The sequence below is a fragment of the Oenanthe melanoleuca genome, chromosome 2 (genome assembly GCF_029582105.1).
Source record: "Oenanthe melanoleuca isolate GR-GAL-2019-014 chromosome 2, OMel1.0, whole genome shotgun sequence".
In the NCBI taxonomy this organism is placed as follows: Eukaryota; Metazoa; Chordata; class Aves; order Passeriformes; family Muscicapidae; genus Oenanthe; species Oenanthe melanoleuca.
The window spans coordinates 124045419-124117131 of record NC_079335.1 but is presented as its reverse complement, the minus strand read 5'-3'; the positions used below and the strand labels follow the sequence as shown (position 1 = coordinate 124117131).

General features: G+C 40.9%; 2 protein-coding genes across 4 annotated transcripts; one reads left to right on the top strand and one right to left on the bottom strand.

The window, feature by feature from the left end:
• Positions 1-747: 747 nt before the first annotated feature.
• DLX5 (distal-less homeobox 5) lies at positions 748-3477 on the bottom strand. Its single transcript, XM_056484452.1, has 3 exons — positions 2953-3477; positions 1644-1828; positions 748-1435 (listed from the first exon to the last, which is right to left on the bottom strand). Exons 1-3 carry the CDS (start codon positions 3428-3430, stop codon positions 1103-1105), a joined length of 996 nt encoding a protein of 331 aa, XP_056340427.1. The 5' UTR covers positions 3431-3477; the 3' UTR covers positions 748-1102.
• Positions 3478-32753: 29276 nt separating this feature from the next.
• SDHAF3 (succinate dehydrogenase complex assembly factor 3) lies at positions 32754-58568 on the top strand. 3 transcript variants are annotated; one of them, XR_008839881.1, is made up of 4 exons: positions 32754-33014; positions 47870-47998; positions 48088-48137; positions 58191-58209. XR_008839881.1 is itself a non-coding variant. In XM_056485284.1 (2 exons), the coding sequence occupies exons 1-2, from the start codon at positions 32783-32785 to the stop codon at positions 58392-58394; spliced, it is 366 nt and encodes a 121-aa protein (XP_056341259.1). In that variant the 5' UTR covers positions 32754-32782; the 3' UTR covers positions 58395-58568. The 3 variants fall into 3 exon arrangements, 1 of the variants encoding a protein (XP_056341259.1); XR_008839880.1 differs by having other exon boundaries at positions 47870-48137; positions 58191-58250; XM_056485284.1 differs by lacking the exons at positions 47870-47998; positions 48088-48137 and having other exon boundaries at positions 32754-32944; positions 58191-58568.
• The last annotated feature ends 13145 nt before the right edge of the window (positions 58569-71713 follow it).

Sequence of the window (71713 nt, the reverse complement as noted above, 5' to 3'; positions counted from 1 at the left end):
GGAAGCTGCGCCGCCGCGGGGACCCCGCGGGCCAGGAGTTCTACTGGGAGAGAGCCCACGCCCCGGGCGAGGGTCCGCGCCGGTGGGCAGCGCTCCGGACATCTCGCCCAAGCCGTGCCTCCAGCACCGGGCAGCGCTAGCGACTGCTCTGACGAGAGGGGTTTTTTCCTAAATCGTGTAGAAATAAAACAAAAACAATAAAAGTACCTCTGAAACGTTCCTTCTTCAGTCGAAGCCGCCGCAGGCTTTTAGCAGGAGCGAGGGGAGCGGGGCCCTCATTTTATTCTTTTCTCATATTTAGTGGCTCCCTTTGACGGAAACGTAATTTGTATAATTAGCCGAGCGCACACGGGCGACTGATGGGCTGTGGAGTGTGCAGCTCTCGACGCTAATTGCTCTCAGGAATGGATTCAGGGCGGCTTAAGGCGAGAGATTCTCTTTCTGGCATCAGGATGGGCAGCTTTCCCTTCAGCTTAAAGCACTATGGAATAAGATGTGCGTGGTCTTGCCAGAGCCCCTTTCCCGGCGGGGAGAGTGTCCCGCCGCCCCTCGGCTATCCCGTGGGTACCTGCAAGGGCCAGATCCTGCCAGCACGCCCGGACTGGGGTGGCACTGCACGGCACCGGAACAGAATATGAACTCCCAGCTCCCATTCTCTTTCCTCACTTTCTTTCTGCAAGCAAATTAGTATTATATTTTTTTTCCTCTTATTAATAGAAGAAGGGGTAATTTGGAAACGTTTCTCTTGGTCGAAATAATTTTATTTTATTCAGAATATACAGTTTAATTCCTCTATCTACAATTATTTACAGGGTTAAAATAACATTGAAAAAAGTCTCTGGAAAAGTTGAGGTCATAGATTTCAAGGCACCAATGATAGTGTCCACAGCTGAGCCAAAAAATGTCCGTATTGTATAAAAAAGGGTTTCCTTTGAAATGCAATAAGTTACATGCACAAGCTTTACACATTTTAATCTTTTTGATTGTTTCTTTTCCCTTTAAAAAGTTCCCCATATGCATTCCTTTCGTTATTATTCCTTAACAGTAAAACACAGGAGTCCAAGGAACAACAAAAAAAATAATAAAATAATAGGGTCAGGCTCTAATAAATCGTCCCAGAGGCCAGCGCTAACGGGTGCTGTAGGGAGCCGTGGGGTTGGAGGTGGGAGTTGATGGAGTTGGCAGCGGGGTACCAGGAAGTGGAGCTCTCCAGGTAGCTGGATGCAGGGGACGGGTTGGAGTTTGGAGGGTGAGCGTGTGCGTGGGCATGGTGGCTGAGGGAGCGGGACGAGCCCTGAGATTCCCAAACCGCAGGTGACTGTGGAGAGTTGCAGGCCATGGGGTCGCTGGAGCTGGGGCTGTGCTCCGGAGGCATCTCCCCGTTTTTCATGATCTTCTTGATCTTGGATCTTTTATTCTGAAACCAGATTTTCACCTGGGAGCGGGGCAGGAGGAGAGGAGAAAAGAGGAAAGAGGGAGTGGGGAGGGAAAGCGACACCATTAGTGCCCGCCTTGGCAAGCCGGTGCCCCGCCGCCCTCCCGCCCCTCCGCGGGGACCGATCCAGCCCTTCCCGCCGCGCCGGGTGAGCCCGGGGCCAGGACCCGCCGGGCCGGGCCGGGCCGGGCCGAGCTGAGAGCGGTACCTGTGTTTGCGTGAGTCCCAGGGAGGCTGCCAGCTCGGCCCGCTCGGGCAGGGCGAGGTACTGGGTCTTCTGAAACCTCCTCTGCAACGCTGCCAGCTGAAAGCTGGAATAAATAGTCCGGGGTTTGCGCACTTTCTTTGGTTTGCCGTTCACCATTCGCACCTCGGGTTCCGCCACCTCCTTCTCTGCACGGGCGCAAGAGCGGGAGAGAGACGCGCGCGTTAAACTCGGGGCAGGCTGCGCTCCGCGCCGCCGGGGCGGCATCCCGCCCGCGGGCCGGGCCGGGCCGGGCAGCGGCGCCGGCCCGACGGGCCCCTGCGGCTCCCCCCGGGGCTCCCGCAGTCGGGCGGCTCCCCGCGGTGAGACGGGGGGGGAACCCGCTCCCTCCGCACCGGCCTCGGTCACCCCCGGCCCTCCTCCTGCTCCTCCGCCTCCCACGCCCGCCCCGGGCATCCTGCCGGGCGCGCAGCGCTGCGCGGGCGGGAGCGCAGGGCGTGCGCGGCAGCGCGGGCGCTGGAGGATGGCTGGGGCCCTGCTGGGAAGAGCTCTGTCCGGAGCGGAGCCGGACCCAAGGCATCGACCACTTCCTCTGCACGCCCGCGCCAGCCCCTGCCGCCGCCGGCGTGTCCCCAAGCGCCGCCGCCACCGCACTCGTCCCAGCCAAGCCCCAGCCGCTTGGCTTTACCACGGGATTGGGTTTTTTCCCTCCCTGACCATTTTTTTACTTTTGTTTATTTTTCTTTTTTAATTTTTTTTTTCCTCTTTCTTTTTCCCTACAGCAAGTTGCAAAGAAGTAAAGCACTAAAACCGCGACGCTTTCTGGTGAAAAACTCTCCCGGCTTCGCAGCCCCGACACGGCTGGTGTCCCCCTCCCAGTCTCCTCCCCCGCCCCTCCAGCACAGGGGGAAGGAAACTTTCTTCAACACTGTGAACCTGAGTTTGAGAAGCGCAACAAGGCTCGGCTATTTTCTCCCTCTTCCTGCGGGGGGAAGGAGGAGGGAGGTAGCCGTGGAGGCCCAGGGCAGCTGACAGAAGCGCTAAAGCACTAGTCCTACGACTTCTAGTTTAGATCATGCGGGCTGGTCAAAAGAAGTAGACCAGTAAACAGGTTCTCCACTTTTTTTCCCCTTCCTATTTTCTTTTTTTTTTTTCTTTTTTTTTTTTTTTCTTTTTTTTTTTTTTTTACTTTTTTGTTTCCCTTCTGGTTCAGGGAAAGCCTCATCCCCGTGGCCCGCGGGTCAGGACCAGTCCCCAGCTCCCCCGGTCGTCCCAAAGCCGCGGGAGCTCTCCGCACACCCCCGGCCCTCACCTGGCTGGCTGGCGGAGCTCTGGACCCGGTTGTAAGCCCCGCTGTACTGGTGGTAGGGGCTGGCGTAGCTGTAGTCTGCATAGGCTTTGGCAGGATAGTTCCCGGCAGATCCGTTCATGCCGTGGTACTGATACTGGTAGGGGTTGAGCGCTTTGCCGTAGGAAGCCGAGGTAGGAGAGCAGTAGCCGTGCGGGGCTCCCCCCGCCGGGCTGTAGTAGTCGGAATCCGTAGCGGAGGACTCGGGTAAAGTGGGAGATTCCTGGGACGGGTGGTGCATGGCTGCAGCCGTCTGGAAAGGAGCTTGGAAATCGCCGGATCGGATGTTGGGGACCCTTCTGTCAAATACTCCTGTCATAGCTCGGAGCCTCGGCGGGCTGGGGCTGGCGGCGGGGCTGCTCGGCTCTAAGCAGACATGTCTGGGGGAGGAGGCTGCGGCGCGGTGTCTGTCTCCGGCAGACTGCTGGCTGGGGCGCAGCATAGGCTTGGTTAAATCCTTAATTGCGCTCTTACGCACAGCAGGGTGGATCGGGTTCCATTGGCCAGAGCAATCGGGAGCAGCGACACCCTAACTCGTCCAACTAGTTTAGCACAACAAAGCTTCGGCTGAAAAAAAAAAAAAAAAAAAAAAAAAAAAAAAAAAGAAAAAAAAAGAGGGGAAAAAAAAAAGAAGAAAAAAGTCCCATTCAACCTCTTTTTAAAGTGAATACCAACAGCAATCTCCTAGCCGGAGCGTGGCGATTGGGAGGTTTCCGGCTCCCCCACCCCTGCAGCCGGAGAGGGGGCTCGGCCAGCCCCCCGCCCTCGGCCCGGTGCCCCCGCACCTCCACCCGCAGCGCCCGGGGCAGGGCTGCAGCCACAACGCTCGCGTTTGCCGTCCGGTCCCCCTTGGCTGATGGCTTGGGAGCACCGCACCGGGCGCTCCTGGTTCCCAAGCAGATTTCTGATCTGCTGACAATACCCATTAAAGTCTGACAGTGCTGCTTCCCTCGGACCGTCCTCCTTCCCCGGGGAAACGTCCGGGACCTCCGCGCTAAACACAGCGAACCCTGTTACCCCATAGTACCTTGAATTTTAGTTACATCATTTCCTGCATTTCCAAGACCCTAGCACGGCCCGCAGCCAGCAGGAGACTCCCGGCATAATGCCCTGCCGTGGGGGTGTGCGGGACTGCTCGTGGCACCGTACGGCCTAGGGGCACCCACCCCCTTCAGGATTTCGTGAAAGGCGACCTGCCCGTGGCATGATGCCCGTGGCTAGAGAGCCCCCTACTCTCTCGCCAGCCCTGGTGCCCCTCCAGGTGCTCTTGTGCCCACTCGGCCCCACGAGCGTGCGCTCCGCATCCTCCCGGGGCGATGCTCACCGTCTGGTCCACCTCCGGCCCAGGGTCAGAAGCCCCTCAGCAAGGGAGCTCAAATCACCCTCACGCGTGGGCAGGACCACTGCGAGGCTGTCGTGGGGCTCCTCCACTTGGAGGCTGTCTCAAGAGCCCGCTTTCCGGGTGCCAGCCCCATGGAAGGGACCGGCGCTGTGCGGGGTACCCTCCCCGCAGCACTCCGGCCAGCAGCTCCCTCCTTCACCTGCACCCGTGTCCTCTCGCCCATCTACGCGCCCAGGTCCCGGGCTATGCGCTCTGTGTCTGGGCCGGGGAGAGCCACGGGCTGGCGATGCCCGTCCCTGCTGATTTTACAGCAGTGTTGCAAAAAAAAAAAAAGGGATCAAATTTTACTAGACACTAAGGAAAACAAATAAAAGGCTGTTTTCAGTGACCTGGAGTTGTAGATTTTTCTGAAGTTGTTTACTCTCCAGATTTAGCCTGTTTGCTCACCGAAGATCTCCCAGCCAGCTGAGTAACACTTGTAACACAACCGTGCATGTTGTACTTGAACTTATTGTTTGCTTTGGAAATGTCCACAGCTCATATAAAATCACATTAAACAAATCCCTAAGCATTTCATTACATGAATCACTTACTTAAATCCATTGGAAATATCTCTCCCCCCTCTATTTTTTTATTAATTTTTATTTTTTTATTTGTAAAGAGAGGAACTGGAGAGGGATATATGTTTACAACTGGGGAAGGGGAGAGTAAGTTTATTAAAGCTCCCAGTTTGCATCCAGTTGGAAGGGACGGTAGAGGTTTTAAGCAGGGGGAGAGGGGGAGGAAAGCCCATTCGTGTAATAAATTCCAGGGCACTGCACTTCAACACGTCCGGGCAGGAAGGTGCCGTTTTAGGGGAGAGAATGGGAGAGGAGCTGGGGGCCGGTCTCGCACCCAGCCCCGGCAGCTCTGGAGCCGCGGCCGGTCCCGGCCAAGGCGTCCCGACAGGCTTCGTGTACAGCTCACCGGGGAAATCTGGATCTCTGCAGCAGGGAAAGTTTCCTCTTGTTTTATTCAGTAGTAGGGCAGGGAAAAAAAAAAAAAAAAAAAAAAAAGCTTCGGTATTAAGAAGAAGAAAAAAAAAAAACAGGCAGAAGCCCAACAGATCCAACCGCAAACCCCCCAAGTTGATTTTTTTTTTTTTTCTGAAGGCATCCGCCGCCGTTGCAGTCCGTGAGAGGATTACCGGGCTGAGGGCATACAAATCCGCCTGTTTGCGGGTTTCCTGCCCCCCGTCCTTCCCGGCCCGAACCCGATTTTCTTGCCTTTTGCTGTTTTCCCCCAGCGGTTTTTATTTAACACATCCGGTGGGAGCGGGCGGTTCGGAGGGAGCCGGAGTCTGTTTTCCATTTCACAATATGGTCATTGTTTACCGGCACATGCCCGCCGCGTCGCCTGAGCGGCTGCCCGGGGCCCCCGCGGCCCGGCCGGGCCCGAGCCCCGCTGTCCCTCGGGGCGGTGGGCGCTGTGTCCGTCCGCGTCCGTCTGTCCCGGCGGCCGCGCCGTGCCCGTGCCAAGAGCGCCCCGCCGTGGCCGCGGGGCCGCAGCGCCGCCGCGCTACCTGCGCGCCCCCGCCCCCGCCGCCGCGCCGCCGCCGCCGCCCCCGCGGGGCCAGACTGAGCGGCGGCGGCGGGCGCGGAGCCGGGCGGCCCCGCCAGCGCTGTCCCCCCAGGGCACGGGCACCGGGGCGCGGGAGCCGCCGGGCCGGCGGCCGCGGCAGCACAACGCGGCGATTGTTCCCGCCCGCGCCTGGGAGCTGCCGCGGGGGCGGCGCTGGGGCCCCGCCGAGCCCCGGGCGGGCCGGGCGCTGTGTCCGGCCGGAGCCCGCAGCCCTGCCCCGCTCCTGCTCGGGAGCGGCCCCGCCGAACCCTCCGCCCGCGCTCGCACGGCGCTCCCCGTCCCCTCTCGCTCCGCGCCGCTTTGTTTCCAGCCAACGAGAGAAATATTTCGGATGAGCCTCTCAGACTTTTGGATAAAATCTTGCAATTGTTCGCAGAAAATCTTTCACTTTCTGGATAAAATATTCTCTCTTGGGCACCGAGTTTTTGCTGGGAAACTTTATTTGCATGGAAATTGCTGGCAAAGAATGAAAGGAAATTTTTTTCCTTCCTTAGAAAAAAAAAAAAAAAAAAAAAGCCCCAAACAGCCTTCCGCAGTGGAAACACGGATTAACTCTTGTTTCACAGCATCAGAAAATGGTGATTGCCATTCAACAACTTCAACAGCTGAGGACTTTCCTCATGTTAGGCTTAGGACTTGTTTACCTGGGGGAGTGTTTTCAGAATGAAGAGGCAAAGGGACTGAAACTCCTTGTATTCTCACCAAAGGCCAAAAAAAATTTCTGCTGCAAAGTAAAAACTCTTGTAATTTTCAGTATGGTCAAAAGCTGCCGGGGATCCAGTGGAGAGGGCTAGTGAACTGCTCAGAAGGATGCTCACAAGACAGTGAGAAAGAGAGAAATGCAGGAAAAGATTTTGGAAAGCAGCAATTGCAAGCAGGGAAGGAGAAATAAACCTGTCAGAAAACTCAGGAAAGGCATCTAAGACTTTTTGCTCACATTTCAGTAGCTTTCTGAAGAGACTTTGGCTTTGGGTGCAGCTGGTTCAGGGAGGGGAAAATGGGCATGTCTCCACCTAGGCATGACATGATCTGCTTTGGGGAACTTCAGTCACTCCTAAAGGCAAGGATGCTTGTGTTCCAGTGAAGGTCACCATTTGTGTTGATGGAAGGATGCACATGTGAACTTGGGATCAAAGCCTGTGTGGTCCCTCAAGCACTGGTGCAGGCATTGTTTTAGCCTTCCATCCAAAAGGATCATCTGTCCAAAAGGGTCATTTCCCACCCCTGGAACAGGCTTTTCTCTTCCAGTTTCTTGTGCATGCCCAAGAAACACTGGGCCTCCGGTTAATGAAGTGAACCTGCCACTTTGGCATTTCCATGGCTGATGGATTCACTGCCAGCCTTGGCCACAGACAAGACTCTGCTGGCCTGGCTTGTCCAGCCTGTAAATTGCACAGTGCATAAAACCCATGACATTCAGAGTTAGGAATTAGAATTTGCTTTTTAGGGCAACCTGTGACTGTCTCTTTCAGTTGCCAAGGAGCTGACAGGAGAAGTGTACACCTGCACCTATTTCCCCCAAACTGCACCAGGGTGAGTGAGGAGGGGAGCTTGGGCTTCTAGTTAAGGTCAGGTGCAGCAGGCTGAGCCAAAAGCGGGGGACAAGATGATATTATGAGATTCCTGGGGATGCAAGGCTCCTGCCTGCATCCCCCCTTCCCTCCTCCCTCAGGGCACGCCTTCCAGGGTTGCTGAGGGGTTGCTTAGATGTTTCTTGATTCATCACAACCTTCCCAAGGCAGGGCATTGCCTTGCAGTCCCAGTTGAGTCATGACCTGCTCCTCCAGAAAGGGAAATATCCAAGGAACTCGACCATTCCTTTACCTTAAGGAGTTCTGTCCACATGAGCTCATGGAGCAGATGGGGAACTCACATTATTCTTCCATTCATGGGCTCAACATGGATCTGACTATCTCAACAAATATGGAGATGTGCTCTGGGCAGGGCAGGATGTTTCAGGAAAAGCCTGTCCTAGTTTTTTTCCTGTTTCTAGCCCATATGCTTCCATTGCAATGTAACACTGGCCTCTTTCTAAGGTCATGGAGGCCAGCAGAGAGCCATCATCAGAAAACCCAATTTCTCTCAATGGAGTTGTTCTACCTGTCTGCTCCTCAGGTAGGTGGATGTTGTTATTCCAATTACTGTAGGTGCTTCAACTGATGTGAGGCCCAGTGGTTTCAAAGAAAGCCAAGACAAAAAGCAGATGGAGCCCTCTCCAGATCTGCACTTTGGGTCAGCAGTGAGAGCTGCACAGTTGCCTAAAGTATCCATAAGAGATGTTTGAGCGTGGATCTGGAGCCACAAGGGCAAAGCTGCTGCTGGAGCTGCTGCTCTGATGCAGAGCATGAGCAGAGCTGAATGTAAAATATTTCCTTGCCAGAAACTCTCCAGGGAAAATATTTGCTCTAGCTGCTCTTGCTGCCCAGCAGTGGTGCCACAGGGAGGACACTGCAGACATCTGGTGATGGCAGTGACATACTGGGAAGGGCCTCCAACCAAGGGCAGAGGAGGAAGGGACCTCAGCTGTGGCAGCAGGAGGGGCAGGCATGAACGACTTCAGGAAATCCAGCATCCTGGATGAGTGGGCAGCTGGGCTGGATGACTGTAATGATCTTTTCAGGCCTTAAAATTTATTGCTGTAGCTTTTAGCTCTGGGTAGCCAAAGGCAGTTGCTCCTCGAGGAAGAGGGTTGATTCATCTCCAGCACAGGCATTCACTCTGCTTATTCTCTCTGCCTGTCACATCTCCTTCAGCTGTAACTCACTTGTCAGCCTCTCAGATAGGAGCAGGGTTGCTGCCTCTCCGCAGGACTTCAGATGTGAGATAAATCCCTTTGCATCCCAATGCCACAGGAATGCTTTCCTAGACCTCTGACATCCCTGTTAAAAGATGAAGGCTCAAAGAATTCAGGCCCAGCTCTTCAGGCCCTTTGGTGTGCTTTCAGCGGGGCAGGGCAGGGAAGTGCGCCTCTGGCCCTTGTGGATTTTAACTTACAAATCTCAGGAATTAAGCTTGCCATTTTCCTTTTGCTCTTTTCATAATGATCTAATACGTTGTTTTCCTACAGAGGTCAGCCAAACTTTTATAATTTAGACCTTGAAGGATTTGCAGATGATGGCAGCCTTCGGAAAAAATCTCGAAAACTCCCACTTAGCTAATGCATGTGCAATCAGCTCGAGTCAGGCAGTGTTCAACCATACACAAACCCATGAAGAAATTAACAACAGCAGTTAAACAACAGGAGCAGTGAATGTGAGAAGTGGCACTGAACAAGGGACAAGGACACCTTGCAGGTTAAAGATTAAAATGGCAATGCACATGTCTGGTCATAAGGTTCTGTCTCTATTACTTATTCCTTACATGGTCTGCCTGGCCTTTCCTATTAAGTTTATCAATATGTACCCAGCAACAATACATACTCTGGCTAGCAGTAGAATATATCTATCTAATTACTTAATAACATGCATCTCTGTCATAAAACCCATGTTATGTGCAGTCCTTCAGTTATAACTTTGCCTTTTTAATAATACTTCTAAAGCAAATATATTCTTGGCTTTCCCCATGTAATTTCAGGTCTACATTATTTTATTTCATCTCATCTCCTGCCTTGGGTTTTATGTCCTTCACTGAAACATACCCTACCATAATTCAAACTTGGTCTGCTAGAAGTTCCCTGTGCAGTACAGGGGAGCTTTCTTCTCTTTCATCTTTCACAACCCAGTCTGCAGCTGCGAGCAGCCCTGCAGGGAAGTTGGATGTCACTGGCAGTGTTGTCAGTGCTGTCTCTTCAAGGGGCTCTGTAAGGTCACCACCATATTTATAAGCATAGAGGAAAATACTTTTCTTCTTCTGGTATTCATTTTTTCATCTTTGAATTACATCTTTGAATTGCATCTTTGTCCTTAAAAGAGGGCCTGCTGCAAGAAACTTCAAGATGCTCTGCTTTAAGATTCATTTTACATTCCTGTGAAGATCTTAATTTATTGGAAAAATGGAAGTTATTTTCTTCTTCAGTTAAGATTTCTTCATCACAATGTTCTTTAGCCAGTGACTGAAAAATAGCTCTTGGGGCTGTGTAATTTGTGCTTCTGCAAGCCTGCTAGCTCTTTTATTATTAAGAAAATGCCTTGGTTTGGGAATGAGAAATAAGGTGGTTTTCTTCAGAGACAGATTTTGAATATGCAGGCACATATTTTGAGGAAAAGTATCCCCTGGGTGGATACCTACAGAAGGAAAAGAACTTTCATTAAAGATATTTAAGTGAAAAATACATTTGGATTAGAAATAAGGTATGTTTTACAATTTTTATTTCTTCTTTCAAAAAGCATAAATTAATTTTTGAAAAGAAGTCCAAAAGGTTATGGTTGTTTCTCCCTGACTCATCATCCTTTTTCATCAAGATGCTTCCTTTTCCAAGTGAGATCTTTGGATCAAGTAGAAGAAAAAAGAATGATGGAGACATGAACCAAACAAGGTTGTATGGCTTATGTTGTATGGGAAACCAAGGCAAATGATTGCTGTGTTCCCTTCTGGCCTTCAAATATTTTTGTCAGTTTCATAAAAAGTTCCACTTTTCCCTCACATGCTGCCAAGCAACATTGCATCATCCTGATTTCAGAATTAATCTGTATTAGAAATGGTGTGTGTGTGTGATGATGCCTGGCTTTGGGACTTTTCATCACTTGAAAGGACAGCAGTTAACCCTACAGCTCTTTACAAAAGATGTGCATGGCCATATCTTCCTTTTCCCCTGATCTCCACGGAGAACCCATCTGACACAAACCACCACCATGATCCATGGCCTGCTAAGCCAATAGAAAGGGTCTCCATTGGCTTCAGTGGGAGTAGACAGAAGTTTTGTGTGCCCATGTTCCCTCTCCTGGTTCAGTCCTGGAGCCACAGAGCTGCAGATTCTGCCTTACCCTATTCACTGCAGGACTGGTTCTTAGCTCTCAGCTGTTGTCTCTCTATCCCATTTTGCTGGAGGACTCCACTGTGATGGGTTGGAAATAAAATCTTTCCTTCCTCTGGCACCTGTGACTGAATTTAGGCAGCTGAGAAAACCTTATCATGCTTGCTGTGGCTCTCTGCCTCAGTGAATTTGCAGTCTAGAGAAGGTATGGATAGACTGAGAAACTCATTGCTCCTAAGCCTGTCCTCAGCCTTTCTGCTGTGTTATACAAAAGATGAAAATTTTCCTCTCTGGCTTTGGAAAAGAAGCTAGATAAAATGCAGAGATTATGAAGGGAAGCAGTCATATTATAACAATTCTGGGCAACAAAATAATAGTTGTGGGTGGGGTGAAAGAGATGGTACAGTGTCATCCAAATGCACACTGGTGCCAGTGTCAGTCTTTCCAGCCACAGACAAAATAACTTTATGCAGCCCTTTGTTTGCTTTCACACTGTGATATAAAAGGTGAAATATTCCATAGACTGAAGTGACCAGGATGTCATTAGTGTTACTTAACATAGGATTTCAGGGGAGATGGCTTCAGGTGTTCATGCACAGGATTTGGACTAAGGATTTCTATCAAATCTAGTTGTTTTTTTTTCAGTGAAGTAATTGGTGGTGTTGCAGCTTGAATGGAGCAGAGCTCTTTGCTGAGGGCTTCATATTTAATCTTTTCACACTAGGACTTCAGGAACTAATAGAGTGTTAACAAAAGAGTGAGAATCACATTTTTCTGCACATTTTGTTTTTATAATTGTAATATTATAGTGCTGTTTACTCAACCAATATAAACCCAGTGCTCTTGGCAAATACTTACAATGTGTGTGCTCTGAATTTATTCTTTGCAAAGCAGACTTTACACGCCACAGATGAAAACACTTCAGCCTTTATTTAAATAGGAAATAAAAGGGATTGCATTACTCTACTTCTTTGCAAGCTGAAAAAAACCCAAGGCATTGTCCTCTTTCAGAGTTCAGATTTCATTTTCTTCAAATGAAGTTGCAATGGTTAGATTTACAAAACATCTATTATTTTTTCTTTTTTTTTTACAAATCTGCAAATTTCCTATCTTTTAAGTGTTTGCACTGAGTCAAAAAGGAAACAATAGAAATACACATCTTCAAGCTGGTATGTAAAATGGCAAGAACAAGAACTGAACACTTCTTGATACTTTACTAAGATTACTTTAATTTTTTTTCTGAAAATTCTGTACTTTATTTATGAGGGCAAATCAGAGTGGAAGTAGAGAAGACATTTCTAAAGATTTTCTTGGACTGTTTAAAGCTACATCTGAAGACATATAGATGTATAATAGAAACACATAGTCCAAACTACTATTGTGTTTTACACTTTGGCATTTTTGCAAACTTCTGTAATTATGTCTTTTTAGTACATTAAAACAAACAGCAAGCAAATAGAAAATATTTCTTCCACAGCTGTGTTTACAACCTTAAATATTTTTTTTTTCCTCAGCCAGGCAACCAGTCTGAGATAAGAGGTTTCCCTGCTGTGTAACACAGCATAATCAGAAGCACACACAGCACCTACCTGGAGTATTCCAACATACAAGAGTAGTGGAAAATTAAAGAATGGAAAAGTCAATAGCTTTTTTCCAGTGAGACACATTTGACACAGAAATAGACATACTTTAAAAATATATGAATTGTACCTAAGATGTTGGAGAAATTCTTTGAATGAAAATTCTGTTCACACGGGGGGGGGAAAAAAAGAGTATTCAAACTTTCTTGAAGAAATCCAGATTTTAATTGAAAAATTTTAAAACAGATTCCCATTTTGCCACAACATGAATCATGATTTTCCACTTCCTTTACTACTGTGGGGAGCTTATTTTATATAAATTATAGCCTAATGAGCTATTCTTAGTAAAATGAAAATATTTTGTAAAAATTGAAAATATCTGGTTTTTAGTTGAAATCAGCAGCATCTTCAGAGATTTCTTAGAGAGTTTTACTCTTCTTGAATATCTGTTGAGAAATGAAATTGAAATTTTTTTACCACCATTTCTCTAGAAGAAATAACTTGCACATTCACTGCAGAAACTTGAAATTATAAATATTGCTTTCTGATTTTCAGCCATTGCTAATATGATGTAACCACTTTTCAAAAAGTTCAGACAATTTTAGGTGCTGATGTGATGTAACTACTTCTCAAAAAGTTCAGATATTTTCAGGTAGGATTTTATTTCACCGGAAAGTTTTATGGATCTTTTAAAAACTTTAAGTTATCACTCAATAATTATTTGAAGTGCTGTAGGAATCAGAAGTTCTGACAAAATTTTTGGGCCATGTAATACACACATTTTTCCCGACTGAAATGAAATATGAGTTAATGTTTGACTCTTCAAACTCTTAGTTAAATCCATCCTCTGGCATGAGTGCCACTCCAGGCATTGTGGACAGGTATTCAATCACAGTGACAAGTGTAGCCTGGTCTCAGGAGAATCTGAAGTCAGAGTACTCCAGAAGTGATACAACTCCTCTTAATAATGAAGATAATTAAACCTCAGACACAAACCCTCTAAGTCTAAGCAAATGTCATGGCAAATTCATTACCATCATCAAATCATGTCAAAAGTGTTTTGGAGCCAGGCTGTTCCCAATGGTGCCAGGGGAGCTTAACCATGGCCTTCCCCTGAAGCCAAGTCAGGTCAGCACCCATCTTCTGCAAATTCTCAGCTTATTGTCATGTGCTCTAGTTTAGTTACTGGATAAGGCATGGGTAAGAGCCACCAGATGAAATTTTGTGTCTGTGCTGCAGCAGTTGAAGCTGGCTGCTTGCTCTTGCAGCACGTTATTTCACCTTTACTACATCCTCCACAGCACCTGGCTTGAAATAGGACTGTGGGAAATATTTAGAAATAGTTTTGGCTATGAGAGAGCTTAGCAAAGTCTGTGTCACAAACTTAATAAGGTAAATGCAAGCTATTCCTTAAACTTGGGAGGTGTGTGTTTAACACCCTGATGAGCTGGCCCTGTCCAGCATCTCAGTACCCATACTGTTGTTCACTCACTTCCCCCACCCAGAAAAAACAGGAAGAGCAAAAAGAGCAAGAAAACTCCCAAGGTGATAAAAAGGCAGTTTCTTTGGTGAAGAAAAAAGGAAAAAACAGCAAGCAAAGCAAAGGCAACCACCCACCACATCCCATGGGCAGACCAATGCCCAGACAGTTGCTGAACTTGACCAACTTGGAAACCTCCTCTGCATCCCTCCTTCTTCTTCTGCCCCAGGTTTTATTGCTGAGCATGATGTTACAGGGTTAGGAGGTGAACAGCTGCCAAACACTGATCCTTCCTCAAAGGGTGTGTGAATTTCTAGGCACTTGTAACCATTAATAGCAGAAAAAATAGATATAGGGATAGATTTGTCCTACCTGCAAGTCTTTTTTAAGGATGGTGTTTGAGTCATGGGATGTGAGTTTCCTTAAGGAGGATAACTAGATAAGAAGCATTTTGGGTTTTTTATCTTTCAGAATAAAAATCACTGCTTACTTACACAAACAATGCAATGAACACTTCTATTCCCTTTCAGAAGAAACCTGGAGTTGCAATTAGTTAAAAATCACTTTCTGCAACACAAAGCAGTGTTCTGCTCACTGAGATATTTATAGAGGAAATTAACACAACTTCTTCACAAATCTGCTGGACTAAAAAGTGATGTGGCTGGCACACATGATTTCCCTTTTTAGCTTCTTAAGCATTTCTGCCATAACAAACATTGTCCCCCAGTTGTGGCACCCTTTCCTCTCACAAAATTTTGAGTGGTGCTGGAACATGCTCTGATATGATTCCCTTTCATTTCTGACACTGTTATGTCATTTTATGGATTTGCACTGACAGCACTTCATTTTGACATCATTATAGCATCTCAACTGACTTTCCACACTGAGCACAGCAAGAGGGGTTTGTGATGATGCTACAGTAAGAACAGTTAGAATGAATAGGTTATTGACATTATTACAAATAACCTTACTAAAGATTAATTATTATGCATGAGCACCAACAGGTTTTCTTGCTTAAATCTTCAGCTGTTGCAAAAATCCATATTTTCTATCTTTTACAAATGGTCAAGAGATTCAAGTTATAGGTAAAGCTACCCTGTAACTGGCGGATGCAGAGCCTGGTGGATTCACAGACTGCTGTTATGGCTAGAAAAAGTGGGCACAGCACTCACCAGGAGTCAGGAGCTTGTTCATCATTTTTGGTTCCTTGGAAGTCAGATGCCTGAGCTGGACAGCAAGATGCTCAGGTGTCTCAATTTCCACCACAGATAGCAGGAGGAAACAAAGGGTGTCTCATCTGTCAGTGTTAGACCAGCCTCTTACGGTGTGATGGGATTTGTTGGGATGGTGGTACCAGCTGCAGAGGGAGGCTGGAGAAGTTAAAGGTATCTCTAGCCATGGCAGGGCAGTTGGAACTAGGTGATCTTTAAGATCTCTTCCAACCAAAACCATTCTGTGAATTAGCATCACTGCTTTAATTTAAAAAAAAAAAAAAAAAAAACAAAACAAAAAAACCCAAAAACTTAGGAGAGTCTAGTTCTAACCAAAGACATGAAAAAAAGGAAGCTGGAGAAAAATTCCATGGCAGAAAAAAAAAAAGGAAGAACCCCTAACCTCCAACATATCTCTTCTTACGTCTCTCGGTGCTGTGTCTTAGAGATTCATGGCTGCACAAGCCAGGGTGTGCAATGGAATCCCAAGTGGCAAGACTAAGCCAGATTCCTTTTTGAAGCCTCTGTGATTAGAAGGAATCCATGGTGACAGAGATGCTATTGAAGTCACATCCATGTAGGATGGCAGTGCAGCCACCCCAGGATCAAGCATCTCCCTGGATGCCGTGGCAATGTCCCTGGTTCCCTGAGTCGAGAAACCTCTCATCCAGGTAGGAGAAACCCCTCTCACCCAGGTAGCTGGGCTTGCAAGATGCAGACTGAGATGTAGATTGAAATGCAGATTGAGCTCTGGGTGGGAGCCCCAGACAAAAGAACTGCCGACCTTTGGGATAACAAAGGCCATGAAGACGAGTGACAGCCTCCTGTCAAGATGAGTGGACACTGAGAGACACTTCAGCAGCCAGGAATGGCTGACCTTTTGGATAACAAAGGTGATGAAGACAGGTGAAGACTCCTTTGTTGAGGGTCCTCCTCTGGCAGTTTCTGTGTTACTGCTGTGAATAAATGGAACTGGACATCTGAGATTCTGGTATGGGAAAACTAGAACCAAGCTGGTAAGGAAACCTGGTCTGGCTGTATGAGTGGAGTGTGGAGTGAGTCAAGGGGGCTCCTGTTGGCACACTGGGTCTGCCTTCTCTGAAGGGCCCAGCAGTCCCAGTCTCTGGTCTTGAGAATGAATGGTCAGACTGAGTAGTTTCCTTAACACCTGAACCCTGCTGCAAAACCTCCACCTCCACCTGAGCATTCCCAGACTTGGATTTGCTCTAAGAAAGAAAAGATATGCAAACTCATGCACAATTACACTGAAAGTTATAGAATATTTGAATACTAGCAGAACCAAATACAGCAAAACTTAGATTTATCAAAATGTACGATATTCAGAAAGTCTTCCCTTCTGGAAGTGTGTTCTAACACAGGCTCTAATTACATCATCAATGACTATATTTTAAAAAATAAATTGGAACATTTGTGTTGGCAAGGGTATCCAAGGCATGCTTGTGGAGTGAGATAGGTCAGTATTTTTACTGTCATTTTAAAATTAGTGATTTTCTTAACTAATGCATTTGGTACAAGTAGAATCAGTCATTTCTTCACGGTCTTTTGCAGGAGTGGGAATTTTCTAGTTTCTGTATAATGTTTTTCCTAAGGTGAAATGAGACAATGAATAGCATAAAGAGAATGAAAACATAAAAAGAATGTTTTAGACGGAAAAGTGAGACAGAGGACATTTTCTGGAGTCCAGATTAAAATCAGCAATTTGGGCTCCCACATCCATCTCACCACTGTCTCCACCTCTGTGAGGATATCCTCAGGCAGATAGAAAAACAGAGATATATTTTACTCTCCTTTATATTTTATCCTTTATATTTTTCTTCTCCTTTACACCTTCCATTGCAATGACATAGTCAGTTGCATGGGAAAAAATGTGCACCTGAAAGACGAAAAATTTATGGTGGTTTTAGTCAGCTAAATCCTCAGATAAATGTTCCAGCAAAGCTTGGCTGCATGGGATAGGGAACAGGACTAAGAGGAATCAGACAAGGAAGTAGTGAGCTGGGAATACAACTATTTAAGACAGTGCTGCATATTTTTATTTTATATTTATGGATCAGCTGATGTAGATCAAAAAAATTACCAGGGGGCAGTTCTAAATTATCTTATTCGAATGAGAAATCCCAGGTAAATGTGAAAGTCTGGAGGCACAGCACTGGGAGCTCAGCAGTCTGACACTGCTCTCAGTGGAGTAGTACCAAGTTTCCTTCATGTGCTTTGGAAAGTGAGCAGCCATACAATATACGACATGAATGTGGAGTGGTGTGTAGGAAATGGGTATGCCACCTCTAACCTGACCCATGAATTATTAAGCTGATGTTTTGTCACAACTTTTTTTTGGTTTTTTTTTTGCAGGAGGCTACTTTGGAATATTAATAAAGACTAATTCTGCACAATGCATAGCTCTAATTGCAGGTGAATTTATCTGTAAGACAGCAGGTGAGGCTGCTGTGATCCTTAAACATGTTCTGTCACTGTACAGTCCAGGGGACACTGCTGTAGTACCTGTGGACTTCTATCTGTTCATCCAAGTGCAAGAGTTTGGTGGTCTAGACAGTCCAAGGGGTCCTCACTTACACGACCTCTGTATATATATCATACAGCTCATATCCATCCATAAGTGTGGGTGACCCACAGAATCATAGAATGAACTAGGCTGGAAAAGACCTTTGAGATCATCAAGTCCAATCTGTGACCAACACCAGGTCATCAACTAAACCATGGCACATCCAGTCTTTTTATAAACACATCCAGAGATGGTGACTCCATCACCTCCCTGGGCAGATGATTCCAGTGCCCAATCACTCTTTTCAGTGAAGACTTCTTTCCTGATGTCTAACCTAAACTTCCCCCAGTGCAGCTTAAGACTATGTCTTCTTGTTCTGTCACTGGTTGTGTGGGAGAAGAGACCTACCCCAACCTGGCTACAACCACCTTTCAGGAAGTTGCAGGGAGTGATAAGGTCACCCCTGAGCCCCCTTTTTTCCAGCTCCCTCAGCTGTTCTTTACAGGGATTGTGTTCCAAAGCTCTCACCAGCCTTGTTGCCCTTCTCTGGACATGCTCCAGCATCTCAAGGTCCTTCCTAATCTGAGGGGCCCACAACTGGACACAGCACTCAAGGTGTGACCTCACCAGTGCCAAGAACGGGGAAGAATGACCTCCCTGGTCCTGCTGGCCACAATATCCCTGATACAGGCCAGGGTTTCACTGACCTTTTTGGCCACCAGGGCACACTGCTGGCTCATTTCAGTCGGCTGTCAACCAGTACCCTCAGATCCCTTTCTCCCTGGGCACTGTCCAGCCACTCTGTCCATCATGGAAGTATTCAAGGTCAAGCTGGATGGGACTTTGAGCAACCTGATTTAGTGAAAGATGTCCCTGCCATAGGCAGAGGGCTGGATGTGATGATTTTTAAAGGACCCTGTAAACCCAAACCAGCCACCTACCTGGGCAAAAGTCTCCCAGTCCAGGAAGAGTTTTAGATGTTTCCATGAGCAAGCAAGAGGATGAGCCACTCTAAGGGAGGAACAGAGTTTCTCTTGTGCCATCTCAGGTTATTCCTGAGCTAGTGAAGCCTGAGAAGAGACTTGTGAAATGAAGTTTTTCCTTTAAAATCCAAGCCTATGCCTTTCAGCTGCCTCACCCCAAGACAGATGTGCTGTGCCAGCCTGCAGAAAACCAGATTCATGGCTTCATCCATAGCCCCTTGCCAACAAGCAAAAGATTTCCGTTGACTTCACTCAGTTTCACACTGGCCCCTGGGACTCAAAACACACTGCAAAACACCACTTCCCTGCTGGATCTGTCAAGGGTCTCCTGTGTTGTTAAGGCCAGCAGGGCCTCACTGGTTGCTGCCAGCAGGGAATTTGGCCCTCCATGCCATTTCCAGCATGGAGGTAGATGATGATTAAATGATTTTTCTTGAGTTTTTAACTGATAAAAAATATGTCAGACTTTTTGGAAAACCCTGCCTCTTCTACTGCTGCCAAGTGTTTCCTTCTCTATGGCTACCAGGTCTTGACTTCAAATGGAACGTTCTAATTACATCAAAAATATTATATCATGCAAATTTGGAACCTGTGAACATAGTCCAGAATAAAACAGCTGGAAATAACAGACAACAGCCTCTTTTCATTACACTCTGAAGGTCTAAAAAGTTCTGAAGTATAAATTCTCAATCCTGTCTGAGTATTGAAGAACAGATGACCTCACAGCAGAATAAACTGGTTGCCTAAAGAAGCTGGCTAATCCATGAGACATTATTTCTATCTTCTTCTGTTGGCATCTTTTGTAATAGTTTATTAACAATGATTTGTGTCCTATTGAGTAAGCTGTGTTTGTATAACACCATTGGCACTACATTAGCTGAAGCCAAGGGTATTCTGGTTAGTTAGTCACAGCTATCAAATACTTGGAACTTAATTTTCACTCTTTTCTGGCTAAGCATTTTTAACAAATATTTTGCTGCAGGGTAGAGAAAGTCCTAAATACTCAACAGTATTGTTTGCAGGACCAGACAGGCATTTGCAGCCAGAAGAATATGTTTGATGTGCTTTTGCAGTGGAAACACAATGACATCTACTGGCCGATGAAGATGGCTGTCAGAGTGTCTGCTGGAGCAAAACAGCCCAGAGTTGACTCTGCAAGGAAAGGGGATGACATTCTTCTGAAAGGCAGGATGACAAATCAGAACAGCACCCATAGATATCTCAACAAATACAATAGAGATTGAAAAGCAGAAAATATAAGCAATTTTATTATTTATCACTTGTTTATTGTTAGTTGAAAAACAAACAAACAACACAAATCCTCTGATGGTGCAAAGTTTCTCAGTTGTCCTCAGCAGTGGCTGTCTGAGTTTAAAAAGCTGAAGAAACTTAGACTGGGTGTAGTCAGCAAAAATTCACAAACAAGATCCAGAATGCACAAATGCCTACTCTCCTCTAAAAAAAAGGGATACATGTCAGCAGGACTTTCTGATACCCTAAAATGGCACAGTTCTGCGTGGCACTGGTATTAGTGCATTTTTTTCTTTTAACATGATGCAATGTCTGTAAGTCTTGTGCAGAGACTATACCTAATCAACCCCAATGGCGTGGTACTCTAGCAGTATGGTATTTCTCTTGCAAATAGTGTTATTAAAAATAAATAAAGGAGGCAATCAAAACTGTGAATGCTAACAATAGCAATGAGAATAAATTTCCTACCAGCTCACACTTCTTATGTTCAAAATGTGTATAATTTTGAAATCCCTTGTCTTCCATCAACTCTCCTCCTATAATTTTTAGTTGTTGCCTCAACAAGATGATGTAGTTCAGCAGAACCAGCACCTCTGAAAATCATGATGCTTGCTTTCCAAAATGGATAGGCTGTGCAATTTACTCAGTGAGTGGCACTGGGTTGGAAATGTTATACAGTCAGTATATCAGTGGAGCATCCAGAAGAAGAACTGTGTGGAAAAGAAGGCTTTGGCTTCCATTCATGGAAGCAAATCAATCCAGAACTAAGGAATGCAGCATAGACTAGATCCTGTCCATGGCTGTACAGGCTTCTAAGTGGCGACAAGGAAAGTGGGGCTGCCCAAAATTAATTAATATTGTTCATGGAAGTAAGAGCAGCAAATATGAGCAATGCATTAAATGCAGTCACCAGAGACTTTAGTACCCTTTCACACTGAATTTAGCAGGAGTCAAGAATGTGCTTGAATTGGAGTAGCATCTTGTATAACATGAGCGCTCCAAAGCTCTGTACAATTTTGCATGTCACTCTTCACTTAGATTTCATCCCTTACAGAGGAGATGAGGGACTGTGAGCAAAGGGATTTGACCCTAATGTCACAACCCTTCTGCTCAACAATGGGCCTTTCACAGTGCTGTGGCGAGGAAGAAAATAAAAGGGGAGAAGGGAGATGGCATAACACAAACAAGCAAAAAATGGTAAGGTGTTACTGTAATTATAAAGATCTAAAAATGGTCCTCTTCATAGCAACGAAAGAGAAATCTGTGATAAAAGTGGTCTAACCATCAAAATATTGCAGGAAATTCTTACCAGACCTTATACTACATATGATTCTTTGTGTACATGGCATAGTAGTGGGACAACAGTGGGCTGGATTTCCCTCCTCAAATAATTTCAGAGCATCAGAATTGGCATTTGATTCCTGACTGGCAGCATTCAGGATGCAGGACAAAACAGAAATGTGTATATCTGTGAAGCTGCTTGTTTGCATATGTCATCCTGGATTTCAGTTCTGAAAGGCTACATTCTATTGAGACAAAAACAAAACAAACAAACAAAATAGCAAGAACAAGGAAATGTTTTTCATATTTTTCTGATATGTGTAGCTTTTATAAATAGAGCTCTTATGTGATGTGAATTGTCATGTTAAACATAGTGACACCTAACAATGAGTGAAAATTAAATCAGATGCAGATTTCTGGGCTGCTGTCCTATGTTACAACACCATCCAAGACTTTTGCAAGTGGTCATGTATTTTAATGGTTTTCACACTGCAGTAACTGGGATGCACCCTGAAAACAGTCAGTGTGACACTCGTGTCCCTGTTCAGTGCTAATGTAAACCCTCTGCCTTTTATGCTGGCAGGTGGGTGCACCATGTGTCCATGGGTGCATTTCACAATAATTCTGGGTAATAATCACTCTGTAGAGTCCCCCTAGTTATTGTCTTCCCTAATTTGATTTTTATTTACATTTCCTACAAACATACTTACATAAAAATATTTTAAAAGATTTGTTTAGATAATAAAGGGTGAGCTTTGGTTTTTTTTATTCTTCCTTCCAAACCCCAAAAATCTTCTGACTGTCTTGACCAGCCAAGAAGATATTCACTGGTAACCTTCACTCCCCCTCCAAAAAGCATTGCTCTGCCTGGGTTATTTGTTTAAAGAGATACTGTGATGTCAAATTGGGACCTAAAGATAGCAACTTTAAACACAATCCTTTTAACAAACCAAAGAACTCGTGGAGAATTTTCTATGCTTATAATTTCCAGTGGATACAGGGGATTTTCTTGAATCCTTATTACAAATAAACATCTTCCACTCAGCCAATCATTGCAGACAATGCAGCTTTATACCCATGCATGCAAGTTAGGGAGTAAAAATTATGAGAAATTAATTACTTAAACTTGAAATGAATCAACTAATTTTGTTTAATTTGGAAGAGTGAGAAAATACAGAGGAGGAGATAAACACTTGAAAGATATTTATGAAATCTCAGAAAGTAAAGGCAGAAAGGTTAAGCATCCTGGTTAAAAACACAGAGTTGGAAGAACATTTGTCCTCAGGTGTGCCAGATCACTGCTATTTCCAGTTAAACAAAGTTAGGAGGAGCCTTTTACATGATTTTCTGCATTCCAATACAGAGATCTGTTTGCATATGTGGATGCATAAATATGTACCCACTCCAAATACATATGTAGAGGTGAACCAGCAAACTTTGCATGCACAGAACTGGAGTCTCCATCTGGGTACACTTCAGGAGTGAACTGCATTATTCATTTTGTGCCCTCACTTTGAGACATCCTGGAAGATCCTGCTTTTTGGGAGTACAGATCCTATGCCATCCTTAGGACACTTAATCCAGACTGTAGACATGAAGAACACTGTTTCCAGCCTTAGAGCCTCATCTGTCAAGCCTAAAGACAAAACTCTTCTAGGACATGCAAAACTGGACACAGGAACACCCTGGGTAAGGAGTGAAGCAAAGTGAGGATGCTGATGTTGAAGCTAATCTCATTTTGCCTTGATCCCTTGTTGGTCCCGGGTAAATCTCTTCATTTTCTTCAGTATGGAGACACCCAGTGAGGAAGGGATAATTACTAGACAGTGAATAAGCCAACTGTGGAATGGCTAAGCAACATAATCATGCTAATAATTCTTAGCAGTTTTTAGTCCTCACCTCCTTTAAAATACATTTTTTTCACCCTGTGGCAACACTCAACTGCCTTTCTCTGGTCCTGCAGTATGGCACAATGCTGAGATTTGGCTTACCACCATCTGGAGATGAGATAGATAGAATAAAAACCTTCCAATTTTGCTAAATGACCAAATACAAAGAGTTGTCTTTGACCACTTCCCATCTTTCTCCACCCTGAAAAGACCAACCAGAAAATGGAACAGGATGTATTATCCTTAAGCTTGTGTGCATCTCCTGGTAGTTGGTGTTCATATGACTTTTGAATGTTTCAGCATATCTTTAGCTCTCTTTGATTCTTCTGAGGTTATATGGGTGGTTGCTGGCAGAATTACACAAATACAGTCTTCACAGCTCAGCAATCCTTGGATCCAGATTTGGAGCTCAATGTGGGTGGCATAGGAGTAAATGCCAATAAGAAGGCTAGGACAGTGTTGTTACTTTCAGAAACTAAATGACTCAGTACAGAGCCTTTGCAAGCAGCAATTAAAAAACCAGAAGAATGTTTAGTAACTACTAAAGAGTAAGAGGGAAACCTCATTTTTTTGTAATGATGTTTTATTTTCACTCTTTAATGAGTGTTTTAATCTTGCCTTAAGATATATTTCTGTTACTGAATGTCAGCTAGAGACAATCAGTATCTTTCAAGTTTTTTGCTGCTAGGGCGTTTCCACCTTTGCTGTGGGAACACCTTTCAGTTCATTTTAGGGTTAAGGCTTCAGATCTCAATAGCTGCACATTCCTGTTGTTGAGAGAGCCTCTACAGGATATAGAGAAAGCATTTAATAAAATCGTCATAGACTTTAGATTGATTGGTATGGGTAATATATCTGATGATTATGATAATGGTGTATTGTCCAAAAAGTTTTAAATAAAAAATGACACATTGATACAGCGTGGAATAATACAAAGTTGTCCAAACCTCAGGGACAATATCAGCTATTGGCTGAAGCACTGAATTGAGACACAGGAAAGCCTTAAGTTGTTGTACTGTCTCTGATACTGTCTTACTGAAGGCTAAGTTGGCATGATGACTCGGTTTCTCAAGTCTCCCATATACTGAAAGGTGATGTGGTGCTCTCAGACAATCTCAGTGTACCTGGAGGCACATTTTGATAGGCAAGTGTGCAAAGCAATCAGTGAGTGTCAAGTACACACGCACAGGACACAATTTATATTGTGGGAAATACTGGGAAGAGTGACCAGAAAGGAAAAAAAAAAAAAAAAAAAAAAAAAAAAAGACACCATATTAAAAGCCTTAAAAATCTGATTACAAAGTAAGCCAGGAAAAATGGGTTTGGTACCTTATTTCAGAATGTTACAGTAACAAAGCAGTTTTGTGTGCACTTGTGTGTGTGTGTGTATTCGTGTCTATGGACATACATATGTGAGTTTGGAGGGGTATGTGGGTGTAAGTATATGTATATACATTTATATAAAAACAGTATATGCACATATAGCACATACTACTTGTGTGGCATATCTGGGGCATATCTATTCCTTTGCTTGTACAGCAGCACATGTATCAAACAGACAATACCTGAGAAGGAACTTAAAGTATTTACTGACAGCAAGAGAAATTATACATGTTCTAGTTTCAGAAAAGTATTTTTTTATTTTGTTTTACTTTTTCTAAACCATCAATAGTGTTAAATATTTCTCAACTGGCTGTTTACCCAATTTCAATGTCAGTTTAGTTGGTGGAGATTTCTCTGACTTGTTTACAAAAAAATAAAAATCAAGAATCAAAAATTGCTAAGCAGTTCCACAGGGAGGGAGGAATTACTCCAAATTTACATTGGGAAATGTTCTAGTTATTGTCACGACTAAATTTTCAAGACAATCATCATATCCCAGTGGATTTCCAAGCATATAAAATGCAGCTCTCCTGGGAAGGTTGAAAAGCAGGGGTATTATCTGAAGACCTGTTAGACCAACTGTCTTCAGACCTGCATGGATAATGATGCCTCTGGCTCTGGTGAGGTGTAACAATTTTCAAAACATGTTGGAGATGCCTGTGGATTTCAGAGCACTTTGAAATCCAGGTCTTAAATGAGAAGTTTTGCTCCCAGGGCATAACTTTGAAAGCAGAGTGCAGGAAGACAGTAAATGAGTCCCAGCTAAGCCTGTTGCAAGCTGTGAAGAGTACAGTTTTGATATATGAAGCTGAACAACAAAAGGGGTATAATTCTTGTCTTTTTGAAGATTTTCTGAAGTACTGATCCCCTCAAGTACATCTTTTGATATCACAACCTGATATTTGAAATAGACACTGTGCCCTAGATGTGGATGGGATTCTGCAATTTTTCAAGATGGCACAGCGATCATTTGAATTTTAGAGCTCACAGAAAAATTATCTGTCCTACAGAATGTTGTTTGTCACCATAAGCTCCAGGAGTACATTGCTGCACTATTAAACAGTTTGCTTTCAAGATTCATTGTCAAGGATTTTTAAATGTACACTATCTTCTTACCCTACTAATGAACATAAAAAATTACAACATATATATGGTGGGAAAACAAAATTGGAGAATAAATAACGCTATGACACTTTGTAATTCCTACATCTCACCAGTGAAAAGTCTCCAACTCTTTTCCTTTCAAGAGACTGTGACCACCCTACTGCCTACTGGTGAAATTTTTTCCTCTACATAAAGTCTGTGCTTTCTGTAGCACCTGCAGCTGCTACTGCTCCATAGCATATAAGAACAACTTATCTTTCAACATCTCAGTTTAAAAGCAAAGCTCAAAGAAGTAAAAAACCAAATGCCACTTCCACAAAGCAGCAAGCAGTTTGTGATCACTACCAACCTTGTTTCTCAGTCTAAAAATTATTCCTGTGGCACCTTGCAAATAACTTTTGTTTTGGTTTAGGAGAAGTGAAAAGCCATAATTCACAAAGCAACAGCAATAAACTCATTATTAAAAACCATATCTCACAGAGGTGATAATTTCAATACTAAGAAATGCTACACATCTTTTGATCACCACTGATCCTGCCTTCAGGCGGTTTGGGGAGGGGCCGGAGGGAGGAACTGATTAACAGTGATAGTGATGTTGGATAAAAAGGGTTTAAGGAACCTTGAGTATTTATTTAAAAGTTTTTTTTCATGTGGTATCCTATAGTTCTATCCTGAATCCCAACCATTAACACAAGATGTTGTATCAAAAAACCACATAGGAAAATCCTGCCTATCAAGAAACGTAATTACAAATATTACCAGATCCAGTGAATAATAAACCTTGGATGAGTAGCCATCCAGATACACCCCCAGTCTGCAGTGTGGTACTGAGTTTCAGGGCAGGGAACACAACAAAAGAGCACAAACAGTTTCAGAGCTGCACGGTTTCATGTTGGATTTGTTTTCCTGATTGATTACAACATCAGAAACTGGATAGAGACAAGAGATGCCTATCCAAGGCTGAACATCAAAGGTGATGCCAAGTGTTTTAACGTGAGGCCAGTTAAGTGTATTCCAGAAATTGACCTGCATGTTAAATCGTCCTGGACAGACTGGATGCATCCAGAGGGCTTTTAAAGCACTAGAGACCTGAGATGGAACATGTGCTTTGCTGATAGCAGATTGTTTATACCAAAATAATGAATTATGTTGGATTATGCATGCTTCGTTTTAAACAACAGACAATGATCTGGATTTGTAAAATAATAACAATGTTATAGCAAAGCCTTGAACCTGAAAACCTTTTACCTGAGCGTGGTAAAAGAAGAAATCCAAACACTCTCAAAGCCTGTCAAAATTTATGTTTGGGTTCAAATTTTGTGGGTTTGCCCTGCTTTCTGTTCTGAAGTGTACAGCATTCCCTGGACACTTGCAGTTACACCTCCCATGGTCAGTGCAGTCAATGGCTTCATTTCTCTCCAGTGGGAAGTTATGGACTCCCAGACCAGTCAGAGCCACAGAGCTCATGCTTTATCTGTGACATGTAGTCTGCTATCTATATATCTTAAAAAAGCAAGAAGGGATTTCCAATTGATCTGTGATTACTTGGTGGAGGGAGGGAGAAAGAGAAAGCACAGTCTTCTTCCCAGTCCTCCTTGGCTCAGTACTAATGCCAAAACTGAAGCAGCCACACAGAGAGCAGAGGAAACTTTAAAAACTTAATTAGGGAAGAAAGCAAACAAAATAATACTGTGGTGTGTTTACTTAGAGCTGCAATGCTGCCAGAGAAACCTCATAGCTTGCATTTGTAAGACATGCTTTTCATATAAAACATATTTAATGAAAACAGGAGACAGGACAACAAGCTTTCTTCTAACTTCATTTAAACATGTTTACATTGCACTTTAAATTCCCCTTGGGTTAATGTGAAGCTGGGCTAAAAGTTTGGAAATGATGTAGCCTAGCTAGCTTTATTCCCTGAGTTTAGGCTTCAGGGCTTGACAAGCATATCATCTGGAGCTCCCAGGACCCATGGACGCCACTGTTCAGAAGGGGCTCGCTTATGCTGTGCTTTTGCAGTCACATATATGTGGTCTTTTCTGCAGATTTTCAAAATATTAATTTTAAAATGTTCATCATCAACTCATTTGTTCTGTTTCCCCTCTCTGTTAAAAGCATCAACATAAACATTTCTGTGCTCTTTTTGTGTTATTCTGGAATGAATTAGAATGGATTTGTGGAAGCATGTTCACACGGCCTTAAGTTTTACAATGATGTACTAAGTAGAATAGGAAAACAAAGCCTTACATATGAATGGTGCACACTTCATATTATATTTGAAATAACAAAATGTGTGCTTTCAAACTGTATTTATTTCAGCATCAACATTCTGCTCTTAATTCACTTACTTTGTGAATTAAGTGCAGAATGTTGCATCTCTTACAGAATTTGAACGCAGTTAAACAGAACAGCACGTGGAAGATTAACCAAGTGAACTAATACTGTATTTGCTAAAAAGATTGTTCACAAAAGAAGAAGACACACAGCAATTCCAAATAACTGACATTTTCAAATTCTCTTTGAATTTTCAAAAACAGCAGAAATGTTTTGCAATATAGGCAATCTTTTGGGTGCTTTCTTTGAATGCTGAAAACAATAATAGCCTAAGGATGAAAAAAAATTTCAGTTCACAGTCAGACTTGGCACCATCTATAAAAGTGCAGGATTTTCCCCCTAAAACCATCTTGCCTGCCATTACATTGAGTTTTGATGCTCTTTAATCATTCTACCCAAAATTTTAATTTTGGATCAGTTCACTAAGTTCACTCTTTCAAAAATTTCCACTGAATACTAGATGTTTCTGAAATGAGATTAAAGAAAACCTTCACAAGGTTAATCACAATCTTCTCTTTTTCTTTCACAAGAGCTCCCTGAGACATGCTGCTGCATGTGTGCTTTGAAATCCAGCGCTGGACTAGGGAGAGGAGATGAAGGTGGGTAAATGGTGAGCAGCAGGGTCCACGTGCAAGCCTGGAACTCCTCTGGGCTTATGTTGCTTACACTTGGCTTGCTGCAAAGCTCTGCTTGCACATATTCAAGCAGAAACTTGATAGAGTTTGGTAGCTAAATTCTTTGAATATTTTAACACACTTGGCATCTTTCATGTCTGCAAGAGGCAAACAGAGCTTCCTCAGGAACTGTCAAAAATTTGTTTTGGATGATACAGATATCATGTGGTTCAGATGAAAGTACAAGAAATCCTGCAATGAATGAGCAGCTCAAGCATAAGCTGAACCAAAGCAGAACTTCCTTTTAATGTCCAAAAACTACCAGTGTGCCAAGCATGTAATTGACTAGAGTCCAAAAACAGCTGACTGCCTCTCCCTTCCAAAATAGTCATGTGCTATACTTATTTCATCAGAAATATGTCCTATTTGTTTTCATCCTACTATCAGATGCATATGTGAGTACCTGAAGCCATCCTGGTGAGTTGCACCAAATTACATTTATTATGGCATGGTTTTTCCTCATTGAAATGGAGCTTTTAGAAGAAAATTTGTCCTGCTCTCAGCTGACCAGCCTGGAGCATACCAGGCACAGGCTGCATGAAGAATGCTGGCCAGACATGGACAGGCAGTTGCCTCTGCAGCCAACAGCAAACACCACTGGTACCTTCATCAGCTGTACTTCCCCAAGTCCTGGGCAAAGAGCTGATCCATTTTTAGCAGCACCCACATATAGCAGGTTGCATCTCCAACTTTTGGGTGGGTTTTGAAGCAGACAGTCCTACACTAGGACTGATTTTGCTTCTGTTAAATCAAGGATAGAACTCTAATCCACTTCAACAGAGGTAGGAGTATCCTCAATCTCTAAGTACTCATGGCTTTTTCTAAGTCATTTATGAAAGTATTAATTTTCTGTTTTTTACAGAGCAGGGTAATTCTGTGTCTTTTTAGATTATAAGGCACATTGGAAGATGCCACAGAAATGTATAGCAGACAACTTGTGCTGTCATAACAGATCTTTGGCTTGGTTTTTGAATCTGTCTTGGTCTGCAATACCATGCAAAAAGAAACTGTCTTGAATCTATTCAAATACTTTGAGAGTTTATTAAAAACATCATAATTCTGAAGTGAGAGATGTAAATTTATTGTGATCTGCTCAATGCAAAAAAAGGAAACATGGGACAGGGCTATACTTATTTTTTTATAGCAGGAAATTAGACTGTTCTTTAATATTTACCCACAGTTTATGGAAAAGAATGCAGATTATTCTGTGGGGTATATTTAAAATATGACAATATGATTTAGCTTCATCAGGACTACGAACAGTTCTGGAAAGAAATATCACTTCATTGCATTCTATATTTAATCATTTATTTTGATTCACAAAAAGAACTTCTCTCAGGATGCTCTTGATAATTAAAAAAATTACAGCAATTATATCAGTTCAATAAATACTTTAGCTTCATCTTCTTTAGTCAATCTATTACTGATAAAAGGAAAAAATAAACATGGAAGTGTTCCTCTAGTCTTTCTCTAGAATTTCTTTGGAATTAGGCCTGTAGCAAACAATGTGACCACCCTGGCAGATTCACAGGGTCAAAAGCTCAGAAGGATGGCTAAGAAACCACTGTGCATCCATGCTTTACCAGAGATTTCTTGTATATCCTTGTATATCTGTGTAAGATGCTACTCACAGTTACTAGTCTTGCAAATAGAGATTTAATATATTGGCTAAGCCACTCCACCCACCCTTGTGCTGACCTATTGCAGAGATGACACTGCCTCCCCTGATCCAACTCCACTATGATGGAGTATGGCACATTCTGGTATCTTTGTGGGGTCCACACCAATTCTAGCACAAAAAACACTGAGCCAGTGCTCTAAAGCCCAGTCAGACACAGAATAATCCATTATGGGTTGTCTAAATCACATGTACCACAGTACATCCTTCTGACACTTGAAAGGAAGTAGTGATTAATTGCCTCCACCTGCCCAAAAAGGAGTGGGACAAATGACTCTCCTGAGATGCCTCTTTCTTTGATGAAAGCTAGGAAGTGCTCACAGGCCATGGAGCACCAGGAGCAGCAGGACAGATGCCCCAGTGTCCTGCACAGAAGCAGTGCTGCCTGGAAGCCAAGGCAGGCACCAACAAGAGGCAAGCAAAGGAGTTGCACTCATGTGTGTTAACTAAAATTTTGTCTAGATTCAAGGTGTGGCACAGATTTTTTGAGCACTGATTACTGAGAAGTCATTCTATGGAAATAATACCTCTAATCTTGTATCATGTCTTAATGAGATCTGATGGTGAGTCCTTTTCTTCCCATACACAAAGAATATGGGACCCTATTGCCTCTGATGCTTCTCCACATTGCCTGATAGTGCAGAGACCTTAGAGGATTTAGGCATATAAAAATTGTTAATAGACAAAGACTGACCACTTAGACTGCTATCAGCAGCTTGATGAGCTTACAGCTCTATCTTGCTCTGTGGGGAATTCACTGGTAAGTCCTCACACCTCTAGCAGCACCTAGGGAAGGCACAAGAACAAGGCTCAAGAGCTGCAGCTGAAGCAGCCTGGAGATGCAGAGGTGCTGCAGGAATCCTCCTGGGCAGGAACCACCTGCCCTACAGGATGGGCAAAAATGGCTTTTGGTCTCTGTGGACAGAAAAACAAGATGTAAGAAATGTTGAAGGTCACAGATCTGTCTGAGTTAGTATTTGAGCCTGGTGAATATCCGAGTGGCAAAGGGAGTGCCCAGCAGAGGGCTTAAGCAGGCCATGGAAGGAAGAGGACTCCTAAAAACCACAGGGGGTGGATGCAGCAAAGAGAAATCTCTCAATGTACAATATGAGCACAGTGGTCAAGGTACAATAAAATATTTAAATAAATTCTCTAAATGAATGCACCCTGAGATGATTCAGAGAAATTGCATCACTGCAAATAAGTGATACAGCAAATCAGTTTTTTAATCTCAATCCTTTTAAACTGTAAACATATTGAAGGACACATGGTAGACAAAATGCATTAAGTCCAGAAACTCTCCCTCAAAGAAATGTCTGCAGAAAATGCAGTTTGAAAATATAGCAAGACCAATCAACTTGAGAATCAGGCCACCTCTGCCAGGGCACTGCTCTCTCTGGCAGCATCACTGCCATGAAAAGGACAGGAGACTTTCATTGAGAATAGTGAATCTATAAGCATTTGCTTTTATTTCAGTAATTTCGTATTACTGGGAACTTCAGTTTTCCATCAATGAAGTGCTTAGGACAATAAATGAAAATAAAGAAATAGTAGTCAGTAAGATAGCCTGTACTTTGCTCTTTACTCTGTTGGTCTCATATAATGACTTTGGCTTTGGATGAGGCAGTACATTTTAATGTAATTTCCTAGTATTTTAGTAAAGCTTAATGCTCCCCAGCCCTATGGAAATGTTCCCTTTCCGTTTTGAATAATGAGTAATTTCACTGGCTGGAAGGAGCTTAACACTTACCCATAATGAGGCAGGACATTTGCCACGGCTGCCACTGCCTGACTGCTTTTTCCATAATATCTGTGACTGTTGATATTTGAAGGTTTTTCCACATGGACGCGTTGGATTTGATGTTAAGCTGCTGAAAAAGCTTTATGGAGAGTTAGGGAGTTGGAGTTTGAGCTGTAAGTGGGAGAAAGCAGGGTAAGTTCGAAAGCACAAAGTCCCAAGCAGCCCCACAGAGGCAGAAGGTTTCTTGCTATGACGCCTCTTGTCTCACAGTGAAAATGCAAGTAAATCAAAGCTAACTGTATGAAGCTTGGGCTTAGTGGGCTAATTAATTTGTGCCACATTCTACTCTGGTATAAAGTGCACATTTCGTTCTTTCAGTTGTGAACCTGGAGCCAAAAAGGAACTGTTTTCTTTATCTCTCTATATCGTGATGTCTGCCACCCACACCTGTCTTTGTGAAACAACATCCTCCAGGTATTTTTATAAGTGCTATTAGCACTCGCACTGCTCGGTATCGCTGTAAACGCCACCAGCAAGGCGCACGCTCCAAGTGCACACGTACAGGCGGCCCTCACGGAGCGCCCAGCGCCGTTCGGCCGGGCGGCGCGGAGCAGGCTCGGCCCCTCAGCCCGGCCCCTCAGCCCGGCCCGGCCCCTCGGCCCGGCCCAGCCGCTCAGCCCGGCCTCCCAGCCCGGCCCAGCTCCTCGGCCCGGCCCCTCATCCCGGCCCGGCCCCTCAGCCCGGCCCGGCCCCTCGGCCCGGCCCCTCATCCCGGCCCGGCCCCTCAGCCCGGCCCCCCGGGCCGCCGCCATGGCGGGCGGAGCGCGCCGCCTGTACCGCCGCATCCTGCAGCTGCACCGCGCGCTGCCGCCCGCCCTGCGCGACCTGGGCGACCGCTACGTCAAGGAGGAGTTCCGGAGGCACAGGGCGGTCGGGCCCGCCGAGGCGCAGCGCTTCCTGCGGGAATGGCAGGCAAGTGGCCGCCGCCCCGCGGGGCAGGGACGCGGCCGGCAGCGGCGGGGCGCAGGGCGGGCCCGGCAAGGTCAGGGGCGCCGGGCGGTCGCGGCTGTGCGGAGCCTGCACTCGGTGATCTCAGAGCTCATTTCCAGCCCAGCTGGTTCTCTGTCCTGCTCCTTACAGAACTGCAGAATGCCTTGTAGCTATGTCTCTAGGCAGGTTGTCTTTTATGGTTCTCATTGTGTGTGATCATACTTGTGCACACGCAGGTATATGTAACAGAGTGACATCAGTTATATAACTAGCTATGTATAAATATATAAATAAGAATATACACAATTGTCTGTGTGATCTATAATAATGCATTATATAAGTCTATATAAATATTTATAGCTACATACGCAGCTAATTTTATAATTATAATTTGCTAAGTACATAGGTATAAATAGCTTCCCTGTGAAATTGATCTCATTTCTGAGTAACATTTTCTCAGTGTTTCATAAGGAAACAAGTCTTATGTGAGCATTGCTTCTCTGCTTATTATACCCCTTCCGCTGGACTTTGTGCCTGGTTTCACCGAGGAGAGAAAAGCAGATCACTCCCAAGTGATGAGGTTGTAAAAAGTTTCACAAGCAGCAGAGAAGGGAGACCCATAAGGTGCTTTCCTCACGTGCCTGGACCCCAGCAGATATCAGCATATTAATAGGTCCCCAAGAAGTCCACGTGGCAGGCAAGTGTATGGACACTTCACAGAGGAGAAGCTTCAGTTAAAGCATGAACACAGCTGCAAGAGACAGACGTATAGAGAAGCTTCCTAGTAATTTTCATGCTCCTTGAATTACTGGCTTGGTAGTACTTTTGAATCTCAAGACTATTTTCCTTTCTGTGGAAGGAAATTCTGCTTTGCAGTGGAAGGTGGTTAGCAAAGGTGGCATCCACTGCCTCCCTTTTTTCCAGTAGGAGGATAATGGGGGAGAACTGCCCTGGCCCTTCTGCCTGCAGTAACTGAAATTTTGTAGGCTAAAGTGACTTGAGCTGGGGCATCAAGAATAAGCAGGGAGAAGATTGCCTGGTATTCTCTACAGAGGAAAGGAATAAGTGTATTTTAATTGCCTCTTGCCAACTGATAGATCCTCAAATCAGAGAAATTTTTATCTACCTCTCAAATGCTGATGCTATTGTAATTCTCAATTGCCGTTTACTTGATACTGCTGAAATGTTTCCGCATCACTGCTTTCAATTTTAACATGAGCTAAAGAGACAAGTTACAGGTTACTATTTTCAGTGCTAAAATCTTCCTTAAAATAGTTTTAGAAAAGGAAGGAAATGTTTACATTGGAATGTTTACATTGAAATATCTTTAGACGTTATTAAAGTGAGGTAAACAAATAGTGAAAATATTTCTCAGATTTGAAATGTTTTAAAAGTAGATTATAGAGAAAATGGTGACAAAAAATAGACTACAAGTAACAGAAGTTGAATTTTGAAACCTGACATTTAGTGCTATTAGCTATGATATGTTCAAGGAAAGGAAACTAATTTAATAACTGTTTTGAGTGTGTGAGTATAAAGAACTTTGCAAATATGTCTGTCTTGTAGCAAGATGCTGGGAGATATTAGCACGTAGATAATGTGTCTCTTCTCATCTTTAATTTTTGTTTGGTTCTGGGGTCTTTTTCTCACCCAAATAGTAATCTATTTCAAATGTGGAATTTAAATCAGACTTTCATATTTTTGGCCTGAGACTTGCTTTGTATCATGTGTTATGCTGTGGTTTCCATCCTCGTGAAGACTTGAACTAGATAATTGAAGAAAGTGGACTGTGGACAAACTGGAATTAGGTATCTCTGGGCTCTAATTACATGTTAATTAATTCATGTTGGAGTCAGTCCTCTATACCAGTTTTGGCTAAGAGAGTTAATTTCCTTTGTAGTAGCTTGTTCAGTGCTGTGTTTTGGATTTAGTGTGAGAATAATGTTGGTAATGCACTGCTTTAGCTGTTCCTAAGTGTGTTTACTCTAAATCAAGTATTTTTCAGATGCCCGTGCTATGCCAGTGAGGAGATGCAGAAGAAGCTGGGAGGGAGAATGGCCAGGACAGCTGACCCAAACTGGCCTAGTGGATATTCCATACCATACAATCTGTAGTATGTTCATAAACTGGGGAAAGTTGCCTGTGAGGGATTGATCATTGCTCAGGCATGGGCAGGGCATCAGGCAGCAGGTGGTGAGCAGTTGTGTTGTGCATCACTTTTTTTTCTTATGTTTTATTCTTTGCACCTTTCCTGGGCAGCAGGACACTTTTATGACCAGAAATAGGCTGGAAGCTCCAGGACAGTTCTTGCAGGACAGGTGTAGGAGTCACACAGTTAGTTATGAGTGAAGCTGAGATAATGCTGCTGTTTCATGTAAATGAGCATAAGTATACTTCTTGTCTCTAATTTTATTAAACAAACCAAAAAACAATCAAACCAAACAAAAAAATCCACCTAAACAAATCACTACAACGTTAATACAAACTTGTTGTTTAAATTTCCTGTTAAGTTTCCTTACAGCTCTGGTAACAGTATTTTGGCATGTTGCATTTCCAGCATTTCTCTTCCGAATTTGCTTGTTCATTAGGATAAACATATACCTTGCTGGAGTTGTCATTATCCATCTTCCATCTGGAAATATTCTTTCCTCATGCCTTCTGTTGCATGTATCTGGTAGAGAGTGGCATGATATCTCATGCTGCAGAAAATTAGTATTCTTAATTTTATGTTAAAGTAATATATCTTGATGTATATTCATCAGAGGGTAAAGACTATGAATATTATGATTGCAGTGATGTTTCTTGACTTTGAATGAGGATTTCAATATGAAGTGTAATAGTAATAAGTCATCTGAAATGCTTTTTGAATAAAAATTTCCAAGGATGTCTTATTTTAACATGAAACTACTTGACTGTTGCTAATACTCTTCATGTTCTCTTTGGTAGTCAGACCTTCTGGATGTGCTTGAGTATACTAGTTCATAGCCTGTGGTGTGCTTTCTTGTCCTCCAGTTTGATTCATATTAGCTAGACATTTAGAAGACAGGCTTGGTGTTTCAATCACATTATGGTTGCCTCAAATGATGCCCCTGCTCCCCTTGCTATTTACATTATGTTGATTCGAGGGAACTGGGCATAATAATTGAGGTTGTAGCCAGGTGGGAGTCAGCCTCTTGTCCCAGGCAGCTAGTGACAGGGTGAGAGAACACAGGCTCAGGTTGTGCCATGGAGAGGTTCAGGTTGGACATCAGAAGGAATTTCTTCACAAAAATAGTTGTTAAGAACAGACTGCCCAGGGAGGTGGTGCAGTCACTGTCCCTGGAAGTGTTCAGGAGCTGACTGAACGTGGCACTTAGTGCCGTGTTTCAGTTGACAAGTTGTGTTTGATCAAAGGTTGGACTCCATGACCTTAGAGGTCTTTTCCAGTCTGAATGATTCTGTGATTGTGTCTCACAAATGGAACAAGTTTCCTTTATTTCTTGTGAAACATGGTAGAAATTGTGTAAGGAGCTTTCTTAGGTCAGCTTTAAAAATAAAGGGGGAAGGAAAGAGGTAAAAAGCTCTGAAATGCTATTGCTGTAGTATGTGGGTGGTTAATGTTGTTTTCCTGTAAAGGAGATGAGAAGGGATCTCATCTTGTTTAGAATGCATGGGAATTGAGTGATTTAATATTAGAGCCAGCCATGCAGATGGCTAATGAAGTTTGTAGGAAGCCTAAGCTGACCTGTTTGCATTTATAAAATAGGAAAACTATCCATTGAATATTCTTGGAAGAGTTTTTAAGTGGGTACGACCAATAATAGACTTGTCCATATGTGTTTCAAAGTATATTGTGGTTTTCCTATCCTTGGTATTAGATTGCTAGTTTGTTTCTGGAAACCTGACAGAAAATGTTAAAGAGGGATACAAAGAAAGTAAGCTTTGTTGTTCAGGAATTATGCTTGTTCAGGTAGATTCAAATTAAGCATATAAATAATTAATATATGTTCCTATCTATTTTCTAAATATTTAATATTTTAATTAAAATGATTGGTACTCATTTACAGGAGACTGCTGATATAATTAGATTGATACTGATTATTACCTTGGAATGCTATTGAATTAATGTTGACAGGTATGATAAGTCAATTAGTTCATCAGTCTTCTAAATCATGCTAGCTGATGAGAATGCTTACATAAGATAAGTAATATTGAGATAATATTGATTACTTGAGATTGCAGTAGGTACAATATTCAGCTAAATAATTTCAGTAACAATTTGCTTCACATTTAAGCATTAATTTTGAAAATGACCATTTTGTTCTTGTCTTTTTTAAAAAGCCTGACCCTGTAGATGAGAGGGCCTGGACTATCTTTAACACAAGCAGAATAATTCTGCAGAATTACACAACATTTTCTCAATCTAATAGATTGAATAAATTGCCTTTGAGGTTCTTTAGCCACTCTTGACCCTGAAAACCTTTTTACAGGCTTTCAAATAAACTGTCACATAGCCTCTCAGGAATGACTAAATTTTTGAATCAGTGTATTTGATGCAATACAAATAATTGTCATTCATCAAATTTTTTTTTTTTTATTGCATCACTTGCAATATTTACTTTGCTGGGATGATTGTGGGATGCTGTCATATCTCAGAGAATATAGTTGTTCTGACATGTCTTTTTGTATTCACGAGTGGACACAGAGAACCTTCTGCTTCTTAATTTTCTGGGCAAGTATGATTGTCCCTCCCCTTCTTGATTTATTTTTAAACTACTTGCACTCAAAAATATGTTGAAATGTTGAATGGAGAATTTGAAGAGCAAATAGTCAGAGAGGGTGGAAGAGGAAATTGTGGCCAGTACTGGAGTCAGAGTGAAATGGGAATGGGATGTGTGGGTTGCTCTTTGTGCTGTCTTTCAGCAAATAATGTAGGTAGTACAAGTATAGAACGGCTGCTGGCATTCTGAATTCTGCTTTCAGTTTCAGTGAAGTACATTATATAAGAGATGTTTTCTTTGCCTGACAAATAAATACATTTTTTTTTGGGAAGTAAAATATGTCTTTAGTTTTTTTGCCATTTTATTACTTTTATTAAAGTTGTGAAATAGGATTTTAGAGTAGTATTTCATTTTAATGTTACTGGATACATCGGTATTTGCTTTTAGTGATTTTTATGGCTATCTGAATGAAAACCTTCTTATTAAGAGTAAATTCCTACTGAGTCCTATGTTTTTATTCCCCACTTCACTAGTTATTAATTTGTAAGAACTAAATTGGAGTCAATTTCCTCTATTTTCTTTTATATTTCTCAAAAGGCAGGAAGGAATTTTGCACTTTTCTGAGAGCCAGGGAGTTGTGGCTGATAAACTGAAGAGCATATGGGGTTTGGCATGAATGGCCACGGGAAATCAGGCTGCTGCTCTGACCTGGTGGCCTGCTTGCTTGTAGGATTTGAAGTCTGCCTCTGATGAAATTTTGCTTGGGTGCACCCATGATTTGGTGAGTGTCCTGAATTAGTATTTATGTGCAATTGCAAAGGTTGGTCTTTTGTTGTGAAGTTTCATGCAAAGAACGTATTTTTCATATTATGCCATCACTTCCATCCATTCAGTGCTCTTTCAGATTTGGATTTAGAAACAGGAGCTGGTGTCTGCTTCTTTTCCATAGAGAATCCAGGCAGTCTGGGAGCATTCTGAATTGGTGAGGCTTGGGTTGGCCTGGTGGATACCTTGTGCATGATGCACACCTGTTTCAGGAAGGGGAATTTGTTACTTCTCAACTGGAAAGCAAAGTTGTTCTTGTTCAGGTTTACCTGGCCACTTCTGAGGCCAGTGATTTCTTGCTGAGTTGATTGTTTTGTTTTTTTTGTTGTTTTTTCCCTGTGTACTGACTGGTTTTAGACCTTTACTATATTTTCTAAATTCAAAGTTTTATAAATTGTGGCATCAGTATTCTCAGTGCTTCTCTCATGTTACCATGCCGATTATCTGCATGCTGTCAGATCTGTGATATCATGTAGCTAGTCAGATGGCTGTTTTGATAACTGCTTATCTGCTAGTTGAAATTTTTATTTACAACTGTTTTGATACAGCAGGAAATCATCCAAGTCATGGGGGTGACATCCAGCAGTAATGTCAGTCACTTGCCTGAGCCAGTCACCTCAGATACATTGCAAGTATAAATACATGATGTGCAAGTTGGTTTATAAATCTCAGATGGTTTCATAGTTTGCATTGGCTCTTTAAAAGGTGGCATGAATTGAATCCCTAAACTGAAATTTCTTGGCAGAGTATAGTAATTTTATTAGTTGTGACTTAGAATGAGAAGTTTGGTGTAGAAGTGGGATCCATCTCTAATGAGTGTTTTTTCTTTATATTAAATAGCACTGACAGGGCATATTTCTCAGGGTTAATGCTCTCAAGGTACTGTAATCTGAAGATACTGTAGAAGTTTTCTGCTCCACAAGCAGAGACCTGTACTTAGTGAGTACAGGTTAATGACAGCCAGTGTGAGAATAGATCTCTAAATAAGAAAACAGCCAGATGGTAGAAGCAGAGCCAGTAATGGAGCATTTACAGAATTGTCAGTTTAAAAGGTAATTCAGGTTTCCATCTAGTGGTGGTATAAAATTCTGTCCAAGCTGTATGAGATAGCATGTGCATAGCCATGTTCCTAACATACTGTTGTACTTGTGTATGTGTGTGAAACCTAGGGAATCAAAAGCCTTTATTATGTGTAAATTATATCTGTAATGGCAGATAATTCTCAGGACCTACAGATTTTTTTAAGTTAGAGCTGCGATGACCAGCAGTCTGTTATTTTGTGCATTCAGGTATCCAAATACTCTTTGAATGTAGGTTTATATTACTTCCTGTGAATTAGGCTGATTCCTCTTTTTCAGTATTTCTTTACAGCAATTTCAAAAAGTTTAACTTGACACAGGTTACTGAAAGCAATTGGGTGTCTTAAAAGGTTTTCTTCAAGTTGTATGTGTTGCAAGTATGAGTCTTGTTAGATTTCTTGCTTTCTCTTATGTGTAAACAAAGCAGAAAAAAAAGAAACAAGAACATATAGGTTAGGTTTTCAGATGAAGGTTGACAGCGATTGAAAGACGGATCAAGCAGTGTGATGCTGAAAGGACGTTTATTGTCAAAAGGCACAGATATTTATATTGTTCTAGCTTCTGCATAACAATTTCCAGTTTAGTGTACATGCAATTTAGTACATAGCAGCCCATAATGCATATTTTTTCTTTTGCACAATTACTTTTCACAGCAGGCTATTCTATTCTTTGGGAGGAGGAGTTTCTGCAGTTCCTTCTTTAGGTATCTTTCTCAGTTCTGCAGTTCTTTCTTGCAGCTTTTTCTCACAGCTCTTGCTGTACAGTCTTCAACAATTCAAGTGTATTGTTCATGTAGTTTAACTCATTCTGCTCTGGAACACAAGGTATTGAGGTCTGAACTTTGTTGCATTTTAAGGCAATGTAGTGGGTCAAACAAACCGAGCATGAATTGCAGTTATGCAGGTATAAGGATTTCTGCTTGTTTGTATTTTATTGACACCTTCCTTCTAGCATTTGTTTGGTACTTGTGTGAATATTGTCAGCATGTAGTGTTTTGTAAGCATGGTAGGTTTTACTGCCTTGTCAGTGCATTTTGACTATCAACACTGTAAACACTGCCAACTTTCTACAAGTGCTGTCAAGTACCATATTTTGTAATTACTGCAATAATATTATGAGTGCTGTAATTGCATGTACTATATAGATATGCCTTTCTGTCCTGTGTAGACTGAAAATTGATATTTTCTGCAAGTTAAAATGGCATCTGGAGCACATCAGAATAATTGTGTAGAAACAGTTTATTTTTTTTCTTCTTCCAGCCTAATGTGAGGTTGCACAAATAGAGTTATGCATATTGGGGGATTTTAAAGCCCCAGATTTTTTATATATAGGGCTATACTTAAGACATACTGATGTGTACCTATTGAAGAATGGAAGAGTTTTTTTACACAGTTTGCTGATATTAAAGTAATTTAATTAATATTGTTTTTTGCAAGAAGTTGAACCTCAGATTCTGACCTCATAGTCTTGTATTTAGTGGCATCTTTATCACCATTCATTTAGCTGTCTTTTGTAATGCTGAGAGCTTTGGCTGTTTTGAGGCTGAAGCTGACTGTACTTACAACCATATGCCCTCTTAGTGATACCCTGCTTTTTGTGCAGCTCACTTCTGAGTATCCATCAAACAGAAATATATTTTGTTTCTGTGTCTCAAAGCTGCTAATTTCAGACTGTATTTTTGAAGGATATAATTTAGAAAATATATTTAATCATAGTATCTGATAAAATGTTTGAACTTCTAGCTTTTAAAGGTCATTTCCAGAAGTAATGTATAGTAATGAGGTATTTCTAATGTGTGAGTTAGAAGTCCTACTAGAAGCAGAGTTACTTAGTGTTGGATTTTAGGCTTATTGATATGTGGGGGGGTTGAGTCCTGTTAATGTGCTGTTTTTTATTGTTTCAGGGATATTAGTGTGAGAGAGATAAGTCTAAGATGAAAGAAAGCATGATGCACATCTTTCCTCACTGCAGTGACTTGGTAAATCTGTAAATTGACCTTGCACCCATATTTCAAGACTGGCTAGCAATAGACACAGTATGGATGCATCTTCCCTTTCTCTGTGGGAATTACTGAATGGTATAAACTTGTTTTATGCAACTTTATAGTATTTTTTTCCTTCTTGCTGAGCTATTCTATTCTGTAATTTGGAGGAAATGAGCATTAGGTGCTTCTTTGGAGATGTCATGGCTGAAGGTGTTGGTTGGTATTGGAAGTATTGATATTTGCATGGAATAAGCCAGAGTAACTGGTTTATTTTGTTGTGGGCTGTCAAATACCATTTACTTATAATCACTTTCTTCTTATAGTTGCATAGTGAAAGCATGTGGTCTTTGCACTAGAATTTGGGTTATAATAGGCAGTCTGAATTGAGGTAAGAATTTGTATTACATTAGCAATCCTTGAAACTTCATCACCTTCTGGCTGAAGTCTGTAATGCCCTTATGTGTATTCTCATGGCTGATTTTTGACCCGGTGAAGGAAAAGTATTGTTCATAAGTTTGCAGTTTTTAAAGTGTACACATGATGGCAGCAAATACTTAGCTAGAGAAGCTTTGTTCCTGTCCTAGAAAAAAGAGGCTGCTGAATTTTCTAATATAAACTCAGATTCCTACAGATTCAACTATTGTGAACTTATTTATTGAAATATATATTGAGAATTCTTAACTTACTGCTGCATTTTGAGAAGGCTTTTCAATTAAAAAATTTTACTGGGATTTCCACCTGGTTTAGTCATAATACTGTGAAAATGTGCTTTCTGGTGTGGATTTGCATTGGTAAACAATACTGTTGGGCACAGGGTGTGACTCTTGTGGATGGTGCTGGGCAGGGCCAGGAGTTGGACTGATCCTTGTGGGTCCCTTCCAACCTGGCATGTTCTGTGATGATAAAATTCAGAGCAGCTATGGTAGTCCCCAGGAGAGTATTCCCAGAGCAGATGGAGCCTCAATTATGTAGATACAAAACTCTTTTAAAAAGTTGGTGGGTTTTTTTGTTTTTTTCGTTTTGTTTTTTTTTTCATAATAGATCTATTGAGTTTTAAAGCAATTGTATTTTTGGAAGTGTATGGTAATAACCCAAATGCAGATTGTTTTTTTCACCAAATGAAAAGCTTTATTGTTCATAATGCCACATTTTAGATGCTGTTATAAAATATGTTGGTATTGCATAGTACTGTTCAGAGTAGGAAGTTTTTTTTAAAAATGAAAATACAGTATAAAATATTATTTATTCTTGCTTTTATTCCTGGACACCAGTGAAACATTTAAACTGGATTTCTTTCTGTTTTTTCTTTCCCTTTCAAAAGGAATATGGTATATGTCAGTCATCCACCATGATACTTTAAGCCAAGAAGTTACAGTTTGCCACAGTTCCATAGTAAAACCTTGTGGAAGGTGTAGGTCAGCTTTTGGCTGTGGTACAAGCAGGCTGCTGTAAAATTAAGGATATTTTGGTTCATGTTCAATTACTTTTTCTGGCCATGTACTTTATTTGCAGTAGTTTAAACCTGATTTTATGCTTAGAATTATTTTTAAGGTGTTCAGCAAATCATGATTTTTGGGTGTTTTCTGGGCCTTTTAAATTCAGTTTGTTTTTCACAGTGAAGTACCCTGGTGAGCTATTTAACATCCATTACAGTGAGTCATTTTAAGAATTTATTTAAGAGATCCATGATGTGAAGGGTTTTAATTAAATACAAACATGTCTTTTGTTCTTCAGTTCAGCTGCTGATTGAGAAGTGAAAAGAAATCTCATTGGTAGCACTAGCAATGTTGTTCTGGTTCATGGGCAATTCAGTAACATCAGTGTAACTGAAAGGAGTTACACTGTTGAGAAAAACATCATCATCCTATCAATCAAGAAGGAAGTGAGAGTTGCTTTGTGAGTAATGTGAACTCTAATTTGTATTTAAAAAAAAAAATTATTTATTTTACTGATTAATCTGATTTTTGTGGAGTACTTGTCTGCCAGCAGATGCCACTCCTCAGCAGCAGACTAGTTTCCCAGACTTAACCAAATAGAAGAAAACAGTTGTGGTAGACCCTTGTTTTTAGAAACACTGATGGGAGTTTGCCTAGGATTGTCTTTGTTTTCCTCAGTAAGTACAACCTATGCTATAAACAATTAAATATTTATATTTTACAATGGAGCTGTTTAAAGATTTGTTTACTGCTGGTGCATTAAACCCCAGGGCTGTGTGGGGTAAGATGCCTTTATTCTTCAGAGTATTTTAGTTGAATAGAAGATGACCCAGAAATCCTTTAGGACTCAGGGAGCTTCATTACAGAAGGTGTAAAGGTGTTGGAATTGCTGAAAAGATAAATGATAAAGACTTGGAAGCTGAAGTCTCAATGGCTTGCAAGGCCAAATCCTTGTAAAACCTTTAAGCATATGGAAAAACAGATGATCCAGTTTTAAGTGTAAGAAGGATCTAAGAAGCTGTGCAGTGAAAATAGACAAAGAAATCCTGGTAAGAATATTCTGTTTGTAAATTCTAAATTTTAAAAAGACATTGTCCTGTAATTATGTGTCCTGGGACATGAATAATGGTATACTGCTATCTCTAAGCTTCAACACCCATCTTTTTAACAGCTGGTGTTTTGGATATGGGCAAGGCCTCTCTTGGCCTCTGTAGACATCTGCAGTAGAAGAATGTTTTGATATTTGGTGGATATGATTGGACCACCAGACCCTGGATTGAGATGATGGATGTCACCTTTCCAGCCTTGATTCCTTACCTCTGTCTGCTAGTAATGGAAATACTCTTGATATGACTAACAAGTTTTTGATTTTTCATACAGAACCACCTGTGTGTGTTGTTTTGTTCTAAAGGGTTTAATTTTATATTTCTGGTGAGAGAAGATGTGGGTTTTTTTAATATATATATATACACATGTATTTCACCTCTTCAACTTCAAAAATAAATGTGGACTGCTTTCTTGTGGCTGGTGGGGAACCTGTGGAGATCTGGGGATGCCATTTGAGCCCTGGAGAATTAACTGTGAAAAAAGCCATCAGTTCCAGTTTTATAGCATTCCTGCATGTTTCCTGGGAAAGCCTAATTTGGTGAACTGTTAAGATGTACTACTTGTAAATTTTGATTGGATTTGAGTGCTGTTGCACTAGAAGTTTTGTTCTTTTCACTTGCATATTGTACAAGTAAAGCTTCATTGACTTCAGTATAGTGAGGAAATTTATAAATACAGTCTGTTTCTTTTCTGAAAAATAGCTACTAGTAAATTTTTGTGTTGGTTATGAAAGAATAGGATGGAAACTAGCTTGTGTGTGTTAGTAAAAGCTTGTATAATAAAAGTTTGAATAAATCAGCTGATTATTGAATAATGTCAGTATTTTATTACTGATCTTTTAAGTATGTGAACCTGTCTATCTTAGTGAACTTTGTAGTTGATTTAGTTATTTTGAAACAATTCCCTTGGGGGAAGAAGAGAACTGTTTGATATAGTAAATCTTTGAAAAAAATCTGAAATCTGATAGTTCTCAAAACATAATATCAGATCTTAACAATAAGCTGAGATTTGTATTGTAAATATCTTTAATTTGGGGATAATCATTAAAATATAACTTGGAGTAATGTTGGGTTTTTAATGAATGGAGCAGTAAAGCAGAGTTAGCCTGGGAGACCTTGACAGGAAGGGCCAGTTTAGATCAGTTTGGTTGTGGCCTCATCCAGTCCTTGACACAAACCCTTCTGAGTTTTGCTGGTAGAGGATGTGTAGAAAAGATTTGACTTAATGTGTAATTTTCAAGTGTTAGCTGAGTTCCCAACGTTTCTTATGTTGAAGCAAAACTAACTACAATTCTAAAAGTCATTTGTAGCCTAAGTGGTGTGGACAGCTGAATGGTGCTGAAGCACCAGTGCTGACTCAGCACTCTGAGGGTGAATGATCACTGACACACGTTGGTATCCTTTGTGGCACATTTAATCACTTGGTTTCAACCCAAGAGTAATAGAACCTGAACAGTGTTAAATCATACTGGGTTGGGTTTTGCCTAAGAACTAGTTAAGTTTATGTAGAAATGTAACTATGTAGGTGTGGTGATAGCAGTGTTTATGCTTCAAAAATATGTTTAGTATGCTTTAGTTTAGTTTATCTGTTTTTATAAGAGACACAAGTCAGCCATGTAATTTGCATATGTTGTTGAAATGCAGATTAATATGCTAGACAGTGTGGAATGTAACTGTGATGGAACAACTTTCATGGTAATTAGCAAGAGCTTGGAAATCTGTTTTATAATGATGTGAATGCTGTCTACATCATTATTTATTTTTATTGTATTGTTTTGGATGGATTGTGTACTTGCACAAATACACACTTCTGATACATGGTAACAAGTATAAGAATAAATTAAGTGTATGAGTTTGTGCATATTTTTCTTTTGAAAATTAATTACATGGTATCTAAAAGACTTAGTTCCAGTTTTTCATGGCATTAGATTGATATGTAACAGTTTCACTTGAATTTATTTAGTAGTCTAGCAGAAAGCATGGAGCAGTGTGCAGTGGATTTAATTACAGCGTGAATGAGTGCTTTGAAATTGCTTTATTTGACTTTGTCTTTTTTTGCTTCATCTTCAGATGTTCAATTCTGTTGTGTGAGATGAAATTCTCACGATCCCTTGTACTTTTAACATATCTGGTTTATTGTTTAAAACTTTTGGTACAGTGACGCACCTAGCACTGAGTATTACCAAGTTACCTGCCAATGGTTTTCTTTTTCCTGAGTAATGGAACTTTTTTGTTTTCATTTGTGATTAGGTAGCTTGTTAGGAGCATTGTTGAGGGAAGACAGATTCTGAAAAATATTTCGAATAGGTGTAATTTTTGACAGCAGCTGTAGCAGAACTTTTCCAGGGAAATTCTGTACCTACCTGATGAAATAAAGCATTACCAAGTTGGGTTCTATAAAGGAAAATGTTTTGCAAAGCTGTTATGTGTAAATTCACTGCTGTAGTAGATCTAGCAAAGAGTTCAGTGAAGATGATGAAATCTGCTTTATTTTTCTTGTAAATTAGTAGAATACAAACAATGCCATCACTTTTCCCCAGCACTTTATAGTCGTGTTTCAGTGTTTTTGTCTATTGAGTCATTAAAAATTCAGGTTAAAGTGTTATGCTTTGACACAGGGATGTTGCATTTTGTTCCAGTTTTCTAGGGCAGCAGTCCCTAGTCAAGGTTAGTCCTTCACTATAGCAGCAGGTGGACTTCAGGAGGACTTTACTGTAGTGCACATGCCTGTGGGTCAGAGGTCCATGGGGAGCTTTCGGTGTCTAGCCCATAGGGACATTTCATAGCAACCCACAAGTGAGCTTTGGAAGAAGTGTTTATTTCAGTGTACCCATGTCTTCTGTGATAGAAATGATGCTCATTCTGGGATGGCAGAGGAACCTTTGCAATCTGATGCTTTCCTGTGCCAGTGCTCTGAGCTGTGACCTGGAGCAATGTGTGCTGTGCTCACCTGCAGCATCTCATGATAGAATGAGGGGGAGGGCTTTCCTCTATATCACTAAACAGATGTAGTGGGACTGGTCTAGGCTTCCCTCTCGATTGGTGCCTTCACAAATTACTTTTTTTCAAAGGTAAATGAAACATTCTTCAGGACAGCAAATCATGCTAATATTCATCCCCCCACTTTAGGACTGAAATAAACCCCTGCTGAAAAAGACCCCATGAATTGCCATTCATTGTGATCCATGAGGTTCTGCTCTGCTTTTGGCAGACATACCCAAGATTTACTTTTCCATATTTGTATTGGCTAGCAAGCAAAATCCATTAAGACATATAAACAACTCAAAAATAATTCAAGTTTTTATTGCTCAAATGGCATTGCATTGTTTTAAATAAGTCCAGAGTAATTTTAAAGCCATGCAAATACAAGCTGAGATAATTCCTTAGTGTAGGAGTCTTGAAACACAAATGAAACCTCTTGAATAGCTTAGTATTCTCTGACTGGTAGGAATTGTATTTATTGCATCACCAGTGGATGATAGGTAGGGATTTTTCTAAACTTACTATATAGTCAATTTAAAATTCTTCCTGATCATATACAGTTGAGAAAGAGCTTGATTCTTAATTCAGTATAAGCAATCAGTGGTTTGACATTGATGCTAATGATAGGAGTATCATTGTATTAGTGTGCAGAGAGCAGCTGAGCAGATTTGGGTGCACCATACCAAAATGTTGAAATGATACCACTTAGAGCAGAGGTGGTTTATAATGGGGATTTTGGACGTACAAGTAGAACTAGTATGTGACACTTCCCATTTGTGCTGTTTTTTTCCACAGGCAGGCTGCTTCTGCTCCAAATGTTAATGCTTTCTTTACCTCTAAGTGAAGACCATGGCACTTGGCTGTGGAAGAACCTGTGAGGGTGCCATAGCACAGTGCTGAGCTCACCTGACCAAACTTCATGTGGTACATCCCCATTTCTGAAAGGTTTCATGGCTCTGGTATTTTCTTCACATGCTTTTTAAAATATTGAGGTAAATTAACTTCTATTCCAGTCTGCTTGGGGCCAGACAGACTATTTTTGCAGAAAAAGGAGATGTTCTAGGTGGGTGAGAATTTTTAGGAATATGTAGGATATTTTTGGTGAAATCTTAGAGCCTTGTTGACAGAATGTTCATTTTAAAGTGAAGTACATACATCTCTAAGCTATTTGATATACTTGATTTCCATCCTTTTATTTTTCCCCTATCCTCTGTTCCCTGTCATTTGCTAATTGAAAGCAAGCCCACTTAATATCTGGAAAACCTCTGGCAACAGCAGGAAATAGGAAAAAAAATAGAACAAGATTTAGGTGAGTTGCTTTTAAAGTATTTGTTGTGTAGAGATTACAGGAGAATGTGTTGAGACTTGAGTGTGATATGTGTTTGATCTCCCCAAGAGCAGTACAGAATATATGGATTTTTTTCAGAAGTACTTTCAGATTAACTGTCTCTACAGTACTTTATTGAAATTCAAAACTTGTTTAGCAGATGACTGAATTTTCCTTTTCCATTTTCTGCTTAATCTTTACAGTCTTCTGTGACAGCGTGGTCGTCACTTGCCGTATTGTGACAGACACTATAAAAATCCTCTTAAATGTCAGAGCTGTTGGATAAATGGATAGTTACTTGCAGATGATTACAGAAGTTTTTTGGGTTCTCAGATTGGAGGATTCTCATGTATTCAATAAAGATTCATGCTCCCTTTTAGCAGCTCTTGACCATCCTGATGACACATTTGTTTTCTTCTGTGACAAGTTCTAAAGTAGCTCAGAAATTATATAAAAATCTGCAAGTTAAAAACCCTTGGTAAGATACACAAATTTGTAGGCTTTAGAGCTTTTTCTACCTTAAGAAACTCCTGAAAAAATAAGCCCAGGTTTAGAATGGAAACTTTTAATTTCTTTGAGCATCTTTGCAGTTACACCAGAGGACTCTGGCTACGTATGTTAAGGAACTTTATGTTTTTATTTTGAGAGCAATAAAACTAAAGATGAAGAAAATGCCTTGATTTATTCTATTGCTTGGAGGATATGGAAGACTTTTTAAACAATATATGTTACTAATTTCATTTGACAGAGGTGGGTGTATGTGCATACAAAGCATTTGTGTGGTCTAAAACTTGAATGCCATTTAACATATTTTGCTGCAGCAACAAGAACTTAAAAAATTTGCACTGAGTGTAACACTGAGAGTAATAAGTTAACTTTTTTTGCTTTTTATTAAGTACTGTGAAGTAGATGTTAATTGCAGTGACAAGCTTTATTTCCACAGAGTGAATTTACAAATATAATCCAGTGTGTTGTTTGTTGTCATAAGGAAAATGTCAGTTACATCATTTGCATTTCTTTTCATAGAGATGTTCTATTGCTGCTATTTAAAAGTAAGGACTGAATTGCAACCAAATGATTGTGTCAAAATACACTGATTTATTTTTATAGATTAGGACCTTCAGAAGTTCCAGACTAAATGTCATACTTAGGGAAGTAACACCCTTATAAGAATTCACCTATGTTTCCCACTGGCAGTATTTTTTTTCCATTTTTAAAAAGTATGTCTGCCTGTGTGTAGGCTTTCTGTTACTGATGGCCAGTCTCCTAAGTAGTGCTCTATGAAGAGCACACCTCAGAATGTTTGTGTCTTGTTGAAGAAGCAGGTAGAAAAACTTTGATAACTCCGTGTTTGTCTGTTTTAAACGCCTCCACAAGTGCAAGGTAGGGCTTGTCTCTGTCCCCTGTTTCTGGAGTGACCATGGTAATACTGCCAAAGAAAGCAGCCTCTGGTTCAGTGTTTTCTGATGCCAAATTTTCTTTGCTAAATTAGTATCCTATATATTGTATTGGAATAGATAACATTGACTGTGTTCATTTAAAACTGGGGAAGTTTCTGTCTCTTTGTCCCAAGAAGTGAATCTGACTTCTATACTAATGACCTTCATGTATGTTTATTAAATATTGCCCATGACTTTTTACTTAATTCATTCAAGTATGTATTTCTTCTAAAGGTCCATTAAAGTAAAAAAATTCAGTGCTCCCTCAGCAGAAGGGTTATTTGTGGTGTCATGGAAATCAATACAAGATGCCTATTATTGGATTAATTTTTCATTTATACTTGAGGCTTTCTTCATTACTGTATTAGTTTAAGGTTTTGTTTCTAATGAGCATGTAGAAATGCTCATGTATTTCAATGGAAAAATAAGAATACCAAATCTCTTTTGGCTATATATGTATACTTTAAATGCATCAGTAGGTATAAATTGAGTAGAAGAACATGCATGGCAGTCTTTGAAATGTTATAATCTGCAATATATAATCTTTTGCATGTTCTTAGTTTCTAGCAGTCTGGCAACTAATGTGGTTGTCTTGGAAACAGGCTTTATTTTCTTTTTGTGAATCTCTAGATATGAAATCCTCATCTTCCTTGAAAATCTAGAAGTAATATTTCTGAAATAAATAACTGAAGATTTAAGATATTTGTCCACTTTTTAAAAAACTGATACAGAAGTCTGTAAGTGATATTTGCATTTTGAGCTTTAATTGCAGTTGTGTGCTTATGTTGCTAAAACAGTCTTTAGTGGGTTTTTTTTAGGTAAAATGCCTGTATTTAATGTTGATATTTGTCTGGGAATTATCTGCAATGAAACACTGCCAAGATTTCCTAGCTTAGTGTTTAAATAGAAATATTACAGTGTAACTGATGTATTAGAAGTGAAATTCCTACAACCAAAGTGATGCTATGACTTCCAGTGTGTTCCCTTGCCTTACTTTAAAGTAACAGTGTGCTATAAATCCTTGTGTATTCTGTGAGACTATAGCATAACATTTGCCAGATAAAAAAATTGCTTTTTTCTTAGCCAGAGAGCTGTCATGCACGACGTAAAATGTCAAAGTAAAATAGGGACTGATCAAGAAATAACCATCTTTCAAATTGCTGGGCTTTTTTTAGGATTTGTATGAAAATATGAAATAATGTTCTTGAAATTTAATATTTCTGATCTATAGTTTGTTTGTCCTTATTTGTTAGCAGTCTGATAGTTTGGTATTAGCAACAGTGTATTTTCATCCTGATTTTTATAGATGAAGGTCTAGACTGAATAATTGTCCATGTTTTGATCTTGAGTTGTTAAGTTTAATAAGTTTTCTAACAGAGGTTTTAATATATTTCTCTTCCAAGTATTTTTGTCTCCAATACCAGTTTAAAAGGCTTTCAAATACAGATATGTACATCAGAGAAGGCTGTTTTTTTAAGTCTCTCATTAAATAACTTTTTTTCAGTGAAACTCACACTTTGAGTGATGCATGTCCAAGGATAGAGAACTGTGGCAGGGTCTTGTTTAGCCATTGGAACCCAGTTGCATGACCATTTCTTTCATTCTACCTCCCATCTCTTCCTCCTGCTTCATTTCTTGTGCTGAGCCCATATTTCAGATTGATCTCTCTTTCCACAACTTAATTGGCCATTTAGTTTTTGCTTAAATGTTTTAGTATGTTCCCAATTTTTTTGCTTCCTTATTCCCTAGAATAAGATCAGGCTTTCAGTGTAAGGCCTGAGGTGAAGCTTATTGACCTAAGTGAGAGAATCTCAAAAGACTATGGTTGTTACCAGATGATGCAGAAAGCTTTTAGTGACCTGTATTTTGGCCCCAATGTACAATAGTGGTGTAAGTATTCTGCACCAAGAAAGAAATAAATAATCACAGCTTGTTTTTCCACAAATGACAGTAGTCATTCTGATGTACTCTAATGGTGCAGTGTTCCATTTTGGATGCAATAGCATTTATATATGTTTACCTTGATGGCCAGGCCATAAACTTCCCACTTTCACCTCAAATTATGATCTCATAAATCTTATATTTAAAAAGGACATTAAAATAGCATGTTATTTAAGCTGCAAACAAAGCTGAGTTAGTCCTTGAGCTTTTTTCACATTCCTCTAAATAAATGTCATTTCTTCCAGTTTAACAATATTAGTTAACTGTGTTCAGAAAAAGCAGTCCATTTTATACCTTCCTGATCAAATAACAATTCTTCATGCTGATTACTAAGTATTGCATAATTATATTCCCTGGCTCCATTTTAGCTGAACAGTTTTTCATTCTTTGCTCCCAAACTGCAAACAAGCAAGCAAGCAACTGAAAAAAACCCACACCAAACCCCTTATGGTAACAATTCTATATAGTTACAGTATGTGCATCATTGTGTTGATGTGATCAATTCCCTGAAATTGGTGGATAGTCACATACTAGCATCCTTCTTGAATATCCTGGATAAACCTGATATTGATAAAGTTATCATGGCTTTTCCTTTCAGATGAACTTTTAGTAAACTTTGATGTTTTCTCATTCCTGTTCTTTATGAAACAGAGATGTTGTCCTGGAGAAATCTGTTTTACCTCTGTGCATTGTTATTGGAAATAGTGACATGGTCTTTCATCCCCAGAAATGAAATTATACATAATTCAAAGTTAGTTCTAAAGATAAAGAGGAAGTACAGTTTTTTTTCTCTCGTGTGTTTCACTTCAGAATGTTGCCAAGACTGATATCAGCAGCATTAGGAAAAGATAAAACAAACTCCAGGGGAGATATTGTAGAGTCATTCAAGGAGAAATGGTATTTTTGTTGCCTTTGTAATTAAAAAAGCACAAAACAAAATAACTAATGAACATTTTCCTTTTACCATAAGCATGGAAGTTGATTAGATAGTCATCTACAGCCAGAGACAGAGAGACATGTAGCTTTCTCAGTGATGAGACCCACATCTCTGGAGGATAGTGTATCCAGTCATCACATCATGTTTAAGACAGAAGTTTCTCTCTCCAGTGCCCAGCACAAAGACACATCTCCAGCTTCACTTAGGCATGTGGTATTTAGGTGTAGGCAGTCCCATTGCAAGTGCATGCTTGAAATTATCTCTGCAAGTCTTTCCATCTAGTAATGGACTGAAATACTAAACAGCTTATCCAAGCTGTACTTCACACAACTTGCTCTAGAGCTCCTCACAAATTACAATAGCTTATTTGCTATTTCTTTCTTGTACATGTTTGGTGTGTTGTCACACATGCTGTTACATGATGAATGCTGATGTTATTCAAATGCCACAAGAGAAAGTTGCCAAGACTTGCAGTAGGAGCTGGACACCAGAGGTTCTGTGCTGTGCTAGGTACCTCAGAATAAAAGTCTTGATTCTTCATTCTGTTGCCCTTTTCCCAGCAATCACTGTTTTAATTATTTACATAAGAAACTCCTCTAATTGCTGCTAATATGTCATTACTTGGTATCATTCAAATACTATTTATAGGTATTTGCAAAAGCAGGGGGAAGGCTTACTCAGAACTGTTAGTAGTGTATTGATTTTTCTTTTTTTTACATGTTAATGATGTGACCTCTACAAAACCAAAAGTGGTTTGAAAATTAAATTTTGAAATTGATAATACATTGCTCCTGTTAGAGGATGTGGGACTTTACATAGGTGTTTTTTTTACATCAGTTAAATAATTTAGCAGTAATTGTATTTTATGCAATTAAAAAATGTTTAGGGCTATTTTTAATGGTCTTATGTGATGAAATATAGATTGTTATAGGTTAATGTGTGAGTGCATGAAAATGTCCTCTGTAGTGGTATATTAAGCTGAGCTTAAATGTGGTAGAATTTTTCTAGGTTTATTACTGCATTTCTAACTATACTTATGGCTTCAGGTGAAATGTGTGAAGATACTATGGAGTTTCATGGAGTGTAGCCCCATTTAAAAATCACTTCTGTAATACTGTATTTTTTTCTGATTCTCAGTTTAACATCAAAACAGTTTTGCAGTAAAAAATATAGTAAATAATTTGCAGGATTCTATCTGAATGAATATGAAATAATTAATTCAACATATCTCTGCACAATAATGACAGGGTGCTCCTTGCTGTGCTGTTTATTCACAGCTATTTCTTCATGCTGCCACCCTTAGCAGCACTTGTTTGATTTTGCTCTGAGTAGCAGCAGAAACACTTGAAGTGCTGCAATTTGAAATTAACTTCCAGTGAGAGATGATAGTGGCCTGTCAGGCCATGCTAACTATTTTTTATTTCACTGTGAAAAAAATAAATTAAAAATAAATTGATAGCATTTTTCTAGTGCCTGGCCATGCCCTGTTTAACACATCTCAGAGTAGCTTTTCTGATCTTGCCACAGTAATGTTTTTTATCAGTGCTGTAATTAATTTGGCTGCAAGTGGAGATTGTCTTTTTTGAATAGACAAATACTTCCATTTTATACTTCAATTACCTAAAGGATATAAAAATTTCATACCTTTTTAAAAGAGAAAATCTGACTACAAAGTGAATTGTGCAGGTAGTTACAGTGAACAGACGTATCTTACTGAGATTTTTGGAGCAATTGTCTAAAATGCAGCATTGTACATGTTTAGGAGGATGCCATAAAAATTATGATTGTTGTTCTTTCCAGTGAAAATGGGCTCTTAACCCATTTAATTTTATGATTAAATCATAAAAGTCTATCAGCACTTTTTGTTAGCATATGAGATAAATGTGTGTCAGTGTGGACTCGACCTGGTAGGAGTCTGTATCTGGCAGTCAGGGAGTGAGGCTTTTGACTGTATGATTTTTGCTTTTATTTTTCTATTTGATCCTTTCTCAACTTGGAGAACCAGAAGGCTGATGCTCTTTCTGTAATGTGTGGTATTTGAAACCTCAAATGTCACCCATCCCTTTGTCCTTTTAATGAATTTGTGCATTCTGTGAATGCCTATGAGTCAGTGAGCAGAGGAGAACTCTCTATTTGCTTCACTTAGTGAATTTAAACGAAAAATCCTAAGGTTATTGATTATAGCAAACACTCACCTTCTTTTTTTTTGTATCAATCATTTAGAGGTTCAAGCATTTACTCATGTAGGATTTTAAGAGAGCCTGATGCTTGGGTTCAGCATCACCTGTGAGGAGTGCATCACACCTTTCGGGTGAGGATCTGCCTCCTCACTGGCGGTACGGAGGGTTTTGGGGTGTCCCTGGTTGCACACACTGATGGCAGTGCAGTGACATGGCCAAGTCTGCACCTTGGACTGTTACCTTGGGCCTCCCTTAAGGTGAGGAGGGTGTCTGTGATATGGATGGACAGAGGCTGGGATTTAATACAGAATAAAGCTGTCTTTTGATGGTAAATGGTCAGGAGAGGTGGTCATAACTTGAACTTGATTCTGATCCTCTGTGTTTCGGGTGGCAGTCATATACAAGGGGGAAAGGCTTTTGCCATTCAGCTGGTGGTTTGATTTTTGCTTGCTTTTTTATGTAAAAGCCCAGAAAGTTTACAGCTGGTGCAGGCAGAGGATCGTTGCAGTAAGAGCTACTTCAAAGAAACAACCAACCAACCTAAAAAACCGCCAGGGAGGAGAGCTCCTGTGTCCCTCTGCCATCCTTGTGAATGTTGAGCCTGGCTCTGTGAGGGTGCAGGAATATTTGTGTTCCATTTTGTCTCCTGTCTCTATTTTTGTGTGCACAGTGTCATCCATAATTGAAATAAGATGCCCTTGCAAAATCTGCTAAGGATTTGATTGACATCGTGATTGACGACAAATGAGTTTTGTTATATTTGGAAGATGCAGTTAAATATAACATAAAATGAAAGGCAGAAGTGAAGTAGTTTTCCTTGTTTGAGGAAGCTAAGCAAGAATTTGTTTCAGTTCTGCTGGTAAGGAAGATGACACTGGAAAATAGTTAAATTCTGTATTTATTAAGTTCTAAGGAAGACTAGACCATACATGAAAGTACTGCTCCTTATTACCTGAGAGAGACTGTGATCATTGTGTTTTATGGTGAAAGTTATATTATTGAAAGAACAAATGATAACTTCTTCCCCCCTTTTTTTTCATTATGCTTTTAAACCTGTTACAAAACTTTGGAGTTCAGCACATAAGTTCATGTGCTGTTAGGAAAATGGCACATTTTCTATATAGAAGCTGAATTTTAAATTACTATGTACCATCAAATCATGTAGTACCTTTCCATAAATCACTGATCACATAATAATAGTATTAATTTCTGAGGGAACAGTAATGTATTAAACAGTTAAATATCCCAGGCTTTGTTTGTTCCTCATCTGGTAGCACAAGCAGAAAAAATGAGATATATCTTATAGTTCATCTTATTTACAGCACTTCTATAAAGGCTGAAACATATTTTCTTTGATGCATCACTGAGTTTTGGTAAAATGAGATGAGAAAGCTCCATTTTGTGTCAGGAGCCTACCAGAGCCCAGCAAGTTTCCACTGTCCAGTTTTGAATTTCTGTTCACATTGTGGATCAGTGTGAAACTGATCCACTGAGGCTTTCTGGCATGTACAAAACATTTGTTCAGCTAGAAGATGAGTGGGGGAGAAGAGCCAGCAGTGCTGTCCAGATGGGAACCCACTGGAGTGCTGTGAAGCAGAACAGCTGGTGTAAGGAGGAGGGATGTACAGTCCATGACCACGTGTGTCTGTGTGCTGGGCACCTGTGAGAGGGGGAGTTGCAGCATTGTTGAGGAGCACCACTTCCAAGGTCTGAGTTCTATAATGCTGATGCACTGTGACATGAGATTAACAAAAAAATTGCAGACTATTTGCCAGTAATTAATTTGATATTTTTTGAAAACAGGCAACCATTTGTAAAAATTGTAACTGATTTTTAAATGGACTTGAATTGTGTCTAGGTACCAGAGCTCATGCCTTGCAGAAGTAGCTGCAGGCTTCTACCAGGGGATTGATATTAGCAGTGGGGAGGACTTTTCTCCCACTGTGGAGCCTGCACTGGTAGGACACTGCACAGAGGGGCTCTTGGGTTTGTATGTTCAGTCAGATCTCTTGATAAGATGTGAAGAGTTTTGCATTGCTGCTTTCAGTATTGTTTCTGAATTATATGTTGTTGCTTGGTATAATGAAAGTGGTGTGGGGTTTGTTTGTTTGTGTGTATTTTTGGTTGTTGTTTTGGTTTTGTTTTTTTTTCATGTGGGTTTGTTAGTTTTTGTTGGGTTTTGTTTTTCTTTTCTAGTCCAGAGTCAGTACTGAGTGGCTTGTTCTGTGCAGAAATGTGAAGATAGAATAAAATAGAATGAGGTGGAATGGTTGATGTGTCACTGGTCTGCTGGGTAGCTTCAGAGATCAAATTTTTCCATCTGCCTTGATAAGAAATTCTGTAAATTGCAAAGTTGAAGAATTAACCCATTACATTTTTTTGCTTATCATTACCATGTGATTGTTCAGTCATTGGGAAAAAACCTATTTAGTTTCTTTTAAACCCTACACCAGCTCTACCATGAGGTACACTGAGGTGTAGGTTTACCATGGGAATTAACCATGGTGTCACTATTTCTGAATGCCTGTTTAATTTAAAAGCAGGAGAGGTGATGTTGGGAAGAAACTTGTAGAATCAGTCTGAGTCAGAGTATGTATGAATAAAAATTTACTTTTGTTTGCCCTGGTTTGTTTTAGCTATCTGTTTTCTTTAAATAGCCATGAATTAAGCTTTGCAACAGGGCTTGTAAGATCCTGCTGACTTCAGTGAGGCTTGACATGGTTCATTAACAATGTAATGTATTTATTTTAGTAAATGGTGTCATTTTGAAACATATCACAGGCTCATGAGTATCTTTCTTTCTTCTTGCCCACTTCTCTGGAATTATTAGACATGCAGCTGAAATAGTGGCTCTAGTTACTTTGCTAATTGGATTAATAATTCAGTATGCAATGCTGAGGTTTCTTTTACCTGAAAATTTGGAATAATGTTTTTCTGGATGTATCAGTTTACCAAGTGTATGCTATTGATGTCCATAGGAAAGATTATTTTAATGCATATATTAGATCTATAATTAAATTTTGTTTAGTTTTCAATGGTGGTATGTGATAGGGCATTAATCTGTACATATATGCATTTTAAATTAGCTACATAAAATTGACTGTAGATACTAGAAATGCTTTAATAACTTTCCTTTCTTATAAAAAGTGAAAATTGTTTTAGTCATTTGTTGTTGACTAATACACTATGGGAGATTGTGTAAGAGTATGTTATTACAATAAAATGCTATTTAAAATGTTGACCTGAATCTTTCTTTGTCAGTTTTGTGACCTTTTTATTTCTTTCTCCTTAGAACTATGCAGCACTAATCCAGCAACAAATTAATGAGGACAAACAAAACTTGAGAGAAAAGGCTGTATATGGAATTCAGCTCACAGAAGAAAAACTTAATGACTTCCGTGATGAACAGATTGGGCAGCTGAAGGAACTGATGGACGAGGCTACCAAACCTAATAAAAAAACCACCATTTCTAAAGACTCAGAATACAAAACCTAAAAGATTAAAAAATTATTTTAATACATATGGAAGCATTTTGAAACTGCTTTTTCTAGCTGTATTTGAATGTGATTTCTGTGAGATAATGGGCACTGCTGATGCTATAACTTCTCTGAAATGGATGTATTTGGCTTTCTGTGCAAGAATAAATGGAAAACTGGAATAATCACAACACTTTTATGTTAATTGCATTATTTTTTTCTCCTTTTTTTCCCCTGCTAATGGATGTTGAAGACTGAAAGAATTTGGGAAAAGTAAATTGACATTTTAAAATAGGGAGTTGTTAGTTTTGGGGTTTCTTGTTTTGTAATCTTTGCACCTGTAGGGCAAAACATCTTTCTCTTTGTCTGTCATTCTCTTCCTTAATGGAAAAGATGCTATTAACATTTGTTTTCTGGTGAGCATTCAGTAGACAAAGGAATGGTATTAGAGTGGGTTTGTTTTGATAGAAGTGAGCAGTATTAGAAAACCGTTCTGCTGGTGAAATTGGAAGTTGGTTTTCTTATTGGGCTTTATTGTGAAATGGACTTTAAAATAAAACATGTAGCTCATTATTAAATTAACCTTGAATCACTCGTGTGCAGAAAATTCTGCATTTTTAAAATTGATATTATTGTTAAGATCTAAATTTTTTAAAAACCTTTCAAGAGTGACTTGTGCTGAAGTTTGAATTCCAAGGTTCTTTAAAAACTTGGGATCCCATATTATGCATTTTTTTGTACAGACCAGAATTTGTAAATGACTCAATCACAGAAATTATCCTGTTGATAATACTGTATGATGAACATTAGCAATTTATTTCTAATAGGTTAAATCTTCAGTAAGGCAATGTGTGCTTGTTGTAATGTATACTGTTGGAATTAAAAATAGGGGGTTTATCTGTTAAGAAAAACATACCCCTTTCTGTGCAAAAAACAGCTTTAATTTCATCTTCCAAACCTAGTTTTATATTATTAGTTTTATTCTATTTCTGAACCTTTCTCTTTCTGTTACCCACAGCACGTTCAAGACAACAAAATTTCTTTGCTCTTGGGAAATAACAGCTTCGACAAGGAAACATATTTCCATCTGTCTCAATTTGTGACAACATGCTGTTTGCCAAAGCTGCTCTCCTGGATCCTAATGGAGTGGGGAGTAATTTGGGGAGGCCTCTTTCTTTCTCTTTTACCTCTGTTCCCAATTCTTTGATGGGATTGTAGGCTGCAGGTTGCTCATTTCTATTAAAAGTTCACTTGCTGGATTGCTGTGTGAGGGATGTGTAGTTGCTTTGCTGCATCTTCCTGTGGCACCCACCGCCTTTGCCTTTGTTGTGTGTGCAGTAGGAGCATGCTGTAGCCTCAAGCACCCACTGCAAACAGGATGGAAGGGCAGAGATAACATCCAGGCTGCAGGGCTGTTCACAGGTCCTGATTCTTGATGCTTCAGGGGCATGGTTGGAGAGAATGGCAGCTCCCTCCTGCCCTGCTCCAGTACCTAGGGTGCCCCAGCATCAGAGTGGGAAGCAAATGGCATGTGCATACAGGAAGCTTGAAAATTGTCTCTGATACTGCCATTCACACATTTCTAAAGTCTTGTTATTTTTACAGTTTAAAGTCTGTAAAAATCTAATCCAACTCTGGAGTTTAGGGCATTAAGATTTATTCTGCTGCACTTCCATCAGATGTAGAGTAATCAGTGATTCCATCACTAAATCTATTTGGTTTTCATACCAAAGGTAATTTTTGGATGTTGGTAACAAAAAGGGCCTGTTTGTTTCCAGGCCTTGATTGGTAGAAGACCTGTGCCTGCTTTTCAGTCAATATCCAAGTTGCTTCAAATTTATTTCAAACACGGCAATTTAAAGCACCGTTACTTTTATCAACACATTTAATGAATCTTGTTAGTTCAATGAAACTAGTTAAAATACTGGTTTTGTATCTGTGTACTCGTGTGTGCACCTGGGTTTTTAAAGGCTAAGTTAATTAATAATGAAAAATTGCTAGGAAAAACTTAAGCTTGCAGTGAGACCTAAAGAGAGTTAGAGGTGAGGGTACGCATCTTCACATCCACAACCCTTTTTCTAGTAAATCCAACAATTTTTTTTTTTTTTTCATTCCCAACAGTAGTTCATATTTGGTACAGTATTTGTATTTTTGTTTAAAATAGCTCTCACAAAAGCCAAAATTCCATTGCAGCAATTGCTGGCTTTAAGACAGGCAGTGCTAATAGTAAGGCATGCTCTAGGCTGAGCAGGGCTTATGTGAGTAGTGGGGCCCTACAGAAGTTTTGTGATGCCAACCCTGCCTCACATTAATAAAATTATTTGATTTACAACTGTGGTAATGACATTTAAGTTGAGGAAAACAATGGGCTCATCTTGGCCACACAGAGTGACACAGGTGCTGTTTCTTTAATTTTGGGGAGTTTTTTTTAAGGTACAGGACACTTCTGTGAGTAACTTTACACTTGGTTTGAAGGATGATGAAAAGAAGAAAACATCCATCAAAAATACTTTAAAACTTCAGGCAGTGTGCTATTTCAAATGGCAAGAGTTGCCTAGAAAAAAAGATTCTACTCCTAATGAAAAACAGCTCTGATGACTTTAGAAAAGAGTACAAAGTTTTGTGTTCTCTGTGTTGGATGAATTGCTATTATAGAACTCACCACTGAAAAGCTTCTTCCGCCCTTCAAAGACCTCCAGTTTAACCATTAAGAAAGATCCATTATATTTTGTTGATCTATAGGTAAAAGAGTGATACAATTCACTGGTTGATTTGGCTGAGCCTTATCTGTGGTAACGCTTTCTGTGATGACCTGGCAGCTGGTAGGAGTTGGAGGGAGCTGAAGTTTTAAGTAGCTGCAAAAGGCACAAGCTGAAGTCTGAGCAACAAGTAAAGAATTTTCAGAAATCTCTCACATTAAAAACTACCAATTTTGATATGCAAAGTTGTAGATCTTAAACAGAACAAATAGAATGTCATTCTTTCAGTGTTTTATTATGCCTATGATGCGGGTTTATGCTTTTTTCAACTGCCTGCCTGCCAAGAACTATTAGGACATATTTATTCCTAAAAAGTAAATCAATAATGTAACATCTTGAAGGTAGGATTTATGAAGAAGTTTTATTCCTTAGCTATTTGGACTTTAATATTTTTGAATTATTAGTGGACATTCTATTTCTTCTTGAATGTGTATTTGTGAGACACTGACATTGCACAGATGAGTCAGTGGCCAAATTTTCATTGGCTTCTAGGTAAAAATATTGGACAATTAATGAAGGAAATATACCTGTCATAAACTATTTTATTTTCTACTTTCTATAGCTAAACTAATAGCATAGCAAAGGCTGAGTCTTCCAGCAGACTGATATACCCAAGTGGGACCATGGAGGACCTATGTACCTTTGATGTAGTGTGAAAGCTGAATCACTGTGCAAAACATCCTGTTGGATATTGTAGATGCTGGAGGGTATAGATGCAGCAGCACAGGTGTTGCTGGGCTTGTTTGATCAACAGGACTGGCTGACCCACCTCCTGCTGCTCTGTCCTGGTGCTGGACCAGGCTTGGTGTGCCCATCTCACAGTAAGTAAAATGGTTGTACCAGTTTGAAAACAAACCAGCGGGAGACTCCAAGGCAGAACTATAGTTTAATAGGAAAATTAAAATAAAGACAACAGTACAGAAACACTGGCTTAAAGTGACAGTATATGACATGACACCCTGTCAGTCAGGGTGGTGGTAGCACTGATTAAATGTTACCTCCATTTAATCCTACATTTGCTACAATCCTGCTGGAGTGATAGTTGTGGTTTTGTCAAAGCAGTGGTCCTGTAGAACAATCTGGTCTTTCTCTCTTGAGGTCCAGTAGTGGGTATCGAGCGTTTGTTCTCTGGGAATCCAGTGGCAGTGCTCCCATGGTGTTCCAAGGCTCAGATTATATCCAGGTAGGAATGTCTGGTTCCTCCTCCTGGGCTTATGAAGATGGTGATAGAATACATACTTTTGGTTACATCTTATATTGTAACCTAAGACAATGGTGTACCAAGGGGTCTTCCCCATTGAGCCACATCAGGAAGTTGGCTGCAAAGACTGACACAATTAAATAGTGCTAGCAGTGATAACATTTGCACTTGTAAATGATCTGCTCTTGTTCATGGAGGTTATGCATCTGCTGCAAGACCACTGGCTTTGGTAGGAACATATTCAGCAGTTTCAGTGGCCAGAACTCTGCTCTGGGAACAGCCTTGACAATACTGGGTGCTTCCAGCTTTTCCAGTGCTCTGTCTACCAGGTAGGAATACGTGTGGATCACAGAACCAAATTTGATTTAGATGTAACCTTTACATATGTATATACAAAGTATTCTTTGTTCATTGAAGTTGAGAGCTATAAATCAGTCCATAAGACCTGAATGGTTTTGATACTTGTAGCAGTGTGTTACAATGAAACACCAGGTGTTTCAACAGTTTACAGGATATATGATCCTGCACAACTGATACATGTATCTGGGGAGTTCAGTATTTAATCTGATCTGTAACCATTTCAAAGCTGGTATTTGAAGTATAAACAAGGAAGAATTCTTCTCTTAATAAAATGAGCTTTAGTTACTGAGTATTTGTCAACAACTTCTAAATGCTGAGGATCATCAGTGCTTATTAGCACTGCAAAGCTCTTAATAAGTAGTTTGTTGAAACGCCACCAATTGCAATACAACTTACTGGTGAGCCTTCTGGTTTATGCCAGTTGCATTCCTTGAGGTTTGAAGTGAAATTTGTGTTAAGCAAATGAATGTATTCACCGCATTTTTCCCCAAAGGTTCCTATTTCTGGTTTTGGGTGGAGAAAACACAAATACAGAATTTGAAACACTGATATTAGCAGCAAAACCAGTAAAACATGCAGAGAAATCTAAGATGGAAATTCCCTGTTCAGGTTGTATCAAAGGCAGGATTTCACTTAGCTTTTCTGTGGTGGAATAAAGTACAAATTCTGTAGCACAGAAAGTCTGCCAGAGCAGACTACTTAAGTACATATTTAAAATATCATGCTGTTATCAGTGAAGTCACCTTTGATTATAATCCAGTAAATTAAAAGAACTTTTCAAAGCTGAAAAAAAAATAAATCTCTAGTCAAATTAATCAAATACTCAGTCAAAACTGATTTGAGAACTCAATTCTATTCAATTTATAATGTGAGCACATACCAGTGGGTAGTGGGAAAATAGACCTGTGCTAAGTATCAGCTTAAGATGGTATTGTACAGTGTTCCCAGAACATACCTTGAGGTACATTGAAAAGGAAAACTCATTTTTGGGTTTTCTTTACAAATGATGAAATGGAACTATTCTGCTTTGGTTATTTCTTCTGAGTTAAATTACACCATTCCTGTCCAGTTCAGCTATTCCAAATTAACATTGACAATTGAAAGATCACCTTGGAAAAGAAATTAAGCACATTTTAATGTGCAATGAGGTTTGTTCAGGTGCATCTGTATTTCAGCCTGCTTTTGTCCATCTAGTCACAGAATTACAGAATAACCTCAGCTGGAAGTGACCCACAAGGACCATCAAAGTCCAACTCCTGGCCCCATAATGGACAGCCCCAAAAATCATGTGCCATGTGCCCAAGAGTGTTGTCCAAATGGTTTTTGAACTCTGTCAGGCTTGATGCTTGATGCTCACTTCCCTGAGTAGCCTGATCCAGTGCCCAATGACCCTCTGGGTGAAGAACCTTTTCCTAATGTCCAGCCTAAATCTCCCCTGGCACAGTTTTATGCCAACCCCTTAGATCCTCTCTCTGGTCACCAGAGAGACTGGCCAGCAGAGCACCAGCCATGCTGTTGGTTGCTGATTTTCTGTGGGGGAGCTTAGCTCAGGCTCAGAGAGAGGGGGAATCAACACTTTCTCCACAAACACTTGGATGCCTAATGATGTGTGACAGACACGTGTCTGTGGTGTGGACAGGAGCGTGGCACACACACAGCTGCACATCTGCAGCCCCTGCCTGCTGCTCTGCTGGCAGCCCCTGCCCAGGAGACTGGCAGCCAGGGAAGAAAGGATTTAGGAAAAACTGGCTTTACTGAAACATAACTCTTCCAAGAATCTCTTGTTACTTTAAGGTACTTCTCTCTGGAGAGCCAGTGCTGAGCGCTGATCCATCACACAGAACTCCAAAGCCACAGCCAAGCTCTTGGTGCCAGACACTGATTCAGACTGTGGAGTCCTGTCTTCCTCAGGCTCAAAATTCCCCAGTTTGTCCCAGAAAAAGCTTGTCCATGCGGGAGAGAGTGGTCATGGATGTCTGTCAGCTCCCCTGTGCTCAGGAGTGCAGCATTGCCACTCTGCATAGCTGTGGCAGGTCCATGGCAGTAACCTGGGTCAATTACTTTGATTTTGGTGCGAATACAGCCATGAAGCCCCTTATTTTCTAGGGATTTAGTACAGTGTTGCTTTCCTGATCCCACAGTGGTGAAATGGTTAGAGGAAGACTGGCACTGCTTAGTGTTAACATTTTCCCTTCTCCATTGCTTCCTTTGTCATAGGCAGTTTGTGCTACAGCAGTGTGCTTTACTGCATACCAGTCCTACAGAGGTAATTCCAGTACTATTCCTACCTGCCCTTCCCAAGCCCCTGCCTCACACCCCAGATCCCAGGAAAGCTTTTGGGTCTAGTTTGGCCCATGCTACTCACCCCAGTAGCCTGCTTTCAAAACTGCAATGAACAAGTAAGTTAGAAAATATTTTAACCTCTTGCCACTCTCCCAAGCCTCAGGTGAGACTATAGGATTGGAATTGTAAAACTGAGGAAGGGAAACATTTTTTCATTGTTGCTATGGAGACTAGAGTTTATGCAGCAGTGACTTGTTCTGTTTTCTCTCTCCTTGATCTTAGGCCAGAAAAAAAAAAAGGAGAAAAGAAATGAAAATACCACAGACAAAACCTCTGGGACATGAGATTACAATTTGAATGACCTCTTGGCAGTATTGCAAAGAAAAACGAAGATGACAGGAATAAAGAGACAAAAGTATTTTGTCAAGAAAGTCTCTTTCTATAGAAAAGGAAGTAGGAGGAAGTTAGAAAAGGAACTAGGACCAGAATGAACATAAGAGCAACCACTGCTTGCATATTCTTTGGAGGATGCAGTGTTCCCTATCCAGGGCCACTGCTCCAGCCCTACCGTTCATGCAGCCTGGTCATGGTCAGATGCTAAGAGAACAACACTTTTAACAACAAGACCTACTCTCATTTTATCTGTAATATGCATCTTTCAACAACAGGGATATGGAACCTGGAACTTCACCTCCTCATAAATGGCTGTGGATGTGGTCTTCCCTTGCTAGTCCATCAGCTGAAGGAAAATCTGCTCTAGTGACTGTACAGCAGTGTAGGAAGGAGCAAACATGTACCTGTTCCTTGTGAGCACATGATCAGTAAAGGTATGGTGAGAGTGCATGAAGTCTGTACCAGGCTCTGTTGCAGATCAAAGCATGAAGTGTCTGATCACATTGCTCCAGTAAATAAATTATTTCCAGTATTTGAAAGCAGCTCTGAAGTTTCAGAAAATGACACATGCTAAGCATAACAGATTGCCCTTAAAAAACCCCAGCATATCCATACAAAAATGTGTGACTCTGCCAGACTAAAGGTATTTTGATGTAGCAGGATTTAAGCCCTGGGTAGGAGACAAACAGCATTCCCAACACTGATGAGACAGGTTCCAGAGCATTGTGGAGTAATACCCCTTTTGGTTTATGAGCATTGAAATCCTGTGCTGAAGGAGCAAAGAAGGTGGCCATATGGCTCCATCCCTGACCACTCAGATCCATCAGCAGCCTCTTCTGGCTGTCATGACTGGGGACATAACTGAATCCACATGCTTTTTCACAGTGATGCATGTGTCAATCCTGAAACAGCAGCCCAACAAGTGGAAATGCTGCAGGACAAGTAAATCAGGTGGAATTAGGTTCTCCATTTTCTCTTTTTTTTTCACTGTTCAGCTCTGCAAAGCTGCAGCTAGCTCCTGGAGCAAGTGTTTCTCCTGGCTGTTCCTAAACATCTGTATTGCCTCTAATTAAGAGCAGCCAGGCAGAGGATGTACAGATGTCTGTGCTGACTAACAGCTATGGAAAGACTGGATAATGGCTTTCAATGTAAAAAAAGAACCCAGAAATGAGATGGCAGGGGACATGTTGCAGGAATTTACTAGTTTGATCCCTAATGTTGAACTGCTGTATGAATTGTGCAGGATATCAAACCAAAAGCTCACCAAAATCTATATAGTAAGACAAAAACAAGCAAGGAATGCCAAGGGGGTGATGCCTTGAGAGGCTGCCTAGAACAGAGGGTAGACTTTTAAGGAATAAAGTAGGTATTTATTAAAAGGCCTTCAAAGGATACACCTTGGGCAGTACAAGAGCCTGGCTGTGGCTACACCCAAGATGGGTGACAGGTCACAAGTTTTCACACTTAAGCTTTGGTCCATTTACATATTGGGGTTAATTGTCCAGTTACAGCTTCAGGGTATGTAGTCCCTCTCTCCCAGATTGCTCTCCTCAGTTCGCTGTTTTTTGTACTTGAGCCTAACACTGCAATGGTGTCTTTGGTTCTCAGGCTGTTTTGTCTAACTAAACTGTGAGGAGAACTTGCTAACACTTTATATGAAGTTCAGAGTTATATACTAATGCAGTACAGAATCTGGACAATATGAAAGCTAAAATTTAAGGCATCAGGGGTACTTGGAGCTAGACACAACCCTGTAAAAGCTATTTCAATGTTATTGACACCCTACAATGTGTACAGTTCTTTTGAAACCAATTTTTAGCATTACAGACCAATTTTTTAGATTACAGGCCAAAACATGATTATGCTCATCTCAAAAGCTGGATAAATTTAAGAGTTCCTGTAAAACTCAGCCTCAAAGGGAGAGTAAATTAGCTCCTGAGAAAACATCTAGAGAACTGGAAAGGGGATCTGGGTGATTGTTTTAACCTAAGTGTGTGTCTTCAAATGCTGTGTGCAAGTTAAGAAACTGATGCTAGCATGAAGACAGTCCTTGCCAGGTTGGACTTGATCTTGGAGGTCTTTTCTGACCTTAACGATTCTATGATTCTGTTCTTTCTTTTGCTCAGTTTAAGTCATTTCTTTATTACCATAAGAACTACTTGGTGAGTTAAAAATTGGAGCTATTTCTTTTCAAGTTTGGGATTAAATACAAAAACTGATGGCAAGGGTTCTTAACACCAGTATAAAAAGTTCCTATAAGTAACTAAGACTGGAGAAATTTGAAAATGCTTGGGCTATACTCCACAAAACAACAAAAAAGGCTTAGAAAATTAATAATTTTATTAATTACTCCTGAACAAAATACGTGTAATATCACATAAACCTTATGTATGATTTATAAGCACTTCTGGGTCTCATCTTTACCACATAACCTCTTCTATTATAACTAACTGATCACTGTGTAATTAGTGATGTAATAGTCATTTATAAGAACAAATTTTGTTCCCTGCACAAAGGTAGCTGAGCTATAAACATGAAATATCAATGCTACCTGTGGGATTAACTGTTGTTTTCCAGTAGCTGCAATCTTTAACAGCTTGTTGCTGTAGTGTGGATGTTTCAGAAATGTGAGGTATGATATACAGCCATGATTTAGTTCAATCACACTCTGTCTTTCATTAACACTGGGTGTCACATCCTCTGGGGTGCTGGTGGGATCCAGGGAATATCCTCCTATGGAAAGGGGGTCCCCATGGTCCCCACTCCTGCCTCCTCCCCAGGCAGTGTGCCCAGCTTCAGGGGACTCAGGGCTGCCACCTCCATCCTCTGCACGGTGAGGATGGCACTTCTGACACAGCTCAGCAAACCCCTGAGAGAAATCCTGGCATTCTGTTGCCCATTGCTCTCAGCAGGCTGAGTTTTGGACTACAAAACTACTCCTTGTGTAACACACAAACAAAGCATCTCTGGACTGTGGTGACGTGCCCACAGCTAACTTCTACCTTCCCTTGTGGGGAAACAAAAATAGAAGAAACTGAAAATTGCATCAAACCAAATCTGATCTCAGCTGTGTTTGTTCTTACTGTGTTCTTTCCAGTCCTGAAGAAGCATTTCTTGATCAGAACTGTTTGCTTTTCAGCTGAGAAAATGGAAAACCTGGCTTGGAAAAAAGACTTCTTAGCTCTTCCCCTTTGCAGGTACGAAAATCTGCTTGAGGTTTGCAAACCTGGCTAAGATTATTGAAATCAATGCTATTTCACAATGCATCAGAAGCTTTGGGAAGCTCAGGATCCACTGCACTGGCCTCTGCAACAGAGACCTCTGTGCAAATGTGCAGGGGATTCTGTCATCACTCCAAGGATCTGTGTGGATTTTCTGAATTAATTTTAACATACCACAGAGGGAACCTTTGTACTGTCTGTCATGGTCTGCAAGTGAGCCTTTCCAGGAATTGCTCAGATGCTTTGGTGTGGACAGGCTGCTTAGATGTGGTTTTTAGCCTCAGGTCACTGCATAGCACCTGGAACACCAACGTTTTAAAGAACATGGCCTTAAAATTCCATGTCTTTAAATAAAAAATGAACTTTTAAATAAACATTGGCAATAAGCCCCAAAATAGACTGCTTGTTTTATTTTTTTTTTTTTCAGAAATGATTCTCACTTCCTGTGCCAAGTACTAAGTATGCAGCAACATCTGCTGCATGAAAAACACATCTGCTCAGCAGGGGGAGAGGGGACAGCCACAGAGGTCACCTCTGGAGGGCATGGTGAGGGGATAAGCAGACGTAAGAGGGTGTGAAGAAGCTCTTGGTACAGCTGCTCTCTGAGCCTCTGCTGCAAGTACCACTGCCCTGCCCTGGGCCACCCCCAGTCAGCCTCATCCAGCATGGAGAAGGCTTCCCTAGCCCCAGGAATGTGGCTGGTTGCTGGACTCAATCTCTGCCATAAATAAGAAGGATTTTTTTCTACTCTTTCTGACATTCTGCCCAGATTGCATGCTGTGAAAATTAAGAGCTCTCATGGAGATTTGACATGCAGGTGAACACCTTGTCTGAGCAAGACTTTTAGTTTATTTTCTTCCCAACGGATGGGACAGGCAGCTCCTCCTAGACTTTGGACCACAGGTCTTTCCAGGCCTTTGGTGTGCAGCATGCTTCCATGGTGCTTGGGAGCAGGGTATGGAAAAATTTATTGTACTTGGCATATTTCTATGAAATATTTATTGAGGTACTATAGTCCAGTGAATTTTATTGCTGGCTCATGCAATTCAGATGATAAAGATGCCCATTCTAATCCACAGAAGATAAATCCATCAGCATTGTAGAAATAAGATCTGCAACTGGCAGTGTCATTGACAACTGGAATCCAGAGCAGGACAAGCACCATTCCTCCAGTAAGCCCCAGATGCAGGGGAGAATGTGGCAAGGTTCACCTGTGTCTGTGGAGCCAGGCTCCTCCTGTTTGTGTTAGAGAAGGAGATTTGTCAGCATCTTGGCCTGAGAATCAGCCTGAGTTTCCAGTCAGAGCAGCACAGGTTGCCCTCACACAGCTGGCATAGAAAAAGCCCAAAACTGCAGACAAATTCACAGTCTCAGGTCCTCTGCTGCAAGATAGAAATTACAATGATCCATAATGTCTGTCTAGAAGCAAGAACAGTATTTCATTTGGTTAAAGGGAACCTTCCCATTCCCTGAGCACATACATAAATGCTGGTGCAGAATAAAAACCCACCATGAATGAGTTTTCACCAAAAGCAGAAATGAGTTATGAAATTGTGTTCAATATAGTGGGGATTTTCTTTTTCCACTTCAGGACAGACTCCAAGGGATGCAAGACAGAAAAACTTGAAATTAAAGTCTTTCTTTTCCATGGAGATTTTATTCTAGTTCTTCCTTTGTCCTGCCTTATTTTCCTTCTTGAAAATAATTTGTCTCACCAGAGTCTCTGGCCCTGGCAGCCCCATCCCACAGGAGAAGGAGGTGGTGGCAGGTCAGTCTCCTTCTTGCTGCTCAGCCCTGCCATGCCCTGATCCCAGGACACAGCTCTGGGACACAGCTGACTTTGGGGGAGATACTGGAGCAAGAGAGACAGGAGCCATGAGTGGCAAGAATTGGTTTCACTTGTTTTATATTTTCTGCTATTTTTTCCAGAGTTTTCTATTTCAGGGTAAAAGTGGAGTAAGGGATTAGATAAAGAAGTACTGGATGAAGAGGGCTTGGATAAGTGGCAATGGAGGAACAAGGGGCTGGAAAATAAAACAAATACTTTGCCACAGGACTTCCAGGCTGCTAGATCCACTAGAGACCACGATACTCCAGGCCTCTGGGTTATCAGGGAGCAAAGCTGTCTTTTTGCAGGAAACACCTTCTGTGTTGCTGTTGTCCTGCTTTGGAGTGTAAGTTCAGCCTTGGTGAAAGCAAACTCTCAATGGCTGAACTGGTTTTCTGCATTCAATTGCATGCTGGGAAACATCACCATTTCTGCCTCTCCATGCTCATCTGAGTTTTCTCAGCTGTGAGCAGGATGAACCCCTAAGTGATATTTCCGGTAAGAAGGCTATTTAGAAACAGACATGCAATAATTTCAGAAGCATCCTAATTTATTGTAGCCTTACACGAATTTGTTTTCAAATCCTTTGGATAGCTAATTCCTCATTGCACATGATGATTCATCATTAAAATAATAATCACTTTACTGGCTGCGTAGCGTTTAATCTTTCAGCAAATAAAGAAGTGATTGAAACTTGCTCTTATCACATCAGAACAAGTTTGTTCAGAAGAAGAAAATAATTATGTTATTTTTGTACAAATTGGTATAATGAGCTGTCTCTGTGCTATTATCTCTGAGCATTAACTGGCTCCATTATGCAGATAATACTTAGAATAATTATTACTTATCTGCGTGTACATACACTGAATAATAAAATAATTAGACCTTTTAAAACAGAGGATAGAAAAGATTCCATTTACTGTAATTCTGACTTTCTGATTATAAGGTTGGAATAAAAAATGTGATATTTCATCAGTGTGTCAAGCCACTAAATGCTGGATTTGTAGAAATCAGTGCAGGCTTTTGCATAAGGTATGTATTTTGTCAGTCTAGACTGAGCAGAGATTTACATAAGGTTGTGAAGGATCTGGGCTGTTGAAATTCAGAGATGGATGAAGCCTGCTGAGCAGAGCAAGCTCTTTGTAAGAGCAATGCTCCTGCTGTGTGCGGCTGTGCTTTGGTGCAGGGGCTTGCAGTGCCTGTCCCATGAGATCCTGCACATCTGGAGTGCAGGAGAAGCTGGGCTCCTGCAGCTGTGGAGGCTCATCTCTTCTCTGGGTGGAGGCTGCTCCT

Coding starts and splice junctions, on each gene's coding strand:
- DLX5 (XM_056484452.1), bottom strand. CDS start 3,430: ATGCTGCGCCCCAGCCAGCAGTCTGCCGGAGACAGACACCGCGCCGCA. Junction 1,829..2,952: donor GAGCTCCGCCAGCCAGCCAG/GTGAGGGCCGGG, acceptor GCGCCCGTGCAG/AGAAGGAGGTGGCGGAACCC. Junction 1,436..1,643: donor TGGGACTCACGCAAACACAG/GTACCGCTCTCA, acceptor CCCCGCTCCCAG/GTGAAAATCTGGTTTCAGAA.
- SDHAF3 (XM_056485284.1), top strand. CDS start 32,783: ATGGCGGGCGGAGCGCGCCGCCTGTACCGCCGCATCCTGCAGCTGCAC. Junction 32,945..58,190: donor GCTTCCTGCGGGAATGGCAG/GCAAGTGGCCGC, acceptor CTTTCTCCTTAG/AACTATGCAGCACTAATCCA.